The sequence below is a fragment of the Mercenaria mercenaria genome, chromosome 4, assembly GCF_021730395.1.
Source record: "Mercenaria mercenaria strain notata chromosome 4, MADL_Memer_1, whole genome shotgun sequence".
Classification (NCBI taxonomy): domain Eukaryota; kingdom Metazoa; phylum Mollusca; class Bivalvia; order Venerida; family Veneridae; genus Mercenaria; species Mercenaria mercenaria.
Window position 1 is genome coordinate 44,940,115 of NC_069364.1, and position 72,089 is coordinate 45,012,203.

General features: G+C 34.2%; 1 protein-coding gene and 1 long non-coding RNA gene across 2 annotated transcripts; one reads left to right on the forward strand and one right to left on the reverse strand.

Moving 5' to 3' along the window:
- Positions 1-11,446: 11,446 nt before the first annotated feature.
- LOC128556747 (uncharacterized) lies at positions 11,447-18,189 on the reverse strand. Its single transcript, XR_008370810.1, has 3 exons — positions 17,688-18,189; positions 14,575-14,683; positions 11,447-11,700 (listed from the first exon to the last, which is right to left on the reverse strand). It is a non-coding gene; the product is annotated as an uncharacterized LOC128556747 (long non-coding RNA).
- An 11,319-nt stretch (positions 18,190-29,508) lies between these two features.
- Positions 29,509-52,840, forward strand: LOC128556335 (uncharacterized). Its single transcript, XM_053541068.1, has 2 exons — positions 29,509-29,869; positions 48,755-52,840. Exons 1-2 carry the CDS (start codon positions 29,828-29,830, stop codon positions 49,964-49,966), a joined length of 1,254 nt encoding a protein of 417 aa, XP_053397043.1. The 5' UTR covers positions 29,509-29,827; the 3' UTR covers positions 49,967-52,840.
- Positions 52,841-72,089: the final 19,249 nt, after the last annotated feature.

The window sequence follows — 72,089 nt, forward strand, 5'->3', positions numbered from 1 at the left end:
AGATCCTCTTGTTAGACATTACCGTAGAGAGTGGTCTAATCTTTTCATCTTCGATGGCATACTGTATCGCAAAGGTTTTGTTTCTGGCCATCCTGTTCAACAACTTGTTCTTCCTGAAGTGTATCGTGAGGTAGCCTTTACCGGTCTCCATGATGATGCAGGTCATCAAGGACGGAAAAGAACGTGCATTCGTTTGAAATCAAGGTTCTTTTGGCCTGGTTTAGATCAGTTTGTGGAAGGGCGTGTCCGAAACTGTCCTCGATGCGTACGTCGCAAGACTTCCCCTAAAGTAGCGGCTGGGTTGGTTCCTATGGAATCTTCATATTCACTGTCTGTCATAATTATATTGTGAGTGTGGCAAGTTGTTGCACGTTGTTGCTAAGTGTTGCCGGTGTAGTACATTTCCGTACTAACGTACGTTTATGTCTTAAGATACAGAAACGTAATTGTTGGTGAATCATTTGTAACTACATTGTAGGTAGACTGTATGACCCTAGGAATAGTATTTAGTATAACGTTGAAATAGTTAACGTTATGGAGTAGTGTAATTTGCGATATAGGTAGAGACCTTTGAAATGTCGGGACGACATTTTACTGAAGGGGGGAGTATGTAACGGGGTCATTTGTCATTGGTGTTCTATATATAAATGTCACATCCCTATATATCATTATACACATATTCATCCATTTTTCCATCTCATCAGTTATCATCCCCATACAACACTTATTTTTTTCGTTACATAAGTACAGTCCTATACTCCACCATCTCATTCCTATAACTAACATGTAAACTAACAAGAGGGCCAAGATGGCCCTAGGTCGCTCATCTGAGAAACACCACATAACACACTATAACAGTGTAAACATGTTTGACCTAGTGATTTCATGGAAAAATATATTTTGACCAATAATCATTAAAACTGGAGCAAAAATATTGAGTATAAATAAGTATTTTCTTTGATTTGATCTAGTGACCTATTTTTTTACCCCAGATGACCCATATTCGAATTTGACCTAGATTTCATCAAGGCAAACATTTAGACAAAATTTCATGAAGATCAGTTGAAAAAATTTTGCCTCTGTCGCATACACAAGGTTTTTCTTTGATTTGACCTAGTGACCTGCTTTTTGATCTTAGATGACACATATTCAAATTTAACCTAGATTTCGTCAAGATAATCATTCTGGCTTAATTTCAGGAAGATCAGTTGGAAAATATAGCCTCTATCGCATATACAAGCTTTTCCTTTGTTTGACCTAGTGACCTACTTTTTGACCCAAAATGACCCATATTCGAAACTGACCTAGATTTTATCAAGTCAATCATTCCGATCAATTTTCATGAAGACCAATTGAAAAATACAGCCTCTATGGCATACACAATGTTTTTATTTGATTTGACCTAGTGACCTACTTTTTGACCCTAGACAATCCATATTGGAACGTCACATAGATTTCATCAAGGCAACCATTTAGACAAAATTTCATGAAGATGAGTTGAAAATGTTTTGCCTTTATCGCATACACAAGGTTTTTCTTTGATTTGACCTAGTGACCTAGTTTTTGACCCGAGATGACCCATTTTTCAACTCGGCCTAAATTTTATCAAAGATATCATTCTGACCAATACTCATGAAGATCATTGGAAAAATACAGCCTCTATTGCATACACAAGGTTTTTCTTTGATTTGACCTAGTGACCTACTTTTTGACCCGAGATGACCCATTTTCGAAATCGGCCTAGATTTCAGCAAGGTTATCATTCTGACCAATATTCATGAAGAATAATGAAAAATACAGCCTCTATCGCATACACAAGTTTTTTCGTTGATTTGACCTAGTGACCTAGTTTTTGATCCAAGATGACCCATTTTTGAACTCGGTCTAGATTTCATCAAGGCAATCATTCTGACAAATATTCATGAAGATCAATAGAAAAATACAGCCTCTATCGCATACACAAGGTTTTTCTTTGATTTGACCTAGTGACCTAGTTTTTGATCCGAGATGACCCATTTTCGAACTCGGCCTAGATTTTATCAAGATCATCATTCTGACCAATATTCATGAAGATTAATTGAAAAATACAGCCTCTATCGCATACACAAGGTTTTTCTTTGATTTGACCTAGTGACCTAGTTTTCGACCCGAGATGATCCATTTTCGAACTCGGCCTAGATTTCATCCAGCTTATCATTCTGACTAAGTTTCATGAAGATCAGTTGAATAGTACAGCCTCTATTGCATACACAAGCTAAATGTTGACAGACAGACGAAAGACGACATACAGACGACAGACGACGGACGCCGGACATTGAGCGATCAAAAAAACTCACCAGAGCATTGCTCAGGTGAGCTAAAAATAGGTGACGGGCCTCTTTTATTTACCTAGCCGCCAATGTACGTCACGCATGCGCACTGAGAGTAAAGATTTTGAAGTGAGAACTGAAAATCTGTGTCCTCCTACTTTTTTATTTATTTGTGCTGTTTGCGTGCCCTTTTAGGTAAATAATTTACATGTTATGTTATTCAATGTTTATTCTGCATTTCCCTCATTTATCATTTTCCATATCTCGTTTGAATAATGAATTTATGAATTATTGAAATGCGCACTGAGAGTAAAGATTTTGAAGTGAGAACTGAAAATCTGTGTCCTCCTACATTTTTATTTATTTGTGCTGTTTGCGTGCCCTTTCAGAGACCTGAAGAGAACACACGTTTATCCGTAAGTGTCCTACTGACCGGGTAACAAATTTTTTCTTGTACACAAGGCAATGCTGATTCCAGTATCGGATGCAGAAGGAGCTGAAGTTTGTGCAGTGTGGGATTCGTATATGTCAAATACATTTTTGCGGAAATAATGGAGCCGAAATATGAAAGTTTGTCCGGCTACTGGTTCCTAAACCATACGCCAAAGCAAATGCCAACACAACAGGCCGTAAAAGTCACAGGTGCAATTAGTACGCAAAGTAACTAGTAACGGCACTCAAAGAGATATTCTGGCGTCAGAAAAAACAATTTGCAGTCATACAACAGCTAAATAGATATAAATGTATTGTGTAAGATTGTACTGAAAATATATCGCAAGAACCTGCACCTTCCACCATCCCGATTTACAACCAAAACATGAATCGGGTAGATCAAGCAGATCAATTGAATACTGAACACTAGTAGTATAAGAAGTAAGGTGGCGGGCGTTTCGACCCTATTTTGACCTTTAGCCCTTGGTTCAAATTGACCACTACTGACCAATTAAAAAACACAGTTGGTTTGATAAAGTACTGAAAAAATATATTATTTAACTTTCAAAATATCTTAAAAACCTTACCAAAAACTTTACACCCGGACTGAGAAACAATTTACAGAATAGTTTTAGCCTTAGCGTGTACACAATATTGGTTATTTCACTGCCAGGCGATTATTGGATTCTCACCGGTGAGAATTAATGCTCTTTATTTCTAGAACATTCGCGACGTGTGAGTTGGCAGTGTGCCTCAAGTGTTTTATATAAGGAAATAACATTATTACGGCTAACATTTGACATAAAGAAGTAGAATTAAAATGGATAACATTACAGCAACAAATATTGGAACTTTAACTAAAAAAGGAAACTGATTGAGGAAATATATATAGAATTGAATTGGTAACTTCCGTGTACAATATTCACGTTTCTGAATTTGTAACAACAATACACAGCAGTGTAACAATAGACTGGATTATGTAACAACAATCTCGTCACCTTAGTTGCTTAACAGCACCAGGACATTGTTTGCATTAATAAACTACGTCATTTTTGTACGACGGAAAGAAGGAGGATTTAAACAATTGAAATGTATTTTTTTTGTTCTTTTCACTAACTTTAGAAATATTATTTGTGTTTTTTAGAGATAAATTTTGCTTTTACCTGCTTATGCTAATGCGATTGTTTTTGTGTCAGGGATAACATTACAACAACAGAGCTATTAGGAGATTTGATAGAGTTGACCGCCCATCTCGGGGATAATTAATTATACCTGTCCATCTATGAATTTAGATTATACCATAAATCGTTAATAGATTTGTTCCGTAAAGATCCTGGCCCAAATTTCATGAAAAAAACTTATGTAATTACTTAGTTAAGCCTGCTATTCTAAAATTGAGCTATTGCTTAAGTTATTGTTATTTAATGTTGATTTTTTCAATGTATTTATAGTTAAAATATACTAAGGTAGTAGTATTTGTCGGCAGTACTTATTCAAGTCACGCAAATATGATATTTCTATTTAAGCACGATATAAGAAAATTAATCCTTACCATGCTAAATTTCTATTTTGAACTTGTCTATCTTTCAATTTGGACAGTACTGTAAATTATGAAAAGGGGTGCATACCAAAAAGTTACTGGCTGAATGGCAAACAGTGCAGTTCATGATCAGTCTGCACGGATGTGCAAGCTGATCATCATCTACACTGATCGTAAATTTATGTGTGAGATTTTTTTAAAAAAATGTTACGCTTTTAAAATATTTTAGATGCCTATTCATATTCTTGAATATTTATTTTATTTTCAGACTGTTTCTTGTGCGTAAATATTTCTTTTTTTGTACATAGATATATGTTTAACATGACGTTTCATGTATTGAAAAGAACGTAAATTTATGTGTTTCATGTATAAAATGTAACGATTTCTAAATATTTTAGATAACATATTCGTATTCTTAAATATCACTTTTATTTGACAACTGATAAAGTATAATATATATTTTCGACACTTTAATATTATTAAAACTTCATTCAAGTATATCGTTTGGCAAACCGCCCGCCAGAAAATGCATCAGAAAATGACCAAAGCTGTTAATTATCGACCCCCATCCCCGTGTTACTACAACAACAACAATTAATACGGAAATCGACGAATGCATCTGATAGCGCTGATATTGGATTATTGATTTCGTGATAGATAGAGCTGTCCTGCTTTATCGGTTTAGAGATGTTTCTAAAAGTTGGTAATGTATTAGTAGCAAAATATGAGTAAAGGTCGAACAGTCAGACAAAGCAATAAAAATATTTAAAATCTCAACATGAAATAAATCAACTTTATTGATACTTTAAAATAGTATTATATCGAAAGAAAATACAGTAAGAAGCAAAATAAAACAGGAACAGCTACCTTTACATGTTTTAAACACGTCATGTGATAAAAACCGATATATCATCTATCTATCCTAGAAAACACAAAATATTTTAAAGTAATTAAGTTTTAAAACAAAAATATCATTTTCGTAATAAGCAACCTCTACGTGATGCGTTTTTCAATTACAAAAATAAACAAGAGGGCCATGATGGCCCTGTATCGCTCACCGGAATACCATTGCTCAAAATGATACGATCAAGTTTTGACATAGAGGGTTCTAGGCTCAAATGCTGCATTTTTGTACTAACATGCTATTCCTTACATACTTATATATTCGTTTACATAAAATAAAGGGAGGTAATTTGCCGTAAATTCAGTAAAATGTTATCTACCCTGATTGTCCGAGTCCATCTGATGGCACAAATGACATTTCAAATCAGTGTCTTCATTGGTTACTGAGATACAACCATTTTAATTTGAAACAAAGGGAGGTAATTTGACATAAAATCAGTCCATACTATCTACCCTGATTGCCTCAGTCAAACAAAAAACAATAATGAAATTCCAAATGAGTTCCATCAACATTTACTGAAATAAATCAATTTTTACTAAAATCAGGGGAGGTAATCATGCATTGGTATATGCATGTAGAAGATACAGAGTACAAGCCTATACAGCAATATATTAGTAAAGTATTCATATTGATAAATGTTCTATCAAGAGTTACCTAATACGACTATTTCTTACCATGAAAGTTATAAATAACGTTTCAAACAAATCTCATTTGAAGTTGCTAAGGTGTATTCATTTAGATAAAAAATAAAGGGAGGTAATTTGTCATAAATTCAGTCAATATGTATCTTCACTGATTGTCCAAGTCCATCTGTTGACATAAATGCAATTTCAGATCAGTATCTTCATTAGTTACGGAGGTATATCTATTTTAATTTGAAATAAAGGGAGGTAATTTGAAATCCGTCCATAGTTACCTACCCTGATTGTCTCAGTCCAACTAATGACAATAATGAAATTTCAAATAAATCCTATAAGTACTTACTTTACAATCAGAGGAGGTAATCAGATATAAAATAACTCATGGAATCCAAGATTTATTGTTGTTGAAGATATTTTAGAAGTTCGTATCAAGTCAAACCATAAAAGAAATCTCTATATGGTTGCAAAGGCCAAAATAGCCAATTTTGGACCTTTGAGGGGTCATAACTCTAGAACCCATGATGGAATCTGCCCAGTTGAAGAAAGGAACCAAGATCTTGTGGTGATACAAGTTGTAAGCAAGTTTAGTTAAAGTCAAGTCATAAATGAAGATGCTATTGTGCAGACTAGGTCAAAATAGCTAATTTTTGGCCCTATCAGGGGCCATTACTCTAGTACCCATGATGGAATCTGACCAGTTCAAGAAAGGAACCAAGATCTTGTGGTGATACAAGTTGTGCGCAGGTTTAGTTAAAGTCAAATCATAAATGAAGCTGCTATTTTGCAGACAGGTCAAAACAGCTAATTTTGGCCCTTTCAAGGGCCATAACTCTCGAACCCAAGATGGGATCTGGCCAATTCAAGAAAGAAACCGAGATCTTATGGTGACAAAAGTTGTGTGCAAGCTTGATTAAATTCAAATCATAAATGAAGCTGCTATTGTGCAGACAAGGTCAAAACAGCTAATTCTGGCTCTTTCAGGGGCCATCACTCTGGAACCCATAATGCAGTTTGGCCGGTTCAAAAAAGGAACTAAGACCTAATGGTGATAAAAGTTGTGTGCAAGTTTGATTAAAAAATCATAAATGAAGCTGCTATTGTGCAGACAAGGTCAAAAAAGCTAATTCTGGCCCGTTTCAGGGGCCATAACTCTGGAACTCATAGGATCTGGCCAGTTCAAGAAAGGAATCAAGATCTTATGGTGATTCAAGTTATGTGCAAGTTTGGTTAAAATAAAATCATTAATGAAACCTCTATCGTGCAGATAAGAAATTGTTGACGCACGCACGGACGCACGGACTGGCGACGGACGAAGGGTGATCACAAAGCTCACCTTGTCACTTTGTGACAGGTGAGCTAAAAACCAAGCAATAATTGGTCTTGTGCAGTAATATCTGTCATTCAGTGGATAAAAAAATTAGCTGCAACAATCAAACCATTTGTAGAATCCAGGGTTATTTAGTACTTGTTTCAGTCCGCCCGCTAAGCTTAAGGAATGCGCCGATCTACGTACCGCAGGGACGTGAGTTCGATTCCCGGGCGAGGCGTATGTTCTCCGTGACGATTTGATAAAAGACACTGTACCTGAAATCATTGTCCTCCACCTCTGATTCACTTGGGGAAGTTGGCAGTTACCTGCGGAGAACAAGTTTGTACAGGTACAAAATAAATGAACACTGGTTAGGTTAACTGTCCGTCATTACATAACAGAAACACTGTTGAAGTATGAAAACTGTCAATCTACTGCAATTTTCGAACAAATTAAGGCCGAATCGGTCTTTAAATACAATAAATCAAGCATACGAGATCTTATCACTTTAATAGCTGAATGTCCTTCGTTTTCAAAAATCAGGATTCAATTAAATTCTGCATTGTAAAAATATTTGTTTCAAAAGTGCAAAATTGCAATTCAGTAGGTATACAGGCATCAACAAATAGGAAAATGGCGCGATAAAAAAGTCAGAAAATAACGGATTCTAATAGTTCGCAGTTTTGGCTCTGTAGAAATACATTCCTTTCTTGTGATGCATTCTTTTTGGCTCAGATTATTTAACAGATCTATCCTTGATATGCTGGTAGCATTTTCGTCGTAAAAAAACAACAGAACTTGTCACGGAAAATAAGTCATTCTTTCAATTTATATACTGCACTGACAACATTCCTCAAGAAAAAATAACTAAGTCACAGACCTTTCAAATGGCCTGCGGTGTGTGAATTGTTAAGTGCGCGCTGCAGCAGCTCAAAGTCCCCCTATTTCATATAGAGCATTTAGTGAGTCAGTACCTCAGCAAACTGTCTCTGTGGTTACCTTAGCGCGAAGTGATATGTATTGTATTCGTCTGTTCTTGTCTCGCTTCCAATATATTTCGCACATTAATTGTAAATGAATTTAATGTAAACAAGCTTAGCTTTATAAAAACGCTAGTATGCGGCCGTTGCTGACTTAACGTCGTAAATAATTATTTTAACATTTTTAAACATCGCTCTACAATTAGACACAATCACAGCACTGATAACGGAATCGTGTGCCATGATAGCTCAGTCGTAGGGCGTTCGCCTATGGATCGAGAGCTCCGGAGTTTGAGCACCACTGGAAGGAGAGACAGAGAAAAAGAGGTCACAGTTAGGCAGAGTAGCTGGTCCAGCGAAAAGACTTTATTCCTGAAATACTATCTTCAGATGATGGTAAAAAATTGCAGCTGGCCCGACGCAGTGACTTTCTTCTCGGGGATGTATTCACACAGCTGCTGGTTCGACGCAAGATTTTTTTTCCTAAGCGGGAACATCATAATCAAGTTTCTTCTCTCCACAAGCGAGATTTCCGGACTTTATCGCAGATTTTCGTATAAAACTATCGTAATATCGTCTCGCCAAAGCGGGCCGAAAACAGTCAAACAGTCTATCACAACATAATATTAAAAAGAGTTTCCTGTTGGTGGTTTTGCAGCTGCCTCCGATAAAATATGCATGCAAACATCATTTTCCCGTCATGCAGAAGTAAAAGGGGGGAGGGGGGGGGGGGGGGCCCAGTTAGGTGTCTGCGCAAAATGTTTTTTTATTTTATTTATACTTTGTGGTAATATACCTACATGTATTAAGTTTCATTGACAAGTATTACTGTTACCAGTTTTGACTTACTTTTATAGATATTCACATTTAAAGTGGGTGGGATAATCTGACATGTGACCAGCCAGGGACACAATTTCTGTAATTTTTTTTTAAATGGTTCAAACTTTTTACCTGAAACTTTCATGATAAAATAAGTAAGCAATGGCCATTCACACAACATGTTGCATATTAAATTGTACTGAATACTTTTTTCAGCACAGTGCCACAAAGTGGTCTAATCAAATTTACTGATTTTTAATGGACGAACTTTACCAAAAAGCTAAAACAGTTTTCATTAGTTGAGATATTAAAGTGTTATTTTCAGCAGTTATTGTAAACTAAATAAACATTAAAATGATAGTATATCAGTACACTCCGATTAATATTAGAAGAGTGGTACACTCTCAAACTGGGAAAAAGTGGGTGGGGTAAATAAATATTCGAAGCAACACTACAAAAATTGTGCAGTTGTTAAGAAATGGCGTCAGATTGTCTATTACTATCTTAATTTTATTAAATACAGCATTGATTGATAAATTTTAACAAATAAATTCCCACTTTATACATGTATGTCATGGAAAAAGCATGGACCTTGAACATGACATGTAGACAAACCAAATTAACCCTGAAAGCTCAAAGTATTTAACAAAAGGTTTTGCCTGAGGCAGTATATTTTGAAGAAAGTTATTGTTCAAATTAACATTAAATTTTCTGCATTGTTTTTTCCATGGCACACATGTATAAAGTCTTATTAAAGAGATTTTTTTGTTAAAATTTATCAGCCAAGTCTGTATTTAGTAAAACTAGAATGTGTCTGTAGGACACATGGTGTGCCCACCCCGCCTCCCGCTCCCCCCGACTGGTACATTTGTCACAAATAAGGGGAAATAATTCAAATGTTTGCAGTCTTAATGGGGTATAGCCTCAAAAAAAATATGAAAAGGATTCATTATTCTATACCATATACTTTTTGAGCTATGAGCATCACAAACAAAAAATCCACTATTTTGGCTATTTCAAGGGCCATAACTCTGTAATGAATGCTAAAATTCTCAAGAAGAATGCCATGTGTGCAAAGGTCACATTATGATAAAGACTCAAGCAAGGTTTCATGAATGTACATTTAAATACTTCTGAGTAAGGCACCGAGAATACTCCTGAGTAAGGCACATAATTAGGTAAAAATGTGCATTTTTTTACTATTTCAGGGGCCATAACTCTGGAAATAGAGGGGCAGACCCAGATAAAAAATAGTAGGTGCGCAAGTTCATATCATGATAAACACTCATCAATTTATATCAAATACTTTTTCGGCTAGGCGTGTCACAAGGTGAAAATGTGCATTTTTGACTATTTTAGGGGCCATAACTCTAGAAATAGGGCGCGGACCCAGATTAAAAATAGGAGATGCGCAAGTTCATATCATGATTAAGACTAATGCAAGGTTTCATGAATCTATATCAAGTACTTTTTGAGCTAGGTGTGTCACAAGGTGAAAATGTGCATTTTTGACTATTTCAGGGACCATAACTCTAGAAATAGGGGACGGAGCAAGACGAAAAATAGGAGGTGTGCAAGTTCATATCATTATAAAGACTCATGCAAGATTTCATCAATTCATATCAAATAAGTTTTGAGCTAGGCGTGTCACAAGGTGAAAATGTGCATTTTTTACTATTTCAGGGGCAGTAACTCTAAAATTAGGGGGCGGAGCCAGACGAAAAATACAAGGTGCACAAGTCCATATCACGATAAAGACTCTTGCAAGGTTTCATCAATTTATATCAAATCTTTTTTGAACTAGGCGTGTCACGAACTTCGGACGGACGCACGGACGGATGGACGGACGGACGCACGGACAAGAGCAAATCTATATGCCCCCACCACTCATGGGGGGCACAATTAAGATAGTAATAGACAATCTGAGGCCATTTCGTAACAACTGCACAATTTTTGTAGTGTTGCTTCGAATATTTATTTACCCCACCCACTTTTACCCAGTTTGAGAGTGTACCACTCTTCCAATATTAATCAGAGTGCACAGATATACTGTCATTTTTATGTTTATTTAGTTTACAATATCTGCTGAAAATAACACCTTAATATCTCAACTAATAAAAAATGTTTTAGCTTTTGGGTGAAATTCGTCCATTGAAAATCAGTAAATTTGATTAGACCACTGTGCTGAAAAAAGTATTCAGTACAATTTAATATGCAACATGTTGTGTGAATGTCCATTGCATAGTTATTTTATCATGAAAGTTTCAGGTAAAAAGTTAGAACCACTTTTTAAAAAATAACAGAAATTGTGTTCCTGGCTGGTCACTTGTCAGATTACCCCACCCACTTTAAATGTGAATATCTATAAAAGTAAGTCAAAACTGGTAACAGTAACACTTGTCAATGAAACTTAATACATGTAGGTATATTACCACAAAGTATAAATAAAATCAAAAAACATTTTGCGCAGACACCTAACTGGGACCCCCCCCCCCCCCCCCCCCCCCTTTCTCACACTGCCAAATGTTAACTTCTTCTTGTTACCTTGAACAGCATCATTCGAATGCATAATAAATTATGTAAATACTGTATCATCATTCCTACGAAGAGACACAACTGTTTTACTCGCCATTCGAAAGAACTTCGCAGTTTTTGATTTATCCGCCAGTTTTATGAAGTTATATCCTGAAGATTTAAGTCTCAAATATCGATCTGTGTGAACATTTTGATGTCCATTCGCATGACTTTTTGTTACGTTTACATGGCCTGTAAAAAGAATAATAATGTCGTAAACATAGTATTTGTATGACCTGCCTCTGGAAATGAGTAATAGAAAAATAAATAAAGTAGAATACAAAACTTACACGAGAAAATAGAATCAGTTATAGGACGAATTATTTAAATATCTTTTTACAAAACAACAGGGTCATATGACCCTGAATCGCTCACCTAAGTAATATGAGCCACATGTTTAAAATGGCAAAATGATGCTAAAGAATTAGAAAGTAGGTCAGTAAGTCATATTCATGGTCACTGAAAGTCAGTTTTAAGATCAGTGTGTGATCACTGTACATGTCATCCAAATTTCAAGGCTGCATCTTAAAAAACAAGGTCAGTAAGTCATGGTCACAGTCAAGTGACCCCTTATAGCTCGGGGTCATCAGGTAATTATAATTAAACAGTGTAGGAAATATGATCTGATAATTTTTTTAAGTATCTATTCCTATATAACTCATGTAACAAGTGACCCCAGCGTGTGTCCTCTTTTCACCCCAGGGGCATAATTTGAACAATCTTGTTACAGATCCCCTAGGAAATGCTACATACCAAATAATAAAGGCGTTTTTGTCCCTATATAAGTTGTATACCTATTATTTGAATAGCGGAGCTAATAACGCACACTTGTCATTTTGGAGTTCGAGTTACATCTTCGTAAACTTATAGAAATCTTAAGATTTTTTGGATTTCTTTCCGAAACGTGTACCGACTGTTTGACATATTACATATAAATAAAAAGTGGCAAATTGTAATTACACATAAATGTACAATTGGCATGAAAACGTATCTTTATCTTTATATCAGTAAAAACTTAGCCGGACAAAAGTTCAACGCGGCCGTACCAGTCGAACCACCCCTGGCTACGCCTTAGCAAAATGATGTACTTTTTGGATTCAAGTTATTCTGCCTTTGCGGCCAGTGCAGGCCAAGATGTGCGGGCCGATCATGGCCTGCATTGTTTGCTATTCGGTCAGTAAATTTTGAGTGAACACCCCTTCTAATAATAAATGACACTGCCCAAACTTTATGACAGACTAGTCCATTTTAGAAATTTAGCAGGGTAAAGGTTAAAACTATATTTAGAACACAGGAAAACCAGCATATTTAAAGAAAATGAAAGTACAATTTGTTATATGCCATTTTTTTTTAGATATCCATTGGGTGACTGACGTAATGAAATTACCGATAGTTATTGTTCTGATTGTCTGTAATCCCGAAACCTAAATGGCCTCAATCACATTTGCTTACTAGTTGTTTTAATGAGTTGACTATTTCCAAAACTGAAATTCCGAACTGCATCATTCACGTATATTTGCTTTAGTGTTGTAAAATCTATATCCGGGATAGCATAAAATAAATTTCAAAATAATTCAAAGACGTTTCTAACTACATTAAAATAACATATATTGTGGTTAAATGTCCAAATAAGTTCCAAACGATTTCAACTCTGAATATATGGCTGTCAGTTACTCTATTATTTTTTACGTTAATGACTTATTTGAGTTGTGCACAACTATTAACACAGCAGACAGCATTAACTATTGTAAGGACTCCTGGTAATATACACTTATTGCATAACTTGCAGGTATACAGTCAAAAGTTTTGCCCGAGGTCTACACTGAAAGATCACAGTTTAGACTATTGACTGGAAAATCATTCAGTAAGTTTTATAACAAGACTTCAGAAAACAAGAGGCCCAAGTGGGCATTAGCCGCTCAACTGAAGCAAAATTTGACCTAATTAGATCTTGCTTGTGACAAAGTATTACATTTAAAATAGAATTTTAAACAAGAGCTGTCCGTAAGACAGCGTGCTCCAATATTCGGCGATTTGACAGTAAAATGATTATATATCTCAATAAGAAACCTCTACTTTAAAAGGAAGATACACTAAGGGGCATAATTCTTTCAAGAACACAAATAAGACTTATTTGGATTGTTACCAGACATGCAGATGACGATGGTAAAGATATATTTTGAGTTTCATGTCATTATCTTATGAAGTACCAAAGTTATGCCCAGAAAACAAAATTTGTCAAAAAATTAAAGTATTAAAAGGGCATAATTTTGTCAAAAATACAAATCAGAGTTATGGGGATTGTTACCACACATGCAGATGATGATGATAAAGATACATCTTAAGTTTCAAATCTTTATCTTATGTTGCAGTAAAGTTATATTCATAGAGCGAAGATTGCCAAAAATCTTTAAGTATGAAAGGGGCATAATTCTGTAAAAAATACAATCAGAGCTATGAGGAATGTAACTACACATGCAGATGATAATAATAAAGAAATATTTTTAATTTCAAGCAACTAAAGATATGTCTATAAACGAAGCTTTTGAAAAAAAATAACATAAAAATAATTCCATGTATAACAATTTTTTGACCTTGACCTTGGGTATAATGGGACCAGCCCCTGCACAGTCTTTGTTTGTATGCTGGACACTGTTAATGTGAAATTACAGTAAAATATAAGTAACAGTAACAAAGATATGACAGAAAATACAAAAGTTGCCGAAAACCTTTAACCTTAAAAATAATCTAAGTATAACACCTTGTTGACCTTGACTTTGGGTATAAGGGCACAGCTGTTTGTATGCTGTGTGCTATGCTATATGTTATGTGAAGTTACAGTAAGATATAAGTAACAGTAACAAAGATATGACAGAAAAACAAAGGCTGTCAAAACATTTAACCTTAAAAATAACCTAAGTATAACTGTAACACCTTGGTGACCTTGTCCTTATGTATACCGGCCCAGCCCCTGCACATATTTTGCTTATATGCTGGACAATGTTTATGTGAAGTTACAGTAAGATATAAGCATGATAAGCAGTAGTAACAAAGATATGATTATACCCTTTTCTAGTATGATGTCAGATGTGAGACACAGCACAAGATCCATTTGAATATATCTTTATTTTGCTGCCAGACCTTACAGTGCTCAGATGTGGAATTGCACACACATCTGTAACAAAAAAAAAAAAAAAAAAAAATGCATCAAATATACATTTAACCTTTAGTTAATACCAAAATGTTAATATTCAGTCAAAACAAATCTACTGTACTCATGACAATAAATGGTAGTTACAGAACTTACACTGAGTTATAGATTTTATCTATCAGCCTGTAATCAAGAGTAAGGCTTTAAAACAGATTTTCATTCCTTTTCACTGAGAGACTTTTTTCTCTTTATTCAATTAGACTTTTCTTCAGATAAAATTACATATTTAAGTATACTTTAAACCTGAGCCAGAGCTAATGTTATAGATGAAATATTTACAAAAACAACCCGTAATTACAATTCTATGACAACTAGTCATAACTATTACTAGTACAGCAATTACTTTAAACACTGGTTATTAATACATGTCACAGGGTTAGAAATAAGTGCAGTCAGACCGGGATTCGAACCCAGAGCCTCGAAATACCCTTCAGATGCTCTACCAACTGAGCTACCCGGCCGCCAACAACCTTTCTTCCCGTTTTAATATTCAAGTCCTATACCATGACATATTTCCCCACCATTTTGAAATTTGTCCTTGAATTTTTTTCAATAGGTACTTAAGTATATATAAACAATTACAGGCATAGGAGACTAGCCAGTTTAATACCATCACCTTCGAAAGCTGGGCGCCAAATATCAAAGGGTGAGAAAAATGTGCAGCCAGACCGGGACTCAAACCCGGGGGCCTCGTAATACTGTTCTGATGATCTACTGACTGAGCTACACGGCCGTCTACATACTTTCTCCCTGTTTTAATATTCAAGTCCTATACCATGACATACAATACCGGAATACGGTCTAGAGTAGAGATCCGGGCTAGTCCAATTTGATGTGATCCTAGGAAATATTGAGATATTTTTTCATAACCTTAGGACAGCCAGCACATATTTATGCAATCTCGCCAGGCATATATATGTTTTTGACAACACAGAAAATGAGTCACTCGACCTTAAGCTATTTCCGGAAGAAAAGAAAATGAAAGTAGAAATGCTAAACTTGAAAACGAAAGCCATATTTGAATCGCAGATAGTCAGGGGTCACGCGTAGGGGTCACCCCGTCTGGACGCTCATGGACTTCTGTTGTTGTTGTTGTTGTTTTTTTTTTGCTATTGGAGAGTCAATTTTCAGCACTTTCTAACAAACTGAAACTGAAAATACCTGGGCTTTAGTACGGCATGTCAGCTTTTCATCTACAAAAAGATATTTGAGCTCAGATAACCACAAATCCCAAATGGGTCCGTCACGGACCAAGGGTACACTGATAATTTTGGAACTTCATCAAATCGCTCAAAAGGTTGTTTTTGATGTTGTCTGAGAGTGTCAGTATATGCCTTGGATGTAAGATATAACCATATTTGAGAACTGCAGACCTAGACATTTCAGAAATATTTTCAAAATTAATTTTGTGTAATAAATGTTGATTCTATGGAAGCGTGAAAGGGTCATCAGACGCTAATATGTTTTATTACGTTAAGGCTGCGGAAAGGATATGGGCAATATCCCCATGATGTGTTTGTAAAATAAACTGCATTTAAGCATATCTGTATTAAACCACATACGCATGTTTAACAGTTTCAAATGCTATAAATATGTCAAAATATAACTTATTCAACTAATAATGTCGAAATTCTTCTCCTTTCTTTTCCGAGATGAAGGTCACGATTGACTGGTTTACAACATGGTCATTCAATTTCATCAGCAGCTTGTTAAAATAAATGATGGAAAAGTACCTGTCAACATCAAAATGCTTCCGGTGAATTGAAAGAAAGGCAGAAAAATGAATTGTCGACTTATTGTTTGGGTATATTATAACCCTAAAGTACGTCACTTGTATAGTTCTTTGAAAACATGTCCCCAAAGGCAAAATTTGCAGCGTTCGAAGTTGAAACTTCACAAATTTATGTGCTGGTGTAATCAAAAATAAACCCCAGATGTGCGTTTAAAGGTGCTGATTTGACTGTGATTTTTTTCTAAACCAGGGCTCCAGATAATTTTTTTGGCCAATGAGTTAATGAGTAAAATGGTAAAATCTGAAATTGACTACAAGTAATTTTACTATTGAAAATTTATAAATGTGAAAAAACCAGAAATCAGTTTTATAACATATTTATTGGGTGTAACACCCATGCATTTGTTTGCAGTTTAGTTTCAATTCATCATTTAAGTTAATTTGCTTCTTTTACCCCCTTAATTGGCTTGCTTTGGCTTCACACTCACTACCGAATAAAATAGAATATTCAATATACCTTTAGCTATGTTTTGGGTATCAGTTTTGTTGGTTTAAAGAATGCATAGAGTGTTTGTTCACTTATACATTCTTCATTGGTCTTAGAAAGAGACATTTTTGTTTATTCCGCACCGGAAGTTGATATTTTAAATCGACACCCCTTTAAAATGCACTACCGTACCATCAATATTAATTCCCAACTATTTGATATACACAGACATTGAGTGTAAAAAATAGTTTAACCTAGGTTTATAGAGTACCATTCAATGCGTGAATATGTTCAATGTGGGAGAATTAATGCTGACTGTGCTCATGTTACATAAAGCATCCGGACGATTCAGATTTTGTTTACGCCAATAAAAAGTCATTGCGTGCGTTTCTGTTATTTCATATAGATCTACGTTTTTATATGCTTAAAAATTATCAGCCATGCGTATATGCATTATTTCAAAGAGTAATTTAAGCTAATTAATACACATCTTATCTGGAGCTCTGTAAACAATTTTACTTACCGAAATATTGATTAAAAGATGTGTAGATATATAAATTTACAAGCGATATACTGATTTATATATGATCTGTTAATTACTGTGTGTGCTCTACTTGGTAAAACAGATTCCCTTGACACTTTAGAGTAATATCTACGCCCCTGTTAGCACTGGTATTACTATTAGGAGGTTAGCATCATGAAAAATGAAATACACACATTGAAAAAATAAAATGAGGTACAGTACCTACCGTAGAACTAGTAAAACCAACATGAATATTTCATATTTTCAACAGCTGATGACAACACCTTCGTTGACAACAAATGGTGTGACACTACTTCCATAAAAACCATCATTCACTATGGAAAATGCATCATTCACTACAGGTTGCTACTCCAGTGCCTATCGTCTTCTCGTTGTTTAATGATGTTGCTAGAATCTTTATATTTCATGATATGAAGGTTGAAACTTCAATAATAATTCAATTTATCTGAAAGGATAAAATTCCAGCCTGCACTTAATTGCAAATCTGAACTTTTACCAAGCACTCTTATGTACCCTTTGCATTGTAATGATTATCGCAAAACACGTTAGCTTTTCGGAGAAGATACTCTCAGAACGTGAACTGTTTGCAGTATTTGCTAAGTTTGTTGTTTGATTTTTAACGTTTCATATGTCCAATCGGGTCTTTCGAAGTATCTGTAAATTGGTTGAGGTATTCGCAATGTAAGAGAAACATAAGTAGCTTATTGATGGTATATCTTTGGAGCGGTACAAGCGGAAGTCTTTCTGCAAACATTTTGAAAATGGAGTATATATAAAGTATTTTTTTCTTGCTCGTATTGAAGATCAAGTTTTAAACTATGTCTTTTTCATTTTCAAATTAATCTGCATCTTAAGATAACAAAACGTGTTTCGTAAAGGAAAATGATAGTTTCAATGTCTGCATCTGGTCTGGCAAATACAATGAAATATGACGAAACACGGATATTGAACTATTTTGAATTTTAGGTACATGTACAATACTTATAATGCTCTGCTCGCTGTTTTACACAGTAGATGTAACTTTATGAAATATACAGGTCCATCGTTAGTATTATGTTTCGATTCGAGAAAATAATAAAAGTAGCTGTTTCAGCCACAACAACGAAAAATGATGACTAATTTATTATTTTGCAATCAGCATACCTATTTTCACTTTTATTTGAGAATAAAGTGTTATTAGACCTAATGTTGTATTCTCTTAATTATTTTCTAATATTTAAATCGTCGTTTGATGAGAAATGATAAAAGATAATAGTTACATTTAATTTTGTCCATATAACGTTACTTTTTTGTGATACATGCAGCAAACTCCATGATTATCAAACCTGAGCACTACTTTATAAAACACTCACAAATTACCAAGCATACTTTTTGTTAACACCCTTGACAGCTGCTTAATTCATCCACCAAGTTGTTGCAAGTTTGTTTAATCTTTAAAATAATAAATGATTCTTATTAGTTTTAATTTCACTTTTTATATCCACATATCAAATAGAAATAAAAAATACTTTTAGAATTAATTCCTTCTATCTGCTTACGTCTATACTCAACGAATTCTTTTCACGAACATAGCAAATTGTCCGAGATTTGCGATTGGTGGAAGTTGGTTTTTGTTCTCTGTAATTCAAAATCACCAAACAAAACACATTGTCTTGTCAATTCATTACAAATTTTCAAACCAACATTAAAACATTTGGTCTTTGCAGAGATAGATGAGAATGAAAATTTATATCTGTTTTAAATAATCTTAAAATACGTCGGGAGAATTCGAAAAATGATGGTTTTGTACTTTAGAACGGACATTTTACTGAATATTACAAAAATGAGCATGCAAATTGCAAAATCCTGTGCATATTTTTCAATCGGTTGAATGCACTTGTGGCGTTTTTCCTCAGTTTGGATAGTTTTACATATTTGTCCAAGATGTGTTTCTTAAAAACTGTTTCTCTTACATTTTCCTATAAACAATATTATATATATAAACTTGACAATGAAAATACTCGGCACAAGATGTAAGTCTATAAATCAAATAAATCAAATGACCTCACATGCCTTTCAACAGTATTTAATTAAAAATTAAAAAAATACAAACTAGTTTCGCCTGTCGGCTCATCAGTGTAGATAAAACTTAACGTGACGTTACTATGGTAATGACGCGACGTCAATATAAAGGGACGTAATTCTGACGTTATGTTCTCAAAGGGACGTAATAAACATTGTTATTTAATTATTCAGAATTTATCTGTTACTGTAGTCTGTTAAGTTTTGGTTTAAAGCATTTTATAAAATAATTTTCTGTCGCTAACCTAGCTGAAGTACTATCTACTTTCAATTTAAAAATATGGGAACATTTGAAACTTTGGATCTTTATTACTGCAAATATCTATATGATTACTTAGTGGAATTTGTCAAGTTGAAGGGTCTCTTATTTGTTGTGCGTGAATAGTTCTTCTTGTTCTTAATTTATCGCCAGTTTGGCCAATATGATATTCTTCACATCCGTTGCAGGTGATTACATACGGTACATTTTTTACATTACAGGACAAATTTTCATTTACGTAAAATGTTTTACTATAATGACAATAGTATAGTTTAAGAAAACTGGGAAACGAAATTACGAGCTTCTGTAAAAAGCTCGAATCATTTCCATTTACATTTGAACACTACCTTTATATTTATATTATTTTCAACTCTCTGACACAGACAAAGTAAGCAAAGATATATTTTGTATTTTTTAAATTGATTTCCTGTTTCAGAATAAAAAAAGTATTATTATTGTATACTGGATTTGTATCGCTTTAGTATTTACTAGAATACAAGAATAATACAAATACAAACACATGGCTTTTATATAGCGCAAGAATATAACAAAATTATATTGTGCTTTACAATTACATAGCACACATTTAAAACATATACATTAAAAATATTAACAGGCTTCTATACAATAATGCATGCACGTGTAAATGGACACACATTAACTGTTTCATTTTTACATCATATGTTGTTTGTGATAGGTCCTGCTAAAATTTAGATGGACTGTTATTTATGCTTTCCACAAAGTACTTGGTTAAATATCTGAGGTCAGTCTGAAAAGCACTAATTGTCGCTTTGTTTATGTAGTGCTTCTGGTTGGTTTGTTTTGATGCAATCAAATTTAAAATACTTAAAGAATGTAGAAAACAGAAAGAAAATCAGCACATAATGTATTAAATAGTATTCTTATATGTTATAGGTTTACTTTTATTTACCGATCGAGTGATGTCAAATTAAATTAAGGTGATGAATGCACCACTCCGCTTGCACTGACGCAGTACATTGCAATTAGACGCACACAAGGTTGCATAATTATGTTGACTGTATGTATAAAGACTCTATGTATGTAGCAAAGTAACAAAAACCAAAGTCCCATAGCTTTGCAGAATATTTATCTAACAGAACGTAATATGCATCATGCACAACAAGGATTGGTACTGATAACTTGTGTGAAGGTTAAATAGATCGTGCGCAAAGGTTTGGGAGATTATGCGCGCACAAGATTGTATGTTTACAGTATATTAACAAAAATACAAAGTCCAATAACTCTGCAGATTATTTTTTTTGGAAACCGTGCACAACTACTGTTGTTACTGATCATGTGTGTGCGTTGGTGCGCGTAAGATTGTGTCTACAGACAGACAGACAGACGGACAGACATACAACCTGAAACAAGTATACCCCATACGCCTATCAACTTCGTTGTTCGAGGGTATGGTTGGCGGGGGATGTACAATAATAAAATAGAATAATACTACATTTCCTAAACGCACCATACACCAAATTGAGAGAATTTGCTTGTCAAAACATTTAATGACAGCAACAAATTCTAATACGCAATGACTAAAATTTAATGTGCAGAATGTTTAGAATTTTTAAGTCACACTAGTGTAAGTAATTCATTCAATACTAATACATAATAATTTAGTCTGTCCACAAATGCTTATAAATTGCGCCTTCAATATCTGAATTTTGTTCTTTTAGTGGATGCACATATGGGTCAAGATAAATAGCTATTGACTGAAGTGAAAAGATTTAACTGACTGGTATTCATAGTAGTGTGTGACGCTTTCTGAAATGTCATTAGGTAATGCCGAGTATCGTTATTGACACAGCCATTAAAAGACTGACATAAATTTGTTTACTTTTATACGAATTAAAGATGTTTATTTATTTGTAAGCAAAAAAAGAGATAATTTTCATTGTTGTATTTAGTATTGTCATTCATTTCCAGAGCAGCTGTGTATAAGATCGTGGCGATTATTTGCTAAAAAGTTTCTAATAAGCCCAAAATTTGTCGGAATTACTAGGAGGTAACTGCTAGTATGCAGATTACTGAATTTTGTTTCAATGTTGAAACCTAAAAATAAAACTCATTCTCACTCAAAGTGGAATATAATGTGCAAGTTTACTTTGCATATATTTCCAATTCAACTTGGTCCTTTAATTACGTTATCATTCTTGTTATATGATGACAGCATCAAATAAACATAATTTCTTATAAGAAAAAATGGCTGAAAATACAATTGGAAAATCATATACATATGACAAAATGTATTAGACTTTAAGTATCATAAACATATGATAAAATGCCTCAGACTTTAAGTAAAGTACCTAACATCTTACAATCTGAAATTGTTCCAGGAAATGAAAGACATTTGTTGCCAGTTTTCAAAAAATGATATGTTTAACACAATTGTTTGAAATCATCGTTGTTGGTGTAATAAAAGAATGTGCCAAATAAAAATTGTTTAAAGATTTAAAACACTTTTACCGAAAATGTATTTTCTGTATTTAGAAACTTTCCTTTGTCTCCATTTGCATTATTAGGATGTAAGAGAAACAATTAAAACAAACCATATGGTAATGAACAGAGTATGAATGTTAGATAAAACTAAGTCTTATTATGTAATTTATAGGTACCTTATTATTGTCGTGCTTTTAAATTAAACTCACGTAATGTAAATAATTTATTTCTTTTTTAACAGATTTAAGGAACGTTTGAAAATAATTTTCATGCTTAATATGTTTGTTCAAAATATTGCATTTATCATATCTTAACTATTAAATTAAATAATAAAAGCACGTTATTTATCCTCCTCAATTTTCTGAGTTTATGGATAAAACTAATAGCATGTACGGTGTATATTTAAAGACAAACGCTTTTATACTGCAGCAATTTTAAAAGCCAAATATATATAGATATACTTTTTAGGATTGAAACAGTGTGTACATTTATTCATATTTACTTACGCTGCTGAAAGAAACTTCACAGAACATTCATTTTAAACGATAAAACGTCCTGTTGCAATCATGACAGAGTATAAAAAGGCAAAACAAATGAAATTTAGAATGTGTGTACCCATTAATTTTGACTATTATTTCTCTAGCGAAAGTCATATAGTATGTGTTTAATCCTAACAGATTGACAAAATTCTGCGGAATTTTATACATTTACTTATTTGTACCTTTCAAGGTTTTAATAAATATACATTTATATCTGCTTTTCGTTGTTGTTTTTTTTTTCTGTCAATTGAATGTCATCTCACATTAATTAAAGCTTTTCTTGCGACGGCGAGCTAGAAAGGGCGTTTCTATTGTTCAAAGCTTAGCAGTTTTGTATGGCAGTTGGCGATCTAAATAAAGAATGCCGAACAGATATGGCCATATATTGGCGCTTGTTTCAGTGCTAGTGGGGGTACCTGACAGTCAACCTATACAGATCTTTGGCTGCTTTAGAAATGGCTTTTGGAGTTTGGCTGGAAGTTATCTCCAACCTACCAAAATCTACGAGACGTATAATACTGTCTTCTAAAATGCCCAGGATTTTCAACACCACAAAACAAACCACACATTTTGAACAGCAGTCAAAATACCATGGTTATTATAGCCCAAGGAACAAAGCAAAAAAAAACTGATCTCAATTACAGTTCATAACACCAACTTAATGTATTGAACTTACAGAAAAAGAGGGAAGGGGAAATTGAACAAATATTAAGTTAATGAACGTAGATCTTATCCTATACACTGGGACCAACTCTTTATATTTCAGTATAGAAATGCATGTGAGTCTTGTATTGCAGATGAAATTTTGGTAGGGGGACAACTTTGTATGGAAAAGTTAACAAGTGTACTAAATTATTAAGTACAATATCAAACTATTATCAGTTCAGGGATGAAGGGAATGTACTTCTATGAATTCACAGCAGTATTCAACACACTCCAGCAAAACTGACCTGTTAAAGTGCCATTATTTTGACACTCTTAAAATGCTAACAGACCTCTAGCATACTTAATTTCTAGGTATGGGTGTACCCCCTCCCACTGTGGAATCTCAGCACATTTAGATTCAGGTGTTAAATTTACCTGTTCTGGCTTGTTTAATTTTTTTACCAAAATCTAGCAGGAAAGATACAGGCGTGTAAGCTTTAGAACCTTCTGACAGCGGACTTGAGTTTTAAAACAGAATTTTACAAAGATGTAGACATTTACCCTTTTGATAAAATGTTTCAGGAACATCTGGTACTAACCATGTGTATAAAACATTACCTTGGGCATGCTACAGCCATTCGTTACCACATTTTATGAGTATACTTCTTCAATATACAACAATCGGTACCCTTAGAACAGCATATGCAATATTTCAAACTACAATATTGGCTATTATCCTCATAGCATTTCGGGCTTTATCTTCGAAACTTCTATGAACACTTGGGTCAGTATCCATCTACTACTACATATGCTTATATATTTGTCAATGTGGGCTATTTGATCTAAAATAAAAACCTTTGAATATGTTCATATCATAGTTTATATAATAACTGAATAATACAAAATAGTATTCATTACTGAAAGTCCATTAAATGAGTTTGACAACGCTTTGAATCGCCAAACTCATTCTCAAAAGCAAGATGTACACATTGTTTTGGGCTCTCCATACTGAACAATATGTCTTATATTCAAATTGTTTAGTGCAAATGGTACAGCTGCTAAACCATCTTGAATCAGTTATAATACTTTAAACAATCAGAATGTGTAATAAGAAATATTGACAAAAACAATGTCCATACCAAGTTTGACATTTCTTCAGGTTTGTAGCATTTTGGAATTTATCACATCATTTCGTATTATCCGGATAACAAGGGTGACAATATCGATATGAGAAGCACGAAATATACATTAGCGTATGTAAGATCATTACGGAAGGAGTGACATGAAAGGCACGTGCAGTTTCCAGTTATAGATGAAAGAATGTGACGATTTGATAAGGGGTATTGTGACTATAATCATTCGTCCTCCATCTCATAATCATGTGGGGAAATTGACAATTACTTGCGGAGAACAGGTTTTTAATGGTACGGAATCCAGGTTAAGTAATTAGTCCGTTACTGTTGAAAAACGTCTTTAAAACGCAAAACAAATTTTTTAAACAAATCGCAATCTACCTACAATAAATTATTAAAAACAATAATAAAATGATGCGTCTTTCGATAGTTTAGATATTCTTTAAACACAAATATAGCTTAGCTATTTTGTTTTCAAAATGGTTATAGAAGCTATAGGGATTTTATCTTTTATTCATAAAATAAATATTTCACACCGAAAATGACATGTCAGTCACATTAATTGACTCAACATACATTTATTTATAAAACTATGTACGGCGATGAAATGGAGTATTTTAAAATTGATGAAACAATTCTGAGTTGTTGACTTACTATTTTTCATACGTCATAAAAAGAAGTATAAAAACACATGTTTATAACTTTATCACAGACATACAGTAAAAGAATAATTGACTAATTATAGGAATAACGCAGTTAAATGGTTTAAAATATTTTAACTCGCGGCTAAAAATATAAAATCTAAATATAGTTTGCAATTAGCAAAGAATGGTACTTTCTGTCGTTTTTGCCAGAAAAAAAAAAACGTTTTACAGGATTTGTTGGGAATCGATCTCGCATACCACTGACACCAGGCATAAAAGTTCATTTCAGGCGTCGTGCGTACCGATTGCGCCACAGGTAATTAAGAGACTTATGCAAACTACGTCATATTTTTTGCATAAAAGAACTGTCTACATTTGTCTACTAGTTGCGGTGTGCATGAGTTATCTTTCTTGTCTCTATAACATTGATGTAAACAATAACAATTTTCTTTTTAAACAACTTTAATTACACTTTATTCTTCCTTTAAAAATGCCGCATAAACAAATTCAACTTGAATATAATCCCGAAAGACAGTTCACGTAGATCTAAAACACGTAACTGATCATTAAAATGTCTAGACCTACTTTAAGTTTCACTTTTGTATTAAACTCGGCTCTAAACATTTAATTTTCTTATAAAAACAACTTTTAGTTATCAGTTTCATGATTAGAACAAAACTCCCGCGTATCTGTTTGATGCTCGGTTGTTTAGAGATGAGCACGTTATCCTGTTTCCTTTAAAGAAAAGTGAGGCTAAAAATTGCGAAAAAGGTGGAAATTCAATATAAGCCGGTGCGGGTGTCAAGCTGATTTCTTCGGAAAATGTATATTTTAGTAACCTTATTTTCTCAGCAAAACTTCAGCTTGACACCAGGTCCGGCTCACAATGAAAATCGAGCATGTAGTGTGTAAATCGCGTGTAAAAACGGTTAAAGTCACGGACCTCGACTATTTTAAAGGTCCGAGTCGTACAAATAACTTGGTTTTGAAGTTTTTAAAAGTCACAGTTTTAACAATTATGATTTTCTTTTTTGTTTTAGACAGTTAAAATTTCAATTATGGAGTTTTCATATTCTAATTATTATTTCGGGGACCATTTCGCATATCTTATCATATCCCGTCCTTCACTAGGAAAATTCTTTCTTGTTTAAAAGCTTTTTTTATCAGTGACAACAAATATAAGACTGGATTAAGACTTGTCATTTTATAGCTGACCACGTAATAGAATAATGACATTTACATATAATGAACTACGAGTTATAAGGCCCAACGAGTTTGCTATATCTAGTTTAACTACTCGAATTAACTTCAACCTAGGACATAAAGAATTGGTTTGCTATACATTATCAAAGTACCTTGCTTGTAAGAAATAAATATTTCCTGGTCAATCGAGTTTGCTATAACCGATGTTCTTTTTGTTCTTAGTGTTACAATAAAGTTCTGGAACCTTCCATGTTACATTGAATAGAGACCTGTTTTGGGGCAGAGCAGACCGTAGATCCTATAGTTATAGATATTATTGAAAATGTTCCTGTATTTCTTAATAAAAAAATATGACAAGTTTGTATACTTAACATTTAAAGAATTTACATTAAAATTGTGGATATAAAAAGCTGTCTTTAAAGAAAGCATTTATAATCTTTTGACACATTTAACTATAGTTTGATTAGTGAATAATTTAGAATTTATACTAAATTGATTTAAATTTGAACAGGACAGGACTTGGACTAGTTTTGAACATCAGATTGGATTTTACAGTTTTTTTTGTTGACATTTTTAAGGTATTTGAATTGTTACTTTTATGAATAAATTTTCTTATTGTTAATAGTTGCTGGTTTGTTTTTCTGTTACTTTAACTTACTGTAACAAGCAGTTGTTACCCTTTGATGGAACACTTAAACCTTTGTGAACAATATACTTACTTACTATGAAACAGTGAAAAAAATCTTTAACTAGTAACCATATTGGAAGCAATTAAAATGAATAAGTTGTTCAAATGCAATGTGAATATGGAGCATATGACCCATAAGCTAAACTACACCTGATCTAAGGTCATTTACAAATTCGTGTTCAGTTGATAATGGAAACATACATATATCATGTGTATAAAATCTTTAAACCAGATTTATAGATACCAAAATCATACAGAAAAATATTTATGAAGCCTGCTCGGCACATTGTGAGTCAACTACATCTTTTCAATGGTTCATTTGAAGTGCAATATTTTTTACACTTACACTAGCATCTTACTGTATTTTTTGTAGTGTTATAATACGTGAAAAGAACGGTCAAACAATAACAAGTGTTCACTGTGCTTTTCCCTCTCTTATACGCGTGTGTGTATCATTTCAACGGTTCGTTTGAATTGCACTTATTTTTTAATTTTAACTGTCATCTTATTGCAAAAAAGATGCTACCTTTACTGTTACATTACTGCATATTTAAGATGCTACAAGGATAAAAAATTAACCTAAATCAATATTTGTTTTTGTACCTATTTCAAGGATACAAGTAAAACTGTTACGTTATCTTGTTTTAACAGTGAACAACAGTTCATTCAAACTGCCACTTCTTTTAAACTTGTATTTGCATGTTATTGTAAATATAAGAAAGCTACAATAAGTATATAGACCGTATGTTACTATACGTTTAAAATGCTATAATAAGTATATAGAACAGTCATACATTAGCATTAGTTCACACCATTTTTCACTAAAACATGTAAGATTGCCAAGTTATCTTCTTCTAAAGAGATCACATTGTAATTGACAACCAGGTCATTTCAATAGTTCATATGTAAAAAGTCACCTTTAAAAGCACAAAAATCGACATTTTATGGCTACTTTCAGCTTATTTGATTGTTGATGGTAAAGTAAATGTACTGCATCGATCATGTAAAGGAGATAGAAAAAAACTCATTATGCTTATTGCACTAACTAGTGCACTTAAATTGTCAATTTATACCATTTTACATTGGAGATTATCACTTTTAAGGCTCCTTTTATTTTTTTTATTTAAAGAAATAAACAAAAAGATAAAAAAAGTCACAAAAACAAGAGTGAACTGCTTGTTAAGGTTCATGTGTAGTGCCTTTTCTATATTTATACTAGTCTGTTGCAGCTAAGCAAGGCTTAATTTTGAATACAAGTACCTAGATCTACTTAATAATTTTGCAAAATGGTTGTACAGTAATGCTATGTTACATGTCTGCCTAGTGATGATTTTATAAAATATATTCTCTGTATCAGTGGTCCAGAAATGCTAGGTTACATGTTTGCCTGTTGATAATTTTATACACGAAAATATATTCTCTCTGTTCCAGTGGTCCAGTAATGCTTTGTAACATGTCTGCCTAGTGATGATTTTATACATAAAAATATATTCTCTCTGTATCAGTGGTCCTGTAATGCTTGGTTACATGTCTGCCTAGTGATGATTTTATATATAAAAATATATTCTATCTGTACCAGTGGTCCTGTAATGCGTATAATGTAACATGTCTGCCTATTGATGATTTTTTATATAAAGATATATTCTCTCAGTACCAGTGGTCTAGTGATGCTATATGACATGTCTGCCTACTGATGATTTTATATATAAAAGTATATTCTCTCGGTATCAGTAGTCCAGTAATACTATGTTACATGTCTGCCTACTGATGATTTTATATATAAAAATATATTCTTAGTTTCTGTATCAGTGGACCAGTAATGCTATACATGTCTGCCTACTGATGATTTATACATAAAAATAGATTCCCTCTCTGTTATTGGTTCATTAATGCTATTTCATGTCTGCCTATTGATGATTTTATATATGAAAACATTTTCCCTCAGTAATGCTATTATGCCTATTTATGATTTTAATTTATATATGAAAATATATTCCCTCTCTGTAATTGGTCCTATTTCATGTCCGCATTATAATGGCTTTATATTGTATAAATACTGCATTCCTGATAAACATGAAAAATGTTCATTTCAAGATATATGAATGGCGACCGAGGCGGGAGCCGAGATCTTCATTCATATTTCTTAGGGGTTAGTCTTAACTACAGAAATGTTCGAAATTGTTGGGAATTTGATGTAAGACTTTTATAAAGCAATTTGTTGATTCAGCCGAGATGTTCAAAAATTGATAAACTCCTAGTTAAGTATTTTTATGCGCATATTTAACTACTGCGCCAAATCAAAACCGAGAGTGGTCATATTCTAATAGCAATGATAATCGTTTTTTATTTCTGAACAAATCATATAAGTTTGAGCGGTAACATAATTTACTATCCAATATTCGAGCATAAACCAAAATAAAAAAACAACAGACTTTGAGTCTTGTCTTGTTACCTTTAAAGAAGTCTGGCATTACAATTAAGCCGTGTAACTTCCGTACCAGTTTGATCAACTTTAGTGTGTGTGTTTCTTAGCATTTAGTATGAAAAAACACTGTGTGCTTTTTACCGTTTACTATTTTAATACAGTATTGATTTCGCACATTTATAAGTTGGACATTATTGCAACAGAAAGTCGGATATTGTGGTCTTTATCTTATATTCAACGGAGTAAAATCGAGTGACTGAATTTTAAAAATAGTTATGAGCACCAATGGCTTTATGTGATATGTCGGAACTAAAACGGATCCTTTTGGTTTGTATTTCTTTGTTGCATTAGATTTTATTAAGTTTCAGAAACTAATTATCGCTCTTTCCAATCTTGATTTACCTGATATTCTTATTGATATCTACTTTAAAAGACTTCAAAGCTAAACCATAACACACATGGATGTAAACCCAGAGCTTAACCAAGCACAAATCAAGATAAAGTGATACAAATTCCTTCATTATGTCGATCTTTTAATTACATGCTTTAAAGTACAACAGTCTACAATATAAGAATTTACAATGTTTAAATGTTTCGAAATAGAAAATTTGGAAACTTCTCAATCCGCTCGACAAAAATTATAATTTTGCGGGCTCGGTGTCAATTATTTTTCTTAATTCAAATATATATACCCTGGTAGTACATACACATAATATATATATTGCAAAATTAATAATTTCATCATCATATAACAGATTCATGTCCATACTTGTACAATATAAAATGAATGTTTCTAAAGAGTTTTCTATGAAAAAGCTGATTGACCTGATATCTAATTGATTGATTACATGAAGTTAAGTAAATTACATGAGTGCGTAATGTTCATGTAATTGTTACGTGTTTTTCCACTGGGGAAATCTATACCCATACAATCAATATTTTATGGAAAACCTACTTTTTAATGTAACACTGTCAACAGCTTTTGTATGTTTCAATTATTTTCAGAAGAAAAATAAAGAACAACATTTATAGTATTTGTTTTATGGAAACATTAAGATCAATGTCAACTTGGTACAATATGTAGTTTATATATTATAAACGGATAGAATATGGCAAAACTACATGTGTTCATGAATTCAGCTGAACACATGCCTTTATATTTGTTTAAACTGTATTTATATTCATGGGTTTCGAAGGTATGAAGACAGTAATACGAAATAAGATATTATAACAGTTCGAAACCCAGCCCTTTTAGTTAATATTGAACTGTTTTGATTAGAGTCTACTTGAAAACTTAATAAGCAAACTGCGAATTCTTCGAATTGCATACTTGATAAAACTCTTACCATATACTATCAGATTCTTGAACGCTGTAAATATTCACTTTGTATTGACATTTTTATAATTCCAACATCAAATGTGTAATAACGTATATTTTAAATTACATTAAATTATATGGCATTACTGATAGGGAGACTTGAATTCTATTAAATTTCAGACCACAAATGAGTTCCAAGGATTAATTATCTTCTTTTTGACCTGACTATCTCCTTCACGACAGAGCTGTCTCTCATAATAAAAGGTGAATACTGTAACAGCAACATGAAATTTAGAATGAACATTCCCGAAATCTATACACACCATGCAAACTAATTCACTTCAAGAACATGGTAGTGTGAATGCAAATTTTATGTGCAGTTTGTATAACATTTACTAACATGCAAGGACCTGTAGACGTTATTAAATTTAAGCAGAAAGAACAAAGAACCTTCAAGTTCCTGTATCTCCTGAAATTTCATTAAACAGTAAATGTATTCAGGTCGTTTACCACTATTGTCTTTGTCTTGAAACCAGAAACTATCGCAATATTAATCTAAAACATAACCTTATCAATAAACCAATTACAGTACAATTGCGATCTTACGAAAAGGCAAGGGACCGGCTGTTTTTCGTAATATCGCATTTTCGTTTAAGCGCAGCATAGGAAATTTCGCTATACAGCACCTTAATACCCGTGATATTTAAACATTTGATAATCGTATTGGAGTACATGTATGCCAACTATATATGTACATCTGGGTTTACTACAAATCTTATTCGAATCTGAACTTAGATGGTATCTGGAATGTAAAAAGAGTTGGGTTTTTTTCTCACTTTTTATTCACTATACATAAAAAACTTACATGGTACATTGTTGCACGATAACAAAAATCGCATTTGCTTAATCCGATTCAGCTACCCTTCACTGAATTGTTCGGAATAATAAAACGACAATTACAGACGGTCAAGACTTAAATATTTCTATCTTCTTTACGCAATGATTATTTGAGAGGTATATATATCGAAGCAAGTGTGACTGATATGCAATCAGATCTAATAGTTATAGGAGAAAAAAATAACCACTAACTGTCAAAACTAACCAATTTATTTGTTAAAACAAATACAATTTGCCGCAATTTGTGTTAACTATTTTTATTCGCGTGACGTCACAATGGCGTCTCTCTATCCGGCTCGCGCGATTTGTAGTTATATGTGAAATGGATTAGAAACTTAAGAGTTTCAGTAAGTCCAGTAGGCGCCGCAAGTCTAGGTTGCGCAGCGGGTTCAATAAGAAGAACAGATAAAGTAGGCGCAGCAAGTCCAGGTTGCGCAGCGAGTCCAATAAGAAGAACAGATCAAATAGGCGCGGCAAGTTCAGGTTGCGCAGCAAGTCCAATAAGAAGAGCAGATCCAATAGGCGCGGCAAGTTCCAGGTTGCACAGCGAGTCCAATAAGAAGAGTAAGTCCAGGTTGCACAGCAAGTCCAGTAAGAGAAGCCAGTCCAGTAACCGCAGCAAGTCCAGGTTGTGCAGCAAGTCAAGGTTGCGCAACAAGTCCAGTAAGAGGAGTAAGTCCTGTTAGCGGAACAAGTCGAGGTTGCAGCCAGTTTAAGTTCAGGAGCAAGTGCAGAAAAGGCAGCATGACCTAGTTGCTCAGCAAGTCCAAGTTGTGCAACAATTCCAGTAAGAGGAGCAAGTCCAGGTTGCGCAGCAAGTCCAGTAAGTGCAGTAAGTCCAAGTTGCACAGCAAGTCAAAGTTGTGCAGCAAGTCCAATAAGAAGAGCAAGTCTAGTAAGCGCAGCAAGTCAAAGTAGCGCAGCAAGTCCAAGTTACACAGCAAATCTTTGGAGTGCAGCAAGTCCAGGTTGGGAAGTATCTCTAGTGAGGGCAGCAACTATTATAAGTGCAGCAAGTCGAGTTACCACAGAAGATCCAGGAACCAATTATTACAGAAGTACTTTGCTTTGAGGATACCTAATATATTGTCACCTATTATAGTAAACCCACAAATCTTGACATAACTTGTATCATAGTGTACAGGGTATGTGTTTCGAATTTACGTTTTTATTACTGTTTACGTCCAGCTAATTGATAGCGACACTTTCCACTCTAAAGGGTTTTTCACGCCGTTATGTAAAGTGTGAAAACTTAGACGATAGAAGTATTCGTAAAATCGCAACTAAAACAAGCGGAAAATAGGCTTTAAGGGCATAACAATACATTCGTAAGAGTGCATTTTTCGTAAAATTGCATTGTCGTAAAACCGCGACTGTGTAACTTAGAGAGAAGGAAGGAAGGAAAGCAATACTACCCCTTATCATAGTATATCGGTATTTCGTTTAATGGCGATTCGCGAATGCACTGTAAATCATTATCAAATATTATAAGAGGTGCGTTTTCCTTCGCCAGTTGTAAAGTTGACCTATTTAAAGACCTAACTGGCACCCATAGGACATTTTCTGCAGTCTCACCTTTGAACCTTACGGTAGCTGTCACCCATAGCATCATCTGTAAGAATTATGTCACTTATATTTACATTAACAACTAACCTATAAGGTTGTTTCTTGCTTCCTTGTTGATTTTCTGACTGGGACTGTGGGTAATGTGATTAGTTCGGTATTCAGCTGACCTTTATTTTGCAAATTAAAACCCTTCTTGTCCATGTTTTCATAGGTTGCAACTTTTGAAAGAAATGAAAAAATATGGGATTAAGCTGTTAAACAGGAGTCTTCTGTAACTGCTGATTTTCGATGTATCGTAAATTGACAAGATGTGGGTTGGGCATTCGATACATATTGTCCTTAGTAACGATTTTGAAATTTCTAACCAGTTCCTTTTGTTTGTGATTCAAGGGAAACATAATTTCATGGCGTTCATTTTTTTTTTTTTTTTGGATGTGGTTTACTTCTGTTCTGATGATGTCAAGTTTTAAACTTGCTTCTGAACATATGTTTTAGCGATAGGAAATAAGCGCTTCCGCATAATCGGTATGTGTCGCACACTAAACTGTTTATGTATGCACCGCTTAGCAAGATCGATGTGTTCCGGCATAGAAACACAGTTCGACAGGTAAGTTTTATTTCTCAAAATATTCTATCAAGACGTTAAGTACTATTTGTCAACGTATTAACACGTGTTCTGTCCAAACTTATGATATTAAAGATTCAATTAAACTAGGATTTTTTTGGCGAAGCCATTTTAAATCATTGCTTTTAAAGGAGTGTATTTCTGTTAATATTCCATATTCATAACTTGTAATAACACGAGTCTTCAAAATGTACATATTTAAGTGGGTTTCATTAGTGACCCATTGGTGCATGGATGCTAAATATACTGTTGATGGCAGTTGATACATGGGAATTGTCAAGTTATGTATGGTTTGTTTGAGGTTAGCAAAAGAATTAAAATGTTAATTTGACAGACGACAACAGCAACAACTTGTTATTGCTTGTTTCAACAATATCTAGAAAATAGAATCATAGAATCAGATTGATTTTTGTTCAATAAATTCAACTTATGCATATTATTGTCCCCTAAATAGGTGATTTTGACGTTATGTTTTAATTGAAATCTGGTTTATGGTACTAGACGAGGGTACTACAGTTTTCCCTAACTATACTTTCGGATAAATTTTATTTCGGATGTAATATTTGAGTACTGCAGCATTAAATGTACTTCCTATGTTTAAGGAAATGATTCATAAATTTGTTTATAAGTTATACATTCAAATAATTTATGTGTCATCAAATAAAAATAGAACTGTATTTGGTACGATATACATGGCTCGGCAGCCCTAAAAAGTGAAATACGGCCAGGCAAAAAATCAAACTAAGTCGCATATCGGGCAGTGAAATATATGAAAGACCCCAAGACATACTTCTCAGAAAATCATGCACTAGTGGTTTTGTTGCTATACTGCATTGCAGAAACACAAAGATTGGTTCTGACTAGAAACAATATAGTCGAAGTTGCCCTATAAGAAAGTGCTGCACAAAGTTAATGTCAAGCCTTGATACAAAATTGAGTATTTCATGTGTTAACTTTTATTTCTATTGTATTTAATATATTTCCGAAATTGTGTGTTGGCACCTCGAAGGACTGAAAGTAGTCTTCTTGTATCGGATGAATACTCTTCCGCTGGATAAATACGTAAGAAAATATCATAATGTTTAAAGCAAATGATTTATGCAATTAAAGGAACTTTTAAATTTATACTAATTTATATTAATTCATACTAATTTATAGCATTTAAAAATGACTGTCTCCTTTTTAAAACGAAATCTTATTTATATTCTTATAAATTTTGAGACTGATTGTTACTGTTAACTAAAAAAATAACATAAGAGATTATTTTTAATATTTGACATGTGCGTTTGATCTCCTTTCAAACTGTTTTTTTTTTTTTTGTTGCTAACTTGAATATGGACATTTTCTTACAGAGCTGAATAAACTCAAGGACAGGTAATTTTAGATTCAGGTAAAGAATCTTGAACAGCTGAGGGTGTTGTATACACAACCTAGATAGTGGACAACTGATGTTGTGGTGTGCAGGGCTGGTGTGATGGTTTGAAGTAGCAAAGGTATAACGCTTATACTTCATTTTAGTTTGGCTGTACAAAGAGCCTTTATTCTCATCCTAAAGTCAACAACTCTTAAATCAAATGAAAATTACTCTTGAGTTCAGGGCAAGTCACCCAAGTCATTTGACTAAGTCATAATACTTATTCGAAAATTAAATAAAACACGACACAGGGATAAGCAATGACTTTAAACTGAAACAACAGTGTTAGAAATTTGTATCTGATGTCTCTCATCTGATTAAAACAAGGAAGAATATCCAACAGGGAAAGCCACGTTTCAAAAACGCAGCCTCCTCAAAGGCACACACGAACAACACTCGCACACACACACAAGGACAAAACAAACAAATACAGGAACACAGTGGGGCACCGCCTTGGAACGGTCAGTGGCAAAACCACCACTGGGGAGCTTTAACTGGTTTATAGTGCACCTTATCTCACTCTTCACCCCCCCCCCCCCCCCCCCCCACCCACCCCACACACACACCAAACATGTTACAAAGTCACAAAAGAGTGTAAATAATAGTTATCCACGCCAGGTGAAACCATAACATACGTAATGACAACACAAAGCATGTAATGTAAAGCACAAACATGCTCTTGTATATATATGCTATGTATATATAAATGCAATCATGAAGAACCTAAAACGCATGTACTCAATGCTTTTGCAGAAGACAGAGCAACAAAGGAAACACCCTTAAGGGTCCGACAAAACAGGCCAAAAGACGGAAATCATCAATGCTCAGTCCTGGTGGGATTTAAGAACTACTGATCATGAAGTCCTGATAAGACTGATAACAAGTGGGCTCTCAAGGCTCTATACAGCTCACCTAAAGAAAGTAGGTCCGAAGGTCTCATTCATGGTCATGGAAGTCAGTATTAAGATCGGAATGAAAAACTGTACCTTTCATCTAAATTTCAAGGTTGTATCTTAAAAAATGTAGGTCAGTAGGTCACACTCCATATGACCCAGCTTCTAACTGGACCTAAAGAACATCAAGGTTAACAACAAAGTTTCATGAAGATACAGTCATTAAATTGACCTCTAGAGCGTTAACAAGCTTTTCCTTTGATTTGACCTGGTGTCCTAGCTTTTGTCCCTACTTAACCCAGATTTGACATTGACCTGAAAATTATCAAGGTTAACATTCCGACAAAGTGTCATTAAATCTGTTGTTTTACTGCCTTGATTGTACAAGTACATATTAAGCAATGTTGCACTTTTCTACCATGTAATAATACATACCCTTTGTTTAGACAATTGCAGTATCCTATTTTATTTTACAAAAAAAGTTAAAGCATTATAGAAATTAAGAAACAAACAAATATATTTCAATTGCATTTGTAAGAAATGTAACCAATATTGATGCGTATGCCGGATAATATGTACTTGTAGTATGTTTTATCTATAATTCATAACATACATCATTAATTGCCCTGCCTTCTGAGTTCTTTGTATGACAGAATAATTATGCTGAATTCTTTATATACACACTATATTCACACCAGCATTTGTAAAAGTTGTGGCGCTTTCACACTAGCGATGGCGTTTAACAGTAGTGGTGGCGCTGTGGCGGATGGTTAGCGTTAGAACGTCTGACTACAAGAAAGTAGATTTATTCTTGAGAAATAAGGTATGATTACAGGGATTGTCATTTACCTTTTTGAAATTAATGTCTTAAAGTTGTTTTAGAATTAAGCGAAGCATGTGTGTGAATAGCGACTGAACGACTAATTTTTTCAATCACTTTATAAAACTTTTATATATTCAAATATCATGCAGTCACTGTATATCCTTTGCAGATGGGAGTCTCAAGCGATAAGAGAAAAGTAGACCTCTCTTAACAAGATAAAAGAAGAACAATACCCTGCCAAACTTTTTTCTCCGAGGGATTAAATCAAGTGAACACAGTCACACCACTGAACGCAAGTTCTACAACAAGAACAAAAACTTCTCCAAAATTAAGTCACTCAAAAATGGCTTCATTTGTTCGCCGATAAAAGGGGTAAAAAACTGAAATCACATTCCAAATAAAATAAATTTTTTGATAAGTCAGTCACTTTCAAATCAAGAAACAGATATGAGACGATTCCAACCATGACAATGAATATGGAGTGGTACTTGAAAATACTCGGGAAATGGAGGAATGCCACACCTAATTGTATTAATATGCACCTAATTGCATGAACATGGTGCACGTGTCATTAATTAGAAAGATAAGTCAATTGATTCTTTTCTCTTTAATAGATGTTCTGGAAATATTTGAAATAGAAAAAATAGTATAAAAATTGAGTTCCTCTCATTTCAGACTATGTTGTTTCAAGAAGTATTTAATGATTTAATGCTGATAGATATGTATCACGAGAAATTTCCAGTGAAGGAAAATGGCCATGGGAAATATTTTATGGTGGACACTTTCATTTAGGAAATGTTTAGCAATAAACAGTTGTCTTTTCTGTGTGTTTATTATATTCTATTGATTGGAGATGTTTTGGTTGTTCGAGAAATAAAGCTGTTCAATTTGTTTAGATATTAAACAAGGTAGATGTTTACGTTGGTGGCCACAAGCATTCTATAGTCACAGCGCCACCGCTTCTGTTTAGGTCAGATACTGCTATTAATTTTTCCATAGGCTTACATTGTAAGAAATGACTCTGTAGGACCCCCTCAAAACTTTTGTTGACACATGAGGTGCCATTTACCCTGTCAAATAGCCTTCCAGACACAAAATATAACATTTTTACATGGGGATGCGGGATCCATTTTTTTTCTATTTCCATTCAAAGACAAAGACAACCACCCTCAACTGTGCATGGAATTTAGTGGTGAATTCCAACTAGTTCTTATTTCACTAAATTGCTAATTTCAAAGTTAAATATATATAAAAATGCATAGAAAACATTACATTCCCAAATTATATGGATATTTTCATGATTCAAAGCAACACATTTTTAACCAATCAGCTGTAGTCTCATTGAATGCTACGGGTTTCCCTGCACATTTTTCAACCAACATTTGACCTTTTGCTCCATCACTGATGCAATAGCGCCACCAAAAATACTAGCATTTTTTTTTTAAGGGAGATTTCGATACTGCTAATGATTTTCTTTGTAGATATCGCACATATTTAGACCATTGCATGCATGATAATATTCTCATAGTGTGTCTATGCATCAAATTACAGATCGAATACAAACATGTATCAAAAAGTACAATTTCGCGAATCAGGAGACAAGCTCTTTACCATAGATTTTAAAATATTTTATTGAAATTACAGTTATCCTGTGGTAAAAGTGTTCTTACATTGAACTTCATTCTCCGATATTTAAGATAAATTTCCTCAGTAGAAATATAGGACAGAATGTAAATATTTACAATTTGAAACTGGTGATGGCTGCGCCACGGAAATGTCGACAGCTATTTTTTACCAGAATTTTTTGGTGGTGGCTCTAGGGTTTAGTAGCCGTGCCAAAACACAATCCGCAGGAGTCTATTTACCTCACTGGAAATTTTATGTCTTAGAAATGCATATTTATGTTGTGCGAATTTACATTGATCTGGTGACAATTTCAAAGCTGCATATAAGAGTCTTGAAAATATTTCCTTGATGTTTTTCAAATGTTAATCAAATGTTGCATATATTATTTCAACGTCGTCCAGGTAACAAAGCGTAGTTTTATACTGTAATCCATATTATGCTTTGTCCATTTGTTGTTGGAAACTGCTTGGACTGGTTTCATACGCTGAGGTGTGCGCAGAAATTTACCCAAAACATGACTTTAAATGCAGTGTATTTGGAAGAATCTGAACAATTTTCATTTTAAAAATCCTGATCTGAGATCAATATTTATAACAGATATTTTTGTGTTATATTCGTAATCGATTCAGTTAATTCCTTTACATCCAGAATGGAATAAAAGGAAAACTGTGTTTGCGTTTCAGCTATATTGAATACGGACAGAAACAATACATTGACAAACTTACTTTCTTTGAAACATTTTCAACAGTTTTATTTCATTCGTTTCGTTTTGACACTTAAACAACGGGACTGGTCATTGTAACATCTTTCTTTTCAGATAATGGTGCTTTTTACTCAACAGTTCATCAAGCTGATCCCGTAACACTTCTTTTCTCTCAGAACTTTATACAGTCTTTGATGTTCTAATTTTTTTATCTGGTTTTAAATGAATATCATGTTTAACAAGTGAAGATAAGTCTAAGATAAATTTTCATCTGTCAAAAATGTAGTTGTGTTCAAAAAGGCAATATAAGAGCTACGTTTGCTGCTTCTTAGTTAAATTTTAAAATCAAAATGTTACAGAAATGAAAACATTCTGTCTGTTTCAGAAATTGAACTCACTATCCTGTATACGTACCTATTTTCACTGTGACCTAAACTGATATTCACATAATTACACTGTAGGTAAATATCGTAAACAGATTGCCGCTGACACACATACATGAATTCTATAATTTCCATCAATGTGCTGAAGAAAACCCTAGTAGTTTATTTCTGGGAATAACAATAGTCTTATCTGATAGATTTAATATTTTTGCAGGCACCTTGCGATTATGTGGAACAGTAACAGAACACCTAGCTACTAATATGTTTTACTAATTACATAAATTTCATTTGAACATATATCAATCAAACCTTCAGTGTTTCTCTTGGAAAATTACCATAAACAATAAACAATTGGGCGGAATACTTACATGCTCTTAAGCATATAATTTAGAACTACTCAGTGTCAATAAAACACCACTAAAATCTAAAACTATAGCATTTGATTTGATTAATGTTGTTTCTAATATTAATTGATGGAACGTGGCTTACAATACATGCACCTCGACTTCCTTTAGTGTTCCTTTCAAACAACATGTAATTGTTGAAATTCGTGCAATATATACAGTCTGGTTGTTCGCAAAAGTATTTTTATCATCGTCAATATTAGATATATTGTTTTTGGTCTTTGTTTGTAATGAATCAAATAAAGAAAGTGCCATAATGTTATCTGAACTACCAGTATCTATCAGTATCATCACTATAGCATATGAGAAACAAAGGTTTACCTTTTTATCCACCCCTTAAAGTAATGTAAAAATGGACATTTTTTTGGACTTTTAAAGCAACCCGTCTGCTATAATTTTACGCTACTGTTTCTTTTTGCCATGGGTCCTCTTTCCGATGTAAGCTCTCAGGGTATATTTGTGGTGCTTTTTAATTCGTGAAATATGCCATTATCTTTTAGTTTTCCTTTTGTAGATTACATCACAGTGATGTATAAAAAATGCATCAGGTTAAAGCGACTAACTCACAAATCGTTGTGTGAGATCTTAAAATATCCATTTTTTCTTATATCTCCCCTTATGTCGCATATTTGAAGTTGTAAATGTATTCTTCATCGAATTCTTTTGAAAATCGTTTTTTGTAATGAATTTAAAATGAAAGCATTCTCTTACATATAAGGGTTTCCCCGTTAATAAAAACGGGATTCCGTTCAGCGAGCACCTTTCAAACATTACCTGTTAGCAGAAAAAAATAGTTATGTAATGTGGCAAAATAAAAGCGTAATGCAGCAAAATGGGGCAAAATGGGCGTAACGTATAAAAGAGCTAAATTATGTGCGCAATGACATTTTTTGTTGCTTATAAAACAATTTCTCATGAACTGTGATAATCATTATTTAAAGGTCCGCTACTAACATCTGAACGAGAATTATATGAAAACCAGTGTTTGTAGCTGAGACTTCCTATTTACTGAACATATGACCCACTGCATCGGATCTGACCAAGTAGTCATGAATATGTTCAAGAACCAACAAATAAACAAAAAGACTGCCAATTTCAAACCGAAAGTATGTTTTCCGACTGCTAACAAACACGTCGCGCATCTTCGGATTTTTTTTCGGAAGAATCCGAAACGAGACTATAATTTATATGCCCCATGTGGTTCTGTGACGATCTTTGTATGAAAAGAATTGGAACCACTGCCTTACCCTTGCATGATCATAAGAGGATCTTAACACCTGGTTTTGCAATAACTCTGTGATTCCAGCAGGTATACAAATTTTGATTCCATACCTCATGTTTTTATTTCGATGTAAATGATGTGGAACCAAATCCTGTTTGGCGCCGATTACCCTTTACTGTGTTTGTACGCCATAAAACCCAAATAAATAAATATAATTTATAAATAGATGCAACATGATTATATGTCAAAACGATAACGTGATTTTTACAAACTTAGCATAGGAAATTCACCATACTTGTAACTCACAAAAAAATCATTCTTATGATACAGGTAATATACAGCTATACCTTTAAATTATAGTAAAACACATTATCTAGGTAGCATTAAAAGCTATGTAATGATACCCTGTACAGTTATCTAAGCTTACCTACCGGCTTCTTTGTTCCGATGAGGTCTTTAAACACCCTATAGACCGCTTATGAGGTCTAGAAGATTTTCCAGACCTGTTCTATTTCTACTGTCTACACAAAAATCTTAAAGGTGCAAGATAAGGACAAATGAATAGACATAAATCTTAAAACAAGACTACTACAGTACATATTTTGAAATACACTGCTAAACATTACGATAGCCGTTCAATATTCCCTTGATATCAACGCATGTACAGAGAAACAAATGATGTTTCTGTATTTTCTTAGACTGACTATGTCTCCGTAAATATAGTATCAATTGTTTAAAAAAGTACGTTTTAAGTGAAAATATTCAGACCAGTTTTACATATCTTGAAAACTGATCTAAACATGACTTTACTGTAAAATTTTAACATTCAATTCTTAGCAGGTCTTGATATTTGTCTGAAAGTTAATACGGGCATACTCTTCCGTCAGAGTGGAGAATGCTACATGAACGGGACATTTTATTTTACAAAGAAAAATATTGACAATAATATAATTGCAAAAAATACAAACTACACAAATTTCCTCTAAGTTAATTCGTAGTCTGCTAATGGAAACTATGACGATTTTCTGTACAATTAACATGGAACATAAGTAACGAAGTTGTATTTTTGAAAATAACCCGGTTAAATTATCGTCGTTAATTCATATCGATCTAACAGTTGACATTTTTATGCCTTTAAATATTAATAGATATTTTGCACTGTACAAGGTTTCTGTGATTCTATTCTTGTGTTGACATACACAAGTACATGACAACTTCTTCACGTGAATCAGATGTGGAGAACAAAAACGACATTAATCTATATAATATTTATTCAAATCGTTGCCATGTCAATTAAAACATAAGCCTCGAACTACAAACCTTAATTAGTTGTACTCATTAGTTTCACTGTCAAGAAAACTGGAGATTTTTATATCTTCTCGTGTCCGCGCAGCTTTTAGCACATTTCGTTGTGTCTTCTTGACGTGTGCCAGATCAGGGTATATTATGATACGCATTTCTTGTGATAATGTAACGATCAATCTATATCAATACTTTTTTATACGGCAATGTATATTCAAGTGTCAAATTAAAGAGCTAAATAAACTAATTTTTTTTAATAATTGTGAAAAAAAAAAAAGAAAAAAAAAACAAACAAAAAAACATAAAGTACCTTTCGCGTCAAATTCTGACTAATTCACCCTTGTTATCCGGATAATACGAATGATGTGATAAATTCCAAAATGCTACAAACCTGAAGAAATGTCAAACTTGGTATGGACATTGTTTTTGTCAATATTTTTCATTACTCATTCGAATTGTTTAAAGTATTATAACTGATTCAACATGGTTTTAGAAGCTGTACCATTTGCACTAAGCAATTTAAATATAGGACATATTGTTGAGTATGGAGATCCCCAAACAATGTGTACATCTTGCTTTTGAGAATGAGTTTGGCAATTCAAAGCGTTGTCAAACTCATTTAATGGACTTTCGGTAACGAATATTATTTTGTATTATTCAGTTAATATATAAACTACGATATAAACATGTTCAAAGGTTTTTATTTTAGATCAAATAGCCCACATTGACAAATATATAAGCATATGTAGTAGTAGATGGATACTGACCCAAGTGTTCATAGAAATTTCGAAGATAAAGCCCGAAATGCTATGAGGATAATAGCCAATATTGTATTTTGAAATTTGGCATATACTGTTCTAAAGGTACCGATTGTTGTATATTGAAGAAGTATACTCATAAAATGTGGTAACGAATGGCTGTAGCATGCCCAAGGTAATGTTTTATACACATGGTTAGTACCAGATGTTCCTGAAACATTTTATCAAAAGGGTAAATGTCTACATCTTTGTAAAATTCTGTTTTAAAACTCAAGTCCGCTGTCAGAAGGTTCTAAAACTTACACGCCTGTATCTTTTCTCCCACATTTTAGTAAAAAAATTAAACAAGCCAGAACAGGAAAATTTAACACCTGAATCTAAATGTGTTGAGATTCCACAGTGGGAGGGGGTACACCCATATCTAGAAATTAAGTATGCTAGAGGTCTGTTAGCATTTTAAGAGTGTGAAAATAATGCCACTTTAACAGGTCAGTTTTGCTGGAGTGTATTGAATACTGCTGTGAATTAATAGAAGTACATTCCCTTCATCCCTGAACTGATAATAGTTTGATATTGTACTTAATAATTTAGTACACTTGTTAACTTTTCCATACAAAGTTGTCCCCCTACCAAAATTTCATCTGCAATACAAGACTCAAATGCATTTCTGTACTGAAATATAAAGAGTTGGTCCCAGTGTATAGGATAAGATCTACGTTCATTAACTTAATATTTGTTCACTTTCCCCTTCCCTCTTTTTCTGTAAGTTCAATACATTAAGTTGGTGTTGTGAACTGTAATTGAGATCAGTTTTTCTTTGCTTTTGTTCCTTGGGCTATTATAACCATGTTATTTTGACTGCTGTTCAAAATGTGTGGTTTATTTTGTGGTGTTGAAAATCCTAGGCATTTTAGAAGACAGTATTATACGTCTCGTAGATTTTGGTAGGTTGGAGATAACTTCCAGCCAAACTCCAAAAGCCATTTTTAAAGCAGCCAAAGATCTGATTGACTGCCAGGTACCCCCACCAGCACTGAAACAAGCGCCAATATATGGCCATATCTGTTCGGCATTCTTTATTGGGTCTTATTCAAAAGTCATCATTCGGACTATCTCTGTAATTGTAAGAATTACATTCACGGAAAGAGAGTGTTAAAGTTTCTTTCCGATAACATATGAGGCAAAAACTCTTAATCTACAATGGGTTTCATATGCTCTACTTAGGTTGATGTGCCTGTTACCAGTATAAAAAGAGCGGTTGGAGGACAGCAACGCTCGACTATTCAACAGCCTTGTTAACTGAATGAATACAAAAGTAAAAAAGGGGCATAATTTTGTTAAAATGGGAAAAAGGGTTATGGAATCTTCACAGTGCTTATCAGCTCATGACTTATACTCATGACTGAGTCTGTGAAGTTTTAATCCTTTCCCATTAGTGGATACTGAAATACTAGCTTACATACAAAAACTTAAAACCAAAAACTGCTAAGTTGAAAAAGGGGCATAATTAAAAAAATGCAAAATAGTGTTATGGGACCTGCACAGTGCATGTCAAATCATGATAAGTGTGTGAAGTTTCAATACATTCCCATTAGTGAGAATTGAGATACCAGCTTATATACAAAACCATAACCAAGAATTTCTAAGTCGAAAAAGAGACGTGATTTTGTAAAAAAGCAAAATAGAGTTATGGAACCTGTACAGTTTAGGTCAGTTTATCCTATTGAATAAGTGTGTGAAGTTTCAATCCATTCCCACAAGTGGTTACTGAGATACCAGCTTACATACAAAACCTTAATCAAATCGGGACGCCGACGCCGACGCATGGGTGAGTCCAATAGCTCTACTATTCTTTGAATAGTCGAGCTAAAAATCGTTAACAAGTTCATATTATCATGTTGTTACAAACTCATTCACAAAAACATGTCCACACACAAAAAACTGGTCAATGTGTAATGGTATGTAAATGAAAGAAGTTAATGACGGCTATTGTCCACTTTCAAAGACAACACATGTAGGGCATTATCCATGGTCATTTTCGGCTATTATCCATTTTTCACACAAAGATCAATATAAATGTTTTTGACATAAAAATGGCAAACGTAAACAACTTATTCTAAACTATGTCAGATAATGAAATGGTAGAGCTGTATATACAGTGAATTACAAGCGTAAAAAAACAATTCTAAATATTTTTTTTATGAATTTTCAAACTAAACTTACAGGTATTTTGTGAACTATTTAACATACTGTGTATTGTATTCACAAAAATAAAGTAAAATGGTTTGAGTTCCATGGAAACAAATCACTATTCATTCTTTTTGCAACATCTGGTGGTTAAAATCTCTTATCAAGCCACAGCAACTTACCGAAAAATCTGAAATTCTCAGAAGCGTTCATCTGTCATTTTGTATCATTTTGGAATTATCACATTTCGTATTATCCGGATAACAAGGGTGTAATTGGTTAGACACACATTGATTGTCTCAGAGAGAGACTATTTCCCAAATGTGCACGGATTTTTCATGCAATTCAAAATGTCATGTCCTAATTTCTGACAAATATATTTACAGGTTCGTAGCAAGTTGGGCATTTTGTTATATCAAAAGTATCAAATAAATTTTGACACATATTGTCTTGTTCTTTTTTCTAACTATTTGTGTTGAATATATCATACATACACGTTACAAACGTTCTTCAAATCCGAAACCAATCTGAACTATGTAAAATAAAGACGCATGTAGGTAAGTCAGTTATCATTCTCGGAACAGGTCTGCATTGTGTTTATAGACCTGTGAGGAGATTTGAAAACCTCACTCGCTACGCCCGCTCGGTTCATAAATCCCTCACAGGTCTATAAACACAGTGTTGACCTATTCCTCGAACAATAACTATTACGTAATGCCGGTCAGTAAGGCTTGTAGAGGCATAATGTATGTATGAAATTTATACCAGAGCTAAAATATAAGTGTCATGGTGTATTGCATAAAAAACATTATCTATCATGAATGATGACATTGGAGAAATATAATGTTTATCTATAGTAAACCACATTATATAGATAGCACTCATAGCGAAATGATGATGAAAGCCTAGTATATATAGGCTCAATTATGTTGTAAATACAGACTTTGTTAGTTGAAACTAATTTGTTTTCACTCGATTGTGATGAAAGCTTGAAGCTTATTGTAACCACACTCGAGTCCGCTTACTGAAAAAAGACCGTACTGGTGTTATATGAGATGTCATGGCCTCGAGTTGCGACTCCTTGAATGAGCAGCCGACGCCTAATCCACTTTACCACCGGTCCCTTTGGTAAGATGCAAGGACATTCAAACTGAATTTTATTAATAAACTCATTTATTCCTTGGACTGGCAGAGTTAGTGCTAAATTCAGCTTTTTCCGTATCAAGGTGCGTTGTGCATTGTTCGAAGATTCAAGTTTGATCTTTTCATAATCAGAAGCATCTCCAGGGATGGAGATGGTTTTATGATTATTTTTCACTTTAAGGTATCTTTAATAATGAAGTGTTTTCTCTCATTTCAACTCAAAAGCATTTTTTTTTCAAATAGAACTTTATAATGTGCGACAATTTTCATAGTAATCATTGTATTTTGAATTTCATCAGAGAATATGTGTAATGAGGCAATTGGTTGGCATTCTTTTCTGGATGATCCGCATGGAAATTTCTCTTGTTTTTCATCAACTCATAATCACAGATCACAGTATTTAATAATTTTCAAATATGAATAGCTTATGCATTCCAATAGAGCAAATACAAAGAAGCATGTAGGTAAGTAGTTATTATTCTCGAAATATGTCTGCATTGTGTTTATAAACCTGTGAAGAGATTTGAAAATTTCAACTTACAATGCACGGTTTTTAGCAAATGCAAAGCTACGTATATATATTAAGAATTAAGAATATGTTTTTTCTTCAAACTCAATGAATAGTAAAAAAGCACTTATATTAGTAATATTAACTCAGAAGAAATCAATTTAACACCTTTGTAAAGCTGAGTATTTTTTTACCAGTGACATTCTTGGATTAAAAATACCTTTCAGGTTGATCTGCGCGCCATACGATCCTTACTGAAATAGAAATTAAGAATTGGTCTTTTAAAGAGTTCAGTGTTATTTTAAGCAGACGCAAATTTTACGATAAAACGACACATGTGCCATTACACGGTAGCTGACTTAAGCAGATACGTGTGGTATACATGTTGCTATCCCCTATTTTGATAAATAAACAATCATGGATTGTGATATCATTTTGATTCAATCAAATATAACAACGATTTTATTAATAAAAGTTGGAATCGAGGTATCATTTGGAAATATAAAGTAAGTAAAGTGCATTAAACTCAACACCTATAATAAAATTGATATTGGTTAATAATTGGTGTCGAATGTTTTTCTATCATTTCCTAATATAATTATTACTGAAAAATAAAGAACTAATAATTTATATAAATATAAGAAAACACACGTCTTATTATAAGAAGAACATATATGTTCCCTTTATCAAATCGATGCAAACTTATTGATGAATGAAAGAAAGAAATTACATAAAGACGGCAGTAAGAGATATATTTTTAAAAAAATATATCTATGCCTGTTTCTAGGCTACAAATATATCATCTAGTGCTTTATAATATTTTTCCTTCCTTTATGAATATCAATATAATAAGACATAAGTACATTATGTCAACTTCCCCAATACATTAAACAGCATTACGCCTCATTACGCCAAGTGCAAATTTGGTTTCGCTGCCTACGCGATGTAAGTGTCGCTTCTCGTTCAATATTGTCATGTATAAAGCATACCAACGGTCTATAAATGTGACAGAGAAAAACTTCGAAAACTCGAATAATCCCGTAGTTCTGGAAACAAGAAACTTATCTAATTACCTCTTTCACACATGTTAATACCGTAATTGATTTGATAAATGTATGTAACTAGGCATGACATTTGATTGTAAATGCAGCTCAACACACACACACGTACGCACGCACGCACGCACGTACGCACGCACATAGAGATACTAGTACCCGATTAAACAAAACTCTTGAAAAAGATAAGAGCAGTAGGTTATAGATGGTAAGTCATTCCTTAGGCAAACTCTTTTGTACATCTAAATATTGTTTTTCATCCTAAACAAGCATATGGAATTTAGCAAGTTTAGGATTCATATTTAGTTTCAGAGGTTGAAATGAGATTTGCATCTTATGGACAATACTTTGTTATGCCAATTAAACCAATTAAGCTTTTTTTCAGGTATTGACAGGTTTGTCCCTGACCTTGGTACTTCTGCAATTTAAAAATCTTGTAACCGGAAAAAAAAATCACTTCATTAGAAGACAGCAAGATTCTGCCATACAATTTGAAGATCGTGTCTGGAACGAACATCTTGAACATGACAATGTTTATAAAGGTGGTCGTTTGTTGACAAAGGACACTCTAGAGAATATAAAAACTGTAAGTATAGAGCAGTGTCGTAGTCAGAGGTTTTTGGTATTCAAATGTGATTCCTCTATTATATGTGGAGGTTTGGCTGACCGTCAGAAAGGCATTGTGTCTTCTTTTCTACTGGCACTACTTACGAATAGGACTTTTGTCGTCGATATGACAATGCCGTGCGACCTAAACAACTTTCTCTTGCCAAATATTTACAATTGGTCTATGTGTAGAGAGGTTCTTAAGGCTGTTCCAAAGGAAAACGTCATTGAATTAAATTATGTTACTACAAAAAGAGAGAAATTCCTCCATCAAATTAGCAGTTTTAATTTTGACAGAAACTGGACAAAGAAAGTGATAGTTTTACGAATTAACGCCTATGCAATAGATTGGATTAGACAGCATAGACAAGCTAAAGCACGACTGAAATGGTTGATGGATATAACAGATGAAGAAGCAATACATTTAGTTCTACATACTCTGTTTAAACCAAACCAAAAACTATTGAAGGATGTCGTACAATTTTATGATAATCGTGTACTGGGAAGGCATTTAGTATGTAGCCATATTCGAATTGGGAAAAATCCAAGCATTCCAGCCGACTATAGACGTCCTCGGGGATCATCAAATGAAACTCTGATATTTCATTTTTTGGAAGCGTACGATGATGTCCAGAAATATGTCATTTACATTGCTTCCGATTCAGAAGATATAAAAAGTCATGCTGAAACCCGATTAAAATCTTACATTAATGTAAATCGAACAATTGTTCATGTGGACCGGCTTGGAAAGCTAAAACATTATACAAAAGAAGCTTGTGAGGGATTGTATACAGCACTTTTGGAACAATTAATTCTCACTTTGTGCGACACACTTATTTTAACACGTAGTTGCTTTGGGACCATGGCAGCGTATATAAGAGGCGTCTCTGACAATATATTTTTGTTTCTACCGAAAACGCAACAAATACTTAAAACAAATTTAACTAACATTCAATCCATTTTCAGATTTCGCTTTCTTAAAGGTTTCTAGGATATGAAAATCATAAGTACAAATTTAAGCAATGACAGTTAAAGAGTAGCTAAGAAATAGTAACTTGTCCCAGTTAATACCTGACGTTTAGGTTAAAAACATGGCATATTAAGGTATTTGTGCATGTTTGATGTACTGGGAGTCATACCGTAACATCATTCATCAGGAAAACGTAAAATAAGAACTGTGTGAAGTTGGCTAAACAAACAACATAAAAAAAAATTTGAATGTCGTTCAGTACACGAAATATGACATACGACATTGAAAAAAGTCGAATGTCGTGAAAAAACGACATTGGATATAGACATTCGAACTTTGACATGCAAAATTTGAATGTCATTCAGTGCACGACATACGACATTCGAAAAAAGTTAAATGTCGTGCAATAAACGACATTGGACATACGACATTCGAACTTTGACAAAAAATTGAATGTCGTTCAGTGCGCGACTTACGACATTCGAAAAAAATGAATGTCGTGCACTGAACGACATTCAAATTGTGCATGTCAAAGTTCGTATGTCGTTTGTCCAATGTCGCATTCAATTTTTTTCGAATGTCGTATGTCGTATGTCGCGCACTGAATGACATTCAAAGTTTTTGTTCAAAGTTCGAATGTCGTATGTCCAATGTCGTTTTTTTGCACGACATTCAACTTTTTTCGAATGTCGTATGTCGTATGTCGCGCACTGAACGACATTCAAAGTTTGCATGTCAACGTTCGAATGTCGTATGTCCAATGTCTTGCAATAAACGACATTCAACTTTTCTCGAATGTCGTATGTCGTATGTCGCTCACTGAACGACATTCAATTTTTTTATGTCAAAGTTCGAATGTGGTATGTCCAATGTCGTTTTTTGCACGACATTCAACTTTTTTCGAATGTCGTATATCGTATGTCGCGCACTGAACGACATTCAATTTTGCATGCCAAAGTTCGAATGTCGTATGTCCAATGTCGTTTTTTGCACGACATTCAACTTTTTTCGAATGTCGTATGTCGTATATCGCGCACTGAACGACATTCAAATTTTGCATGTCCAAGCTCGAATGTCGTATGTCCAATGTCAATTTTTTGAACGACATTCAACTTTTTTCGAATGTCGTATGTCCAATGTCGTGCTCTGAACGACATTCAAATTTTGCATATCAAAGTTCGAATGCCGTATGTCCAATGTCGTTGTTTTCACGACATTCAACATTTTTTGAAGTCGCACTGAACGACATTCAAATTTTGCATCTCAAAGTTCGAATGTCGTAAGTCCAATGTCGCATTCAACTTTTTCGAATGTCGTATGCCGTATGTCTTGCACTGAACGACATTCAAATTTTGCATGTCAAAGTTCGAATGTCGTATGTCCAATGTCATTTTTTGCACGACATTCAACTTTCTTCGAATGTGGTATGTCGTATTTTGAGCACTGAACGACATTCAAATTTTATTGTCACTGTTCGAATGTCGTATGTCCAATGTCGTCTATTGCACGACATTTAATTTCTTTCGAATGTCGTATGTCGCGCACTGAACTACATTTCAATTTTGCATGTCAAAGCTCGAATGTCGTATGTCCAATGTCGTTTTATGCACGACATTCAACTTTTTTCGAATGTCGTATGTCGTATGTCGCGCACTGAAAGACATTCAATTTTTGCATGTCAAAGTTCGAATGTCGTATGTCCAATGTCGTGCAGTAAATGACATTCAACATTTTTCGAATGTCGTATGTCGCGCACGGAACGAAATTCATTTTTAATCACAGTTCGAATGTCGTATGTCCAATGTCGTTTATTATATGACATTCAACTTTTTTCGAATGTCGTATGTCGCGCACTGAACGACATTCGATTTTTTTATGTCAAAGTTCGTATGTCGTATGTCCAATGTCGTGCAATAAACGAAAATCAACTTTTTTCGAATGTCTTATGTCGTATGTCGTGCACTGAAGGACACTCAAATTTTATGTCACAGTTCGAATGTCATGTGTCCATATCGTTTATTGCATGACATTCAAATTCTTTCAAATGTCGTACGTCGTATGTCGTGCACTGAACGGCATTCAATTTTTGCATGTCAGAATTCGAATGTGGTACGTCCAATGTCGTTAATTGCACGACATTCAACTTTTTTCGAATGTCGTATGTCGTATGTCGCGCACTGAACGACATTCATTTTTTTTGTCACAGTTCGAATGTCATTTGTCCGATGTCGTTTATTGCACGACATTCAACTTTTTCGAATGTCGTATGTCGTATGTCACGCACTGAACGACATTCAAATTTTGCATCTCAAAGTTCGAATGTCGTATGTCCAATGTCGCATTCAACTTTTGTTCGAATGTCGTATGTCGTATGTCGCGCGCTGAACGAGATTCAAATGTTGCATGTCAAAGTTCAAATGTCGTATGTACAATGTCGTTTTTTGCACGACATTCGACTTTTTTCGAATGTCTTATGTCGAGTACTGACCGACTTTCAAAAAAATGTTTGAATGTCGTATGTCGTTTGTTTAGCCAACTTCACGCAATTATAATATTTATGCTATTCTCTGTGCGTCAAATTGCAATGTACTGTGTGAGTTACACTAATCATATATCAATCAGACACCAACACTTCTAAGCATACATCCATCATACAGCAGTATATTAAATTCTGTTCTTACATGTTCACTGCATTTCGCTAAAAGTATGTCTCAAAACCATGATCCAAATTTCCTGAAATAGAATGTTTTGAGACTTTTCTTGAAGATTCCTATAGATTCTGTATTTTGTACATGTATTGAAAGTTTCAATGCAATGTTAAGTTTGTTTTAAGCTTATTTTAGATAGATTTCATCTGTCAGTTACAGAACTGTTGTTTGGTTGTTTTGTAAGGAAATACAGATCTACGATACACATTTTTTTTCTAGACTTGCCTTGTAGGCGCCGACGTAGCACCAAAAAATCACTATAGTGTTGGGCCTTTGATGCTGTTGTTGCTTTAAAGCAGCTGTTAGCAAATGATTCACACCTATAGAAGTGTTGCTCAGAATACTTGTGTTACTTGCTGTGGCATATTTCCTTTTTTTTTTTTTGCTGTTCATCAAAATAAGTAATTAGGGAAATCTAAACCCAATAATTGTTCAGTTATTGAGTGGAAACTATTTTCAAATAAATTCAAAGAACTTTGACTTACTGATCCCCAAAACAATACGGTTCTATCCATGACCAATCATCCTACTACGTTTAAGCATACTAGGCCATTGCATCGTTAATGAGCAGAAACGAGTGTGACGACGTCGCCGGACAAAGTGATCCCTATGTGTCTGCCACTCTACACAAGCGACAAAAATACTGTGCAAAATTGAACTGACGAGAAAAAATAAGTTGAAAATGATCCTGATTTGTAGCCTGTCGAGCGCTGGATTCGAACGGGTTAGAACTTTACAGGCATCCTAAAGGTATAATCTGATAGGCAGAGTGATTGCCGATTTATCGTAGGTAGTAAGGCTTATGGCTTCTGTATTCAAGCTATAGTGTAATTCTCATTGTATGCTTGAGTATGATAATTGAAACCACGTATTGCCGGACCTTATAGTCAGTATGCCAGATGTCAATTAGCTACCTAACCTAAAATTACAGTATGCACAAAATGTTTTTGCCTAATTAGGTTCTACAACATGTACATTCATAGAAACTGCATGATGCAATTTTGTTACCTTTGAGCATTTTTGAAATATTCAAGATGGCCACCAAAAATGAAAAAATTGACTTATCTCTAAATTATAGGAGATTTAGGCAGGATTATTAATGTATATATTCATTTTGTTGCTAGAGATATAACTAAATATACATAAATGTATATAATATAAAGAAGAAAATCATTTGAAAAATATCTAAAATGGCCGCCAAATCGGAAAATCCCTTTATTTTGCTTTAGACACTCTAAATGTGCAGGTTTTCCAACCGTGTATAGATACTTCTAATAATTAGAAATGTTGACAACACTTTAAACTTTTCTTCCGTAATTTTATAACAAAGAGGTGGATAAAATGGATGTTCCTATTCAAAAGCAATACAATTTGAACACAAAACATATATAAGAACATGGTATGATTTATGATCAGTTTGCTACTAATAACAGTAAGGATACACTCAAGGACTTTAAACCGCCCCATCTATGCATTTATAAAATTTGATTCAAGAAGATAATCGTTATTCAGAGGTAAAACAGATTAAGGTATAATGGTGCTAAACGAAGCGTGACTACTGTTCATGAAGCTCATATTCGGATAACTTTTATTCGTATATCTGTTCCCATCGCTGAATAGGAATAACAAATACCTGTTTGTCTTTATATTGTTAAAAGATAAACAAAAATTGCCATTTTGTCCAATGGTAAAAGGGTTAATTGATTTTTGCACGCTAATGTAGGTGATGTTGAGGTAATATTAAACGCTAGCATGGTTGTGTTAAACAATAAACCCTAAATCCGTAGTTTATCCAATATAATTTTGGTGACTCTCTCATACCGATATAAGTGGATGGTGACTGGTATTTTCGATTTATAGCGTTTTAATAAAAGATTTTGAAAAATGCCTTTAAGCAAATGTTAGGAAATTTTGATGAGTACGTTGCTAATGAACTAGTTATCGATGCCAACATGTAATAACATTTAATTTTTATAAATGCGCTCTGTTCATTTTGTATAAGGTGAGTTATAGAACAAGCTACACTTACATAGGCGGCAACGGTCACGTTTCAAGTATCACACAATATCGGATCAGATTAAATGATTGATAACAGGCAAATACAAAAATAAATTTATACATCTTGCAAGAATGAAATAAATGTCATACTAGTATATGGATGGGCGTGGGTATATTAAGTGTCACCCCAAATTGGCTGTATCAAATTCACTTACCCTTGTGATGTCTTAATATTATAACACAATTTTTCAAGTACGTTATATCCAGTTTGACTTTCCAAAAAGCTATTTGACGATGGACATTGAAGTCGCTGTCAGTATAACTAGAATCATTATCTGCAACATGAATATTTCGCCAATAACCTTCGTCCATCTATATTGAGAGGTACAGGTTTTATGGCATTTACAGAATATTGTGCAGGCGGGGAGAGTTACAAAACAATACCACCGGGATGTTGCAAATGGTTATTCTTATGCACAATCACAACATATAAAAAAGTGGAGGGTGGGGGGGGGGGGGGGGGGGGGGGGTGTGTTGTTGTTGTCTTCCGGGATTGTCGTCAGGCCTCTTAGAGTTTTGATCATTGCTTAATCAAAAACTGGAGGCATCAAAAGTTGAAAGGTCTGGGTCAAAAGCACTCTACCATATGCATGTCTGTATGTGTCCTCCTTTGACATTCTCATAGAAAGAACCTGATGAAGGTGAGAATGATTGTAGTCTGTGCATCTTTTGAATGGTTTTCCTTCCCATATTTGATACCCAAACATCTTAGCTGATATACATTCAGCACCTTTCAGGCTAACATGCTGCAAAACAACACAGCTTCTCCAAAAAACTTGTTCATATAAGCATAGACGTATCCACCTTTGTTCAGACTGAACTGTATTGTCAGCTGTTTGGCAACCACTTTCTTTCCAATGCCACTTAGATTGTAGACATTTTCGCATCCAGACAGACATAGCATGAGCAGCTCATAACAGCTCAATCAGTATTCATATTCTGCTCCCTGCATCCTGCGTTTGTCAGGGTCATATGTTATGCCTGTAATTGTGTCATGGTATTCAGTTTATAATTAAAAGAATTAATTTCCAAGCACTACAAAGAAAAAGTCATGAGGTTACCTGCAAACACAGGCATCTTAAAGATATATATGGAAGTTGTCACTAATAGAGTAGATTTAATGGCTAGCAAGGAGGAAGTTGATGTCTTAATTCCACAGCAGTTGGTGTGTGAGCAGAATTTGTGACAGTGAACATGTGATGACACATTCAGATTTCTTTTTTTGATGCACTTTTTCGTTTCGTTGGTGCACGTTCATACATTAAAGGATTTGTCACGCTCTTTGCTAATAAAAGTAAACTGTGTTCAGCAGACAATAATGGATATTGTAGCAACATATAAGACTATAAGGATCTTATATGACTGCCTGTGTAAGACAGGGTTTTCCCAACTGGAATGAAAAATCGAGCTCTGCGTTATGATACGACGTTACATTATGACGTCAATATGCTCACATGTTCTCCAGCCCGTCTTTCCCCGCGTGGTGGCAAAAAAATACTTTCGGTTATTACATTTCAGCTCTTAGCAGCTCATACCCTGTCTAGATGCAATACTGTTGCCAAACTATTTTGCACTGGAAATGCATCGACTGTCAAACGGATGAAACGAGGATGCATTCTAAACAAACTTGGAGATGTAGATGGTATATAAAACAAGGTCCTTGGAGAAATTATTAGTTTTTTTCTGCCTGTTATGAAACGAAAGGGGCTAAAAGGTTACCCGATACCAGAAATGATATTTGGACATGAAAAATGGGAAACAAAACTACTCAAATGATGTTTAAACAACAAATGATGCCACCTACATTGGAATCGTTTAATGAAATTGTTACACGCACACAATACAGACATGTTTATGATGGAGTGGTTTGGACCCAGGCCCTTTTGATGCTATCAGTTTTAGATAAAGAAAGGGTCCAAGAGGCTTGTACTGACGACAATCCTGATATACAACCCCAACACCGGCACCATCTTTGTCCTAAAGTTAAGCCTTTCTGAATCAGAACAACCATGTGCAACATACCGCTGCCTTTCTGCGGATTACCTCGCCTTTACAATATTATGTAACTGCCATTAAAACTATAGCTGTCAAAAAATTGGTGAAAGATGTAGATGAAATACTCAGCGGTGCAGTTGATGATTCTAGTGATTCTGACGGAGAATACGAAAACTTAACAAATTTATACATGCCAATCATTCAATAGCTATTTGGACAGTCAAACAGAATAAATCATATAGATAATAGTGTACTTTTAGAACATAAATAATACGAAGATAGAACAAGGATCAGTTAATTTTATGCAGTGACATTGTAATGACACTTGATATATTATTAATGGCATTTATAGCAAATTAATAACAAATCTTCTTACTTTTTAATATATGAATTTTATGTTCAAATTGTTATTCTTTTGAATAAGAATATCCATTTTATCCACGTTTTTTTTGTTATAAAATTACTGAAGAAACATTTAAATTGTTGAAAGCATTTGTAACTATAAGAAATACCCATATACCGTCGAGAACGTCTGCGCATTCAGAGTGTTTAATGCAGTTTATAGGGATTTTTCGTTTTGGCGGCCATTTTGACCGCCATTTTGGAATTTTAAATGAACTTCTTCTCTATATTTTACATTTGATGTTTATTATGTTACCTCTAGCTATAAACATAATATTTACATTGCAATCCTGTCCTGATATGCTGTAATTTAAGAGATATGTCATCTTTGCATTTTTGGCGGCCATCTTGGCGGCCATCTTGAATATTTCAAAATGCTCAATGATGACAAGATTGCATCTTCCCTTTTCTATGAAGGTACATGTTGTAGAACCTTTGCATGCAAAAATATTTTGTGCATACTCCAACTTTAGGGTTTTTTTTGTCGGCATACTGACTATTAGTTAAAAGGTAAATACCTTCTTTGATACACATCATGTGGCACATTGTACCACTCAACCCTTGATATGCGAATAATTCAGGGTATGGGATCACGTGATTATGTAATGATAGAATTTGGATACTATACACGGATATATGTGTACCGATACCGTAATACACTAAGCTAAAACCTAACCGTAATACACTAAGCTAAAACCTCATGTTTTATAGGTCACCTGAGTATGTGCATCATTATCTACTAGACAATAACGAACTATATTCAAAACATGGTCCCCAGGGTCAAATTGGCCTCACCCCAGGAGTCCCTTATTGGGTTTTATATATATTAGAAAATCTTACCTTCTTATTGTTTAAATGCAGTAAACTGCATTGTCTCAGGTGAGCGCAGGACCAGTTGGTTGTCTTGTTTCTTTACTGCTTGGAGTTTGTTCTTTCAGATAAGTCCGGAGCTGTTTGATGCTGTTTCTTTTGGTATATCACTGTTTAGCTTAAATATCCTACTTATAACAAACACCTTAAATAATGTAGGGGCGATGTCTTTAATGTTTCGTTTTTGAAATGTTTGAACGAAGTAGAAAGTTTTAGCCAAAAGATGATATCTCGTCAGAAACAGCATAAAATAGCTTCAGACTTGGACATATCTGAAAGAAATAAAAGAACACCAAGCAACAAAAATACGACTTTAACCTTTGTGTATTTATATAATGTGATTCCATATCCTGGAATTATGTCCAGTCAAATACAAAAGGAGAATATTTAATATTTGACCTTAATCAGGTGTTATTCCTACGCAGAAGACAAACAGGATCCGGTTTACAGATCTAATGAACTAAAATTTCTAATAAAAAATTATCGTTGCTCTTCAAATATGTGCGTCAGTGTTTTAACGTATGACTATACATGTACTACGGTTTTATTAGTTTCAAATACATCACCATTTAAACGTCTTTACACATTATATAAACCGTTAAGCAAAATATCTCAAGATCTCTTGAAGAGAACACGTCAATTTTTGTATCGAAAACAACAACAACAAAAAAGAAAAACACACACACACAAAATGTCGGAGAAACATGGAATTCAAGACTTGATACTTCATTAATCACATAGAATTGAATGTAAAAAAAAACGGTTCTGTTCACATTAATACTATATAACGTATCAAATTCTTTTTTTTCAAAGTAAAAGCCCAGACAAAACATAATAAGACGAGATCGCCTCACTGCCAGTGAATCTTTTGAACAATTGCCTATAACCGAATGTCATTTCTGCTCAAGCAGTAAGACAATTTTACTTATTAACCAGGATAGCAATTCGATGGCTTCAGCTGATGTATCCAGCATACGCATTCTATCGAGTTGCATCATTTGAAGACATCTTGTTTCTAGTTCTTCCTCTTTTCCAGTGCTAGATGGAACGTCGCAGTGAGCACCAAGGCACTCACAGTCTGCCTCATCAAGTGGAAATTTGTAGTCATAAGTTTCTGTCCGGAAAAAATGATAGATGGATAGCATTAAAGTAAGATTAACACCTGTGAATAGCCTTTTCAAGACATGACCATCACGTCGCATTTACGCTTACCCTGTCTTAAATTCAGCGCACATGACGTAATGTCAGTGTTGATAAAGACATTTTCCCTTTGACATTCCCTGCACTTTCATTTTATTTTACCCACGTATTTCGGTTTCAGTGAGTGTCAAGTAGATTATAATACGTTACCAACCCAAGGGCGACCAACTTCGGGCGAACACGGAATAGTTGCTGGCTGGAATTGTTGGTCAATAGTGACTTTAGTTCAGTTTTGTCCCGTGATTTATGACCTTTTAGACGATTCCATCCTTAATACTTATAGATTTTTGTACAGAATAACATGCATTTATGCAATTGAATTTGATCCAATTGTGGTTAATTTAGATACTGACATCTTTTTCTTTCGCATGTTTTTATCAAATTTGTTAACGTATGAAGTCACGTCTATTCTCCAGTCCATTTACTTTTCTTGCTCCAATGGTTATATGTACGCAACATTTGTCGGGTCATTGCACACAAAATCTACATGTATGTTTCTTTTAAGGCCAGATTGTTCCATTTAAACTTTTCCTGAACTGTGTGGACACGGGTATACAATTTTTACACCACAATTACAAGAGCAATATAAATACACAAAATCATATTACTCAGACGTGTACATTTGTTTAGTACAATGTTAACTGTGGCAAAACCATACTGTAAAAGCAGAAATTGTCGCGAGGGATTGTTTTTCGACATGTTCTCGAGACCCTACATCTCGCGAAAATTATCCCTCGCGTAAATATTCACCATTATTATAATTAAAATTCAAGTAGAGTTCCATTCTTTACAATTTCGCAGATATTAAACCGCACAAACATACTCAGAATTTCAAATTCGCGAATGTTTGTTCCAGCGAAAATAAGTGCTTTTACAGTAATTGAAATTCATTTACTATATAATTCTGGATACAATTTAAAATATCTAGCCCCTTTTCATGTCTGCCTCCTTATATAATGTGTATTCCATTCTGTATGTACTAAGTCCAATTCCTGCTGAATAAATTGCATAAAGCAGAATTTAACGCAACTTCTGAAAGAAGAAACAAACACGAAAACAATATGACTGAGAAGAAGTAATACAAAAACTGAAATTGACATATTTGTTTAGCAGCGCAACCGTGTATTGTCCCCAGAAAATGACATAAGGCTATAAAAACAATACATGTACAAAATAAGTTATTTCTGTCCAATAAAAAAAATATGTAAACCCTGTTTATAGCATGCGCGGATCCAGAGGCGCCCACCTCAGTCGACTATCCAGCGATCATATTTTAACTATAATTTCATATCTTTTCGACGTAAAGCAACTAGGGAATATGTTGACAACTATCTAATATACTAAGTAACAGTCGTAGGACATAGTGACTTGCTAGTGATTATTTTGAGGGCAGAAAGGTGGGGCATACATTTTTGACACGTTGCTTACATTTTTTACCATATTGATACATTGATATATTATGTTTCAAACATTTAGCTGTTATGAATTAGATATGCCAGACTTTTGTATCAACTTGTATTGGAAACGGCTTGAATCGATATTATATCGATATTCTATGTATCGTGAAACCCCTAGTCAAAACGGCCATTTATGGCAATTTAAGGCACAAATAACTCTATGGTACTTAATTCATATTCTCAAAATGGCTGTTTGAGGGGCAAAAAAGCTCCGCTAGGTTGAACAAACATTACAAGGTGCGCAAGTACACATCTTGATGAATATACATGAAAGGTTTCATGATTCTATGACATTTTTTTATCTAGGTGTGCTAAAATCATAAAATGGACATGATGTTTGTTACTTCAAGGGCAATAACTCTATAAACAGTCGGTGTGACCGGACGAAAGATAGGTGTGCGAGTCAGTCTCATCATGACTTAACGCCGTGATTCTACAACTAATAATTTTAGCTTTAGGCGCGTAACGAATTTTTCGGGATGGGCGCACAAGTAAGAGCAACCATTAGTGTTTTGCCGACTTTCAGGTGGTATAGTTCAAACATATTTATTTTACAACGATTGCAAAGCAAGTTTTCACAACTTATTCAAAGCACTCTCGTTGGTACCGATATCACGCGAGATTGTTGTCATAAGATGTGGTGGAAACAGGATGGCTAAGAGAAAGCCACCTTTCCGGTATGTGCCATTAACCAAACTCATATACGCCCAGGCCAGGAATTGGGACGCATTGAGAAGTGACTGTTTTACCGCTGCCCTAACCAGACATCTTTCAGGCGGTGGCACAGAATTTAAAATAGGTAAAATTATAACTGATGTTCACCGCCATTGTTGAAAACAAGAGCTGTCGGAGGTCATCAACGCTCGACTATTCAACAGCCTTGTCAATTGAATGAATATTAACGTCAAAAAAGTACATTATTTTGTAAAATTGCAAAACAGTGTTATTGAACCTGTAGAATGCATATCGACAAGTGTGTGAAGTTTCAATCTATTCCAATTAGTGGGTACTGAGATGCCAGCTTAACAAAAAAAAAAGTTATGAAATATGTGCACTGCATGTCAGGTCATCACAGTGAAAAACTGTGCGAAGTTTCAATCCGTTCCCATTAGTGAGTACAAAGGTACCCGCTTCTATATTAAAATAAACCAAATTTGGACGCCGACGCATGAGTCCAATAGCTCTACTTATTCTTTAAATAGTCGAGCCAAAAAAAACTTAACCTACAACAATAACTTACACATGAATACCCTCTGCTGTTGAGGAAATCCCTTGCTCTTCCATTTGACAAAATCTTTCCATGCCGCTATACATCTTTGATGTAACTGTCGCCACCAACACTCTATCCTCTGAAAGTATGGAAACAATAATGTATATGCAAATTCCAACTTGGAGACGCCAAATCCTTTCAGTCATAGTTTTAAACTGTTTATACTCAGTCTGGTTTGTTTGCTTGCTTGTTTGAGTGCAGTTTAATGCCGCTTTCAACACACACTTTCATGGCGATCAGTTAATATATATTTCCTGCGCAGGCTTAGACAGTCTAATCAGTTTACCAGTGCTAGATGCTGAATTATTCAAGTACCTTAAAACTTTCTTTGCATTAGAGTTAATTTGGCTAATCTCACGCATTTCAACAGAACCCGTCCAAACGCAATGCATAGGATCAAAACCACCCGTCTGCTGGAATCTTGAATTTCAAAGAATTCAATTGTCAGAGCCTATTTAGCTGGCTCTTGCAATGCACGCAGGGCTGCAAGGTGGTTGCAATTCTTTTCCCTTTTCCATTCAAGGGAGCCCGCCAACCACAATGGGCTATACCAATTTGTGTTGCGATGTTAGACAACTATTTGGGCAAGGGTATTATATGGACAAAATCGAACAAGATATGTTCGAAAAACACTATGCCCCTACCCCCTCAAGCAGTCTTTTCGTTCAATAGCTTTGTTTTATGGGTCAATTTAAACTTTTGCTATCAGAAGTGTCGGTAACCTTGACCTTTGACCTCAAAGTAGGCGATCGATGTAAGGATCATCAAAGCGCATCTACATATGAATTTTAAATATCCTAACTGGAAGCGTTTTTATTTATGAGCAATGTTATTTTTTTCATTATGGGTCTAGGTGATCTTGACCTCTGACCTAGTGACCACAAAGTATATGAGGGATGTAGAGATCATCAAGGAGCATCTACGTATGAAGTTTGAATACCCTAGGTGGAAGCGGTTTTACTTTATGAGCAAGTTTTGTGACAGACGGACGGACGTAATGACAGACAGATCGACCAAAAACAATATGCCCCAGCTCGTGTGGCATCTGGACACTTTTACTCTGGTTTGTAAGCCAGCTTCCAAAGATAACACTTCGTTCACCAGCCATATCACCGCCGTGATACCATCTGAATGCTTTTAGCATATCTTCCGCAACAACATTTACCGTCCCCGCATCCATCCTGATACAAATGAGAATCTCTTATAAAAACGTTCAAAAGAATTAACATTTAGTGAGTTGGCAATGTATAATTTATAACGTGAAATGTACAAGTATGAAGTTACTCTGATATCCGAGGCTTGCTGTTGGTATATTTCTCTGGTCCTTCCTGATCATTGATCTCAACACACAAAACTGTGAAAATATAGAGCTAATACAGTAGAGTCATTATAACAGTAGATCGATGTGGGATTTTGCATTAAACTCTCGTAGATTTTTGCCAGATCGGATCTCACAAGGCGCGCAAACGCCGATTGTGATCCGACCTTGCACAATCCACGACAGCCGAATACAAAATCTCACATCGACCACTGTTATAATGACCATCTGCTTTTTTGTTTGTACGAAATCTTCAATGTTTATCAATATTAAAATGGAACTAATAAGTGAATTTTTTATCCGCGCTTTTTATAGAACTGTGTCAGGTCATGCATATAAATAAAGGTAGTCCGGCAGCATACAATACAAAAAGTATAAGACGGGATTTAAAAGCTACCAAACGGACTGTGTCTGCCTGTTCATATTTAATTGTGAAATGCAAGTAATTTATATAGGTATATAATAACATCATGTACCTCTTAAGTTGACGCAAAGGGACGCTAACAGTGTTGCATTATACAATACTGCTCATATACAGACTCAGTCAAAGCACTGGACTGATGGAAGGTGATTTATGTTAGAACGTGTATGAAAAGAATCCATTTCAAAAATGACACAAACGCTTTGATAGTTAGAAACCCAATACCTATAGGATTTGATTCGGCTAACCATAACAAAGATATAATACAACGGTTTTGCGATTTGTTTTATATAGACAGATATGCATTCACCCTAAAAGTAAGAAGATGATAAATAAAGGCACGCAACCGACATTTATTATTCGTATTAAATTACTGCGCCATTGGTATGTATTCAAAGTATGTTAAACTATTTTTTACTAGGCGTGAGTACTTGCAAATTCATGATCAAGTCAACGGCTGCCTCAAAGGTGTTGATAGAGTAGGCCAAATTTTTCGATCTGTAACGATAATGATGTTAGAGGTTGTACTGTTTTCCGCATTGAACTACATTGTCAGCGGATAGATACGAAATAGCTGTCAGACAGACTATTTTTTAATAAATTCCTCGCGGTTACATAGAGAAGGGGATTTTGATAAATCACCTTTGAATAAAACCGAGTCTGGCATTTTCTCTCTAATGTTGAACTTCGCTTCCTCCAGAATTTACTGCTTTCGAAGGCATGTTCTAGTGTCAGATAGGGCAGATATGCCATGTCACCGGATGTAAAATACAAGAAGCTGTGCATACATGCATTACATGTAGTTAGCAATAATCGCGTACAGTACAGATATAACGTTACACCACATCACAGTCAGAATTATTGATATAGTTACACTCTCTGTTATCATTATAATACATAACTTGCTCACCTCTTATTTCTTTTACGAACTGCAGAAAATAGGGAGCAATGGTATTCAGGTTATCATTTGAGTGTGCTACTTTCAGCCAAAGAATCCGTTTACAAAAACACTGCTCGGAATTTGCCCGAAATATCACTCTTTTTGAGCCAGGTAACCTCAAGGGCATGCATCATTAATAGATAATTATAATTACATGCATCTCGCTCTGTGGCAGAGAAAATCAGCATGACAGTAAGTATGGTTAGATAATGATCTGTAGAGTGCTTATCATAAAGAGAACACATTTCTTTTATATGAGTTTGCAAAAGAATTATTTTGTTTCATACGATTATGTAAATGTAGATAAACATTTTTCTTCTTAAAAATAGTTTTATTTTCCATTTCAGTATGATAATAAAAATATAATTAACAATGAGTTATAAATTGAAATAAAGTTTTATCTACAATAGAAATGATTTACTATGAAACAATTGGTTAATGCATAGATAAAGAAAAAACTTATTCTTAAGCATAAAATGCATTACCAGTTATGTATAATAAATATATGGAGACACAGTTTTTAAAATAAAAAATGATAAGAATTTCTGATAAGAATTTCATTTCAGCTGCTAAAAGTAAGATATGTGGCATGTGCATGGCATCGATATATACCGGTACATATAAAATATTACAAATTTTAAACACCCGGACCTATGTGTCACCTTTCATAAATAATCAACATTATTTAGTTTATACTAATTTGTTTTAGCTCGATTGTGATGAAAGCTTTAAGCTTATTGGAACCACTCTCGAGTACGCTTCCTGCAAAAACAATACTTGTGTCATATGAGACATGATGATCGTGACCCCAGTGGGGCTCGAACCCACGACTCCTGCATTGAGTGGCCGACACATTATCCACTAGACAAAGTTTAAATCAACAGTTCAAATTATATATCCGAAAATGTGTTCCTTTCCAAGCCAAAGTTTATTTCTGCAGTTTGACAAATTGACAACGAAGAAACTACAAGCAAAACATGTAATATAGATGATATATTTTATCACCATTAAAATCAAAGTATGTAGAGTTTCTAAAAAAGATGTAAGCTTCCTACTCAATCCTATAAGTTGATATGTAACATTGTAACAAATGCAGTTATGTTGAATAAATATTTTTAATTCAAATAATTTACAATTAATCATGCCACTCGTTGATTACATTACGAGAATACTGAATTCATTTACAACCTCTTATTAGAATACAAAATGATAAACAAGGCAACATAAACAAGAATAGTCAACTGCATTGCAGAATTCTGTTAACTGAAAAGTGCGTTGTGTTAATACTACAGAATAATAAATCTTATATATAAAATCAAGGTAACAGAAAATCTACTTATATAGCAAAAGATTATATCTTGTTCATTTTGCAATAATTTTAAAATAATCTTTCAATCTCAAAATTGTTTATATAGAAGAAGTTTTGGCCGTGTCTTTTTTATATAAAGTCTAATCTTTTTCATTTCGCTGATTGTGGTTATTGATACATACACAGAATGAAAGTCAGCCTGTACAAATAATGTGATGACATAAGATATATTAATTAGTATAGTCGCAGTGGTGCTGACTTTATAATCAAGCTAATTGCTAGCAATCATATGCCCTCAGTAAGAACCTAATTAACACCTTGGTGTGAGAAAGGAAGAATTTTTTTTTTTTTTTTTTGCTTTCTCCGGGCATATTCTATGGACCGAAAAGCAGAAAAAGAATGATATTAGCTGAGTAGGTAAATATTAAAGAAATAACACACATACGATACTCATTTATTTAAAACGTACGTTTCTTACGGATCATTGTAACTACATTTATTTCAAAATAGAGCCCAACTTGAATTTGTTTGGCATATATCTATGATTCTAAGACAGATTTTCTTATTTTCTCATATCAATTTAATTATTATTTAAAACCTAAAACAACTCATTATTATCTTCAAGTAGTGATGACTGAAAATGATGACATAAGATAAAATCTATCACAACTGAACAATAAGGAAAGGGAAAATGTTCATAGAGTATAATTATACTGAACAGCAGAAGAAAGTATCCAGATGTATAACTGGGGTAATTTTTAATAAAAAAAACCCATAAATGTATAAATTTTACTTGTTTTCTTCATACCACACTACACTCGAAGAACAGCTCGTATTAAATTAAAAGAAATCGATAAACCGTGAAGTCAGTACTCCCACAGTAGCCGTTTTGCGCAAAATACACGTGCACGAATAAGTAATGATTTTCTTTGTGCAACTCTATAGTCATTGCACACCTGGTAAACAACAGAGCTATCTCTTTCAGAGGTATACGGCAACTTCCGAGCTAGTGTACGTCGCGATAAAAGAACATCAACAAAGGTGAGTGTCATCATAATTTTTGCATTTTTTTTCAAGCATTGTATAGAACATGTTTAAAAATCGGGGAATGTAGGCGATGCAACTTTACAGATAACTCAAAGTTTGCTAATTTATTCTTAATTTGTGGTCGTGGAAATATTTTCCAGCAAGCAGATTTATCAGTGAATATGGCCGTTTCGTCATTAAAGTACATTCATCATCAAATATTTGCATTTTAACTAATATTAAGAAGCAAACCGAGTAGACGTGAGATAGCTGTAAAGTATACAATGCATTTGGAAAAAAATGTACCGAAAATGGTTTCGGAGTAAAAATATTCACTTTTTATTGTGAGAGACAGCTCTTGCGTGAACGAGATAGTCATGTCGGCCAGGAGATAGCTCTGTGTTGCATTAACAGTTTTGAGCAGTGTTGATTTTTTTGTTTGTTTTGGATTTAACGCCGTTTTTCAACAATATTTCATTCATGTAATGACGGGCAGTTAGCCTAACAAGTGTTCCTGGATGCTGTACCAGTACAAACCAAACGTGTTCTCAGCAAGTAACTGCCAACTTCCCCACATGAATTTATCAGAGGTGGAAAACGAATGATTTCAGACACAATGTCTTTGATCAAATCGTTACGGAGAACATACGCTCCACCCGGGGATCGAACTCGCGACCCTGCGATCCGTAGACCAACGCTCTCCCTACTGAGCTAAGCGGGTGGGTTTGAGCAGTGTTGTATAGTAGTTATGTCCAGTTACGAGATACAATTCAATTATCACATTTTTATATTTATACAGCATTTGTATAATACATATTGCTTATATTTTCTTATATTTATTTTGCCTGTTTTGTATTTAGTGCCGTTTTAACCAGTACTTCTGGATTCAGCACTAGTACTATCTTGTTCTCAGTAAGCAACTATCAAGTTCTCCATATTTTTCATTGTGTCAGAGATGGAAGAAAAATGATTTCAGACACACTGTGAAATAGCCAAGGGGATCAGACTCAAAGCCCATGATCAATAGATCTGCACTTTCACTATTGACCTAAGCGGGCGGGCTATATTTTCGTAGAATCATGTGCTACTTTTTCTATAAAATAAATAAATTCAGTTAGAGAAAATGTAATTTGTAAAATTATCTAGTAAAAAGCAATGGTTGCCTTTTTCTAAGTATTTTCTAAGACGCCAACTTTAGTGGAAGTGGCTCTGAAACTTGTTTTACACTACGTATTACACTTGTAAAATCATATCTGTATATAATGATACCATAATCCTTGTGTGTATCAGTGCTGTACACTGGGCACGTTAAAGAACCAGGCTGTCTAATCGCAACGAGCTAGGCTAAGTTAGCCGGACAAGCCTGTATCTGATTTCTGATCTCTCTGTCGTGGGGGCTTTGTCTCACTCTGTCCCTCTGGCACAGATCGCTCTGTGTCTGTACTAGTAGAGGATGAATTATGCGCCCTGTGTGGCTGCATTTGAACTATGCTAAGCGCCTTTGAACGTGAAATTGATCATGAAAAGGACGCTATATAAATCTGGTATAATAATAATAATAAATAATAATAATAATAATTACTTTTCGTTGAGGACACGACCAGTTTGTTTGTACGTACCGGTAAATAACATGTGTACTTTGTACAAATATAAGAGTCGCTGTGACTTCATCATTGTACGAGCACATTCAAATGCACTTAGACCGCCCGCTTAGCTCAGTAGGTAAGAGCGTTGGTCTACGGATCGCGGGGTCGCGAGTTCGATCCTCGGGCGGGGCGTATGTTCTCCGTGACTATTTGATAAACGACATTGTGTCTGAAATCATTAGTCCTCCACCTCTGATAATTCATGTGGGGAAGTTGGCAGTTACTTGCGGAGAACAGGTTTGTACTGGTACAGAATCCAGGAACACTGGTTAGGTTAACTGCCCGCCGTTACATGACTGAAATACTGTTGAAAAACGGCGTTAAACCCAAACAAACCAACAAAATCAAATGCACTTATTAATCTAAAATCTGAAGTTTTAAACAGTCATGCCTATTTACAAGCTAAATCAAATTTATAGGACAACTTTACTTAGAAGCTAATCATCATGCATTTAGTTTGTTAACAATATACGCATTAAATTAGCAACCTCAATTACACATACAATAACTGACAAAATTACTAAAGTGATCAAATTATAAATTTAAGAACATTCTGTATAATTGAAATTCTAATATTCGCGGCTATTTTCTTTTCTATCAATCTATCTTTAATCTGAACAAACCAGACGCGATTGTCGAAAGGGAACGCACTTCAGATTTTGTGTAAAACTATCTTTCCTTAGAATTGAAATTTTGTCATATAATGACGTAAGAGCATTAAATAGCATCATAAAAATGCGAAACTAAAAAAAAATATGCCCGAGCCGGAAATCGCATCTCCTTATTCATGTACAGTGAAATCATTTAAATTCGTTAGCATGAAATTGCGCGTTAACGACAAAAAGACAGTTTCGCGCGGGCTTTAATTCTCGCTATTTCAATTTAAAAAGATTTCATCAAAGCAAACATTTTGATCAAATTTCATGAACATCCTGTCTAAAATGTACCTAAAATTCAGGAAGATTTTTCCTTGGTTTTACTTGACCTCAAGTGACTCCTATTTGTACTCTTCCTAGAGTTTATCAAGACAAACATTCTGATCACATTCTACGAGTATCTAGTGTAAAATGTAGGCCCTGTTGCATATAGAATGTTTTTCTTTGATTTGATCAGGTGACCTAGTTTTTCACACCAGATGACCCATATTGAAACTTGTTCTAGAGTTCATCCAGACCAATATTGTGATTGAATTTCATGAATCATCCAGTGTACAATGCAGTCCCTATTGCTTACACAAGGTTTTTCTTTGACCTGACATAGCGACCTAGCTTTTGATCCCGGATTACCCATATTCGAACTTGTCATAGACTTCATCAAGGCAACCATTCTGTTTAAATTTTATAAATATCCAATGTAAAATGCAGCCCCAATTGCGTACACAATGTTTTTCTTTGATTTCACCAGGTGACCTAGTTTTTACCCAAGATGACCTATATCTAAATGTTGCCTGGATTTTATCAAGACACACATGCTGATCAAATTTCATGAAGGTAGAGTGTAAAAATCTTTGATTTGACCTAGTTTTTGACCCAAGATAACAAATTTTCTAACTTTACCTAGATTTAAACAAGGCAATCATTTTGACCACATTTCATGAAGATCAGTTGAAAAATACAGCCTCTATTGAATACACAAGCTAAATGTTGACAGACAGACAGACGACAGACGACGGGCATCGAGCTATCCCAATAACTCACCTGAACGCAGGTGAGCCAAAACGATAACAGAATGTACAACTATTCAAAATTTACAATTATAGCTTTATGAAAAACGTTTATCAAAACAATACTTGGAAATTCATACATATGGAACAGTGACTTTATATTATTTCAAAAGAGGACAACCAAATGTCCTTGGCGACATGACTATCTCGTTCACGACAGAGCTGTCTCTTGCAATAAAAAGGTGAATATTTTTACTCCCAAACCATTTTCGGTACATATTTTATTTCCTAATGCATTGTATACTTTACAGCTATCACGTCTACTCGGGTTGCTTCTTAATATTAGTTAAAATGCAAATATTTGACAATGAATTTACTTTCACGACGAAACGGCCAAATTCACTGATAAATCAACTTGCTGGTACACATAACCACGACCACAAATTAAAAATAAATGAGCAAACTTTAAGATCTCTGTAAATATAAATCATATTTACATCGCGTAGCATTCCCCGATTTTTTCTATTCGATACAATGCTTGTAAAAATGCAAAAGATATGACACTCACCTTTGTTGATGTTCTTTTATCGCGACGTGCACTAGCTCGGAAGTTGCAACAGAGAGATTTATTAAATACCTCTGAAAGAGGTAGCTCTGTTGTTTACCAGGCGTGCATTGGAAACATTGATTATCGACTCGTTGGAAAAAAACACTGTTAAGTTAAAAACAAAACATGTTTGGTTGCATGGCACGACTGAATCAAATTCAGCACAATCGCGCTATTTGAATGTTACAATGCAACAGACGCGCAGAAGTTATTGTCAGAATTTCATGCATAATGGCTATTGTGGGAGTACTGACTATATGGAGTTCTTTACGTGTAGTGTGGTATGAAGAAAACAAATAAAATCATGTTTATTATTTAAAAACACCCCAGCAGTACAGCTGGATAGTTTCTTTTGCTGATCAGCATAAAAATATCATTTATATAAAAACTAGAATTAGTCCACGAAATTTGTGAAACAATTGTGCACTTCTGTGAAAAGTATGAAACTTTGTTTAATTGTAGATGGATGTATTGTCCATCATTTTTGACCTAGAAGCAGGATGTAGATATTAAAAATGGCCGTTAAAATTAAAGATGGCCGCAATAATGAACAATTTTTAACATTTTTGTAAACACTGTTCTAACATTGTGTACATCGCGTGAAAAAAATATAGCAGAAAGTAATATTTGGCCACAGATAAGTTCTATATGCATACAGAAAAAAGCCCAATATGGCGGCCTAATCCAAGAAGGCCGTCATAAAATCATTTTCCATGAAAATCGCTCTTCAAATGGACGAATTGTGCGGAAATTATGAAAAGTTGCATGGTACATATTTGTGAAGTACACTCCTTAAACAACTTTACACTAACTATGGATAAACAAATCAATATGCTGAACAAAATTTAAGATGGTTGCCACAAAATGTTTTTCCTATGAAAATTGTGCATTATTTCCACAGTAAATTTTGAAATGTTGCATGGTAGTATATATATTTCGTTCGTCGAACAACTATAAAACTGACATTGAATTTTTTTTTATTTGGGTTTAACGCCGTTTTTCAACAGTATTTCAGTCATATAACGGCGGGCAGTTAACCTAACCAGTGTTCCTGGATTCTGTACCAGTACAAACCTGTTCTCCGCAAGTAACTGTCAACTTCCCCACATGAATCAGAGGTGGAGGACTAATGATTTCGGACACAATGTCATTTATTATATTGTGTCGGAGAACATACGCCTCGCCCGAGGATCGAACTCGCGATCCCGCGATCCGTAGACCAACGCTCTACCTACTGAGCTAAGCGGGCGGGCT

Coding starts and splice junctions, on each gene's coding strand:
- LOC128556335 (XM_053541068.1), top strand. CDS start 29,828: ATGGCTTTATGTGATATGTCGGAACTAAAACGGATCCTTTTG. Junction 29,870..48,754: donor AACTAAAACGGATCCTTTTG/GTTTGTATTTCT, acceptor GCTTTTTTTCAG/GTATTGACAGGTTTGTCCCT.